This window comes from Eurytemora carolleeae, unplaced genomic scaffold, assembly GCF_000591075.1.
Source record: "Eurytemora carolleeae unplaced genomic scaffold, Eaff_2.0 scaffold652, whole genome shotgun sequence".
In the NCBI taxonomy this organism is placed as follows: domain Eukaryota; kingdom Metazoa; phylum Arthropoda; class Copepoda; order Calanoida; family Temoridae; genus Eurytemora; species Eurytemora carolleeae.
The window spans coordinates 1-52,631 of NW_019396540.1; the positions used below are offsets into that span (position 1 = coordinate 1).

At 33.0% G+C, this 52,631-nt stretch overlaps 6 protein-coding genes across 10 annotated transcripts; all 6 read left to right on the forward strand.

The window, feature by feature from the left end:
• Positions 1–80: 80 nt before the first annotated feature.
• LOC111705132 (putative Dol-P-Glc:Glc(2)Man(9)GlcNAc(2)-PP-Dol alpha-1,2-glucosyltransferase) lies at positions 81–2,979 on the forward strand (the record flags this gene model as incomplete). Of its 4 annotated transcripts, none has more annotated exon segments than XM_023477587.1 (5): positions 81–174; positions 685–897; positions 1,246–1,378; positions 1,798–2,067; positions 2,730–2,979. In XM_023477587.1, coding segments are annotated over 4 exon segments (677 nt in total), but the record flags the coding sequence as incomplete, so codon positions are not given.
• A 2-nt stretch (positions 2,980–2,981) lies between these two features.
• Positions 2,982–8,200, forward strand: LOC111705135 (NADH dehydrogenase (ubiquinone) complex I, assembly factor 6). The gene is made up of 9 exons (XM_023477593.1): positions 2,982–3,055; positions 3,440–3,546; positions 4,065–4,160; positions 4,537–4,644; positions 5,353–5,498; positions 5,669–5,781; positions 6,114–6,202; positions 7,257–7,340; positions 7,622–8,200. The coding sequence occupies exons 1-9, from the start codon at positions 2,996–2,998 to the stop codon at positions 7,716–7,718; spliced, it is 900 nt and encodes a 299-aa protein (XP_023333361.1). The 5' UTR covers positions 2,982–2,995; the 3' UTR covers positions 7,719–8,200.
• On the forward strand, positions 8,193–10,729 carry LOC111705137 (actin-related protein 2/3 complex subunit 3). 2 transcript variants are annotated; one of them, XM_023477595.1, is made up of 5 exons: positions 8,193–8,282; positions 8,706–8,780; positions 9,076–9,244; positions 9,571–9,672; positions 10,372–10,727. In XM_023477595.1, the coding sequence occupies exons 1-5, from the start codon at positions 8,205–8,207 to the stop codon at positions 10,491–10,493; spliced, it is 546 nt and encodes a 181-aa protein (XP_023333363.1). In that variant the 5' UTR covers positions 8,193–8,204; the 3' UTR covers positions 10,494–10,727. The 2 variants fall into 2 exon arrangements, with proteins under 2 accessions (XP_023333363.1, XP_023333364.1); XM_023477596.1 differs by lacking the exon at positions 8,193–8,282 and adding an exon at positions 8,496–8,517 and having other exon boundaries at positions 10,372–10,729.
• Positions 10,730–11,078: 349 nt separating this feature from the next.
• Positions 11,079–14,787, forward strand: LOC111705136 (mitochondrial import inner membrane translocase subunit Tim21). The gene is made up of 7 exons (XM_023477594.1): positions 11,079–11,241; positions 12,049–12,120; positions 12,750–12,833; positions 13,208–13,279; positions 13,473–13,562; positions 14,184–14,266; positions 14,603–14,787. Exons 1-7 carry the CDS (start codon positions 11,113–11,115, stop codon positions 14,694–14,696), a joined length of 624 nt encoding a protein of 207 aa, XP_023333362.1. The 5' UTR covers positions 11,079–11,112; the 3' UTR covers positions 14,697–14,787.
• On the forward strand, positions 14,746–38,322 carry LOC111705131 (probable leucine--tRNA ligase, mitochondrial). Its single transcript, XM_023477586.1, has 25 exons — positions 14,746–14,968; positions 15,707–15,825; positions 16,517–16,625; positions 17,282–17,348; positions 18,105–18,227; positions 19,156–19,205; positions 20,107–20,173; positions 24,491–24,589; positions 24,854–24,980; positions 26,278–26,424; positions 27,698–27,765; positions 28,980–29,091; positions 30,794–30,905; positions 31,059–31,183; positions 31,553–31,629; positions 31,862–32,007; positions 32,451–32,513; positions 34,437–34,543; positions 34,913–35,021; positions 35,743–35,881; positions 36,101–36,159; positions 36,409–36,537; positions 37,242–37,316; positions 37,688–37,798; positions 38,051–38,322. The coding sequence occupies exons 1-25, from the start codon at positions 14,792–14,794 to the stop codon at positions 38,306–38,308; spliced, it is 2,775 nt and encodes a 924-aa protein (XP_023333354.1). The 5' UTR covers positions 14,746–14,791; the 3' UTR covers positions 38,309–38,322.
• LOC111705134 (zinc finger and BTB domain-containing protein 18.3) lies at positions 38,277–48,916 on the forward strand. Its single transcript, XM_023477591.1, has 11 exons — positions 38,277–38,366; positions 38,431–38,478; positions 38,735–38,788; positions 38,857–38,938; positions 39,525–39,625; positions 39,991–40,212; positions 41,134–41,190; positions 42,110–42,225; positions 43,301–43,391; positions 47,672–47,744; positions 48,391–48,916. The coding sequence occupies exons 1-11, from the start codon at positions 38,322–38,324 to the stop codon at positions 48,699–48,701; spliced, it is 1,200 nt and encodes a 399-aa protein (XP_023333359.1). The 5' UTR covers positions 38,277–38,321; the 3' UTR covers positions 48,702–48,916.
• The last annotated feature ends 3,715 nt before the right edge of the window (positions 48,917–52,631 follow it).

A 52,631-nucleotide genomic window follows, 5' to 3' on the forward strand; every position in this document is an offset into this window, starting at 1 on the left:
GCTAGATCTCAACCGCTGGTTCAACCGCTCCCGCTGAGTTTTTTTCTCCAAAGTATATATCATTCATTTTTTTTTTGTAGGTTTGCTTATTGTTGACTGTATCGGTTATATACTGGTTGGAATAGGATTTTTAATCTTTGTAAAACTTAATGAAGGAATTGTAGTTGGAGACAGGTAGACTTTAATTTATATTTTATATTCAAATTAAAAGTTATTTTTCTCGCTTTTATTGATATTTTTCATGTTTGTTTTAATCCTAAGAGATTTTTATTAAATCTGAAGTCTATTTACTTTTTTGTAAGTTCTGAGATTTTTACTTAAATTGTATAAAGAAAATAATTACTCGCCTCTAAGCCCTATGGCCTAAATCTGTGCAAATTGATGTTGTAAACCTTTGATATTTAATGTTTTGGTCATCTGATCTAGCAGAATTCAGATTATAGGTCGACGACATCAGGTTTCAAAATCATAAAGATCTGGGGTGCATAAGGGGGGGGGGGTATTTTTGAAGATCTCGGGGAATAAGTAAAATTTCAAATGGGAAGTCCCCCCCCCCCCCAAATTCAGTTAATAAAAGTAAAATGCTTAAGAAAAATATTTGCTCTGGGGGGTAAAACATGATTTTCAAAATAGGTGGGGGATGATTTTTCAAGAAAATATACACCCCTGAATAAATATATCTAGGTCTGCTCACACGGCTGTTCTCCATGTTCCTCAAGTTCTATATTTTGCAACCTTCTTCACAGGCCTTAGCTTTGCCTTCACCGTCCCCCACCTTGGAGACTTCATGGTCTTCGTGAAGAGGAATAAGAAGAATGTTCTCCTTCTCGGAATCTTGCTTGCTGTTGTGATAAGGTTCACCACTATGGCTCATCCTTACTTACTTGCAGACAATAGGTAACAACATCTTAATATTGGCTGTTGACCTGGTTTTATTTGTTTTCCAGTATTAAAATGGCGTATTTTGATCAAAATTCAAAACTGATCTTATTCAAATAAGAATCTAACTGTACTGAGCCAAGTTTTTCCTAGAAAACTACACAAAAGGGGAATTAGTTTGATACAGTTTTTTAAAACTCTAATTTTATTGGCCTCACCTTGTACTTTGTAGCGCGTGCATCCTTAATAAATCGTTGTTTTATTATTGTTAATAACTTTTTAAAAAATTATTCTGAAAACTATGCCATCTATTCTATATATATATAAATTGTGATATTGTTAGTGAATTTTGAGATGGTATTTTAGGCACTTAACCTTCTATCTTTGGAGACGAGTATTTATGAAGCATTGGTTGATCAAGTACCTCTGTATTCCTCTCTACATCTTCTCTCTCTGGAGTGTGGCTAGGTGTCTGGCTAAGTCAGATCTTATGCTAAAGGTTTGTTTAAAATTCAATAGAAGTTTTCTGATTGTATCCTAATCGATGATATGAGTTGTTTTGAGTCCTGAAAATGCTAAATATGTCTCAAACTTTAAATCCCAAAAGAACTGTCAATATAATATCGAGTTACCTTCCATATTTAGTGATCGATTCACAGCAGTGCCTATTTAAACTTGTGTCTTTTTTCTAGCCTAAAAAGTGTTGATTTTCCCCAATTTCCTCCATTGTTTCTGTAGCAAGAAATCCGTAAGTAATTTTTATAGAGAAAACATTGTTAAAACACTCATTCTTGATCATACAAATATTAAGGACATTTGTAATAGGACAAGCCACTCTATAAAATATGAGTGACTTAAAAATTAAGTCTATTGTCTCTTTAAAAAGTCATTTTTTAACTTTTTGAATGTGTTCTCTAGATAGTGTTTCCTGTGTGTGTGTTTGCTTGCCTAGTTCCTCAACAACTTCTAGAGTTCCGATACTTCATAGTTCCCTTCCTCATCACCAGACTCCAGGTTAAACCAAGCTCTGTGATAAAGTTGACCCTGGAGTTCCTCGCACTGGTTCTCATCAACTCTGCCGTCTTCTACCTGTTCCTGTACAAACCCTTCACTTGGGAGAATAACCCTGGAGAGATGCAACGGTTTATGTGGTGATATCAGGGGTATAAATATATATATATATATCAGGCACCCTCCGGCCTCCCCCCCCCCCCCTTCTTGAAAATAATTTTTTCCCTAGAAGTTAATCATTTTGTTTCTTTTTTAATAAACTTCTAATATTTAAAAACTGTATTCTGTTAAAGTTTGCTTTTATCAAACTTAGTCACATTTGATCCTTAAATAAAGGGAAAACGATCGGTTTAACTTATTCGGAGTTTTGTTCGTTTTTTTCCATACGTTTTCTTAGGGCCATTCTTTTTTTTGTTTACGTTTTCTGAGGGTCAAAATTTCGCTTAGTGTAAGAAAAGAAAATGTTTCGACAAATTTATTTTGAAACCATTTGTTTGTCTACTGTCTTATACTATGCCAAATTTTGACCCGAAGAGAAAACGTACAAAATAAACGAACCAAATTTGAACCAAAACGATTAACAACACGCATAATTCTTCAAAATATAAACCCTTACTCTGCTTCCTCTGCTATAGAAAATGACCTAAGGAAAGACGACCTTATCCGAACTAATAATAGATTGGTTTAAAAAAAAATATCCTTAAGTTTTTACTTGCTGTATAGTGTGAGACTTTATGGCTTTTAATTATCATAACTCCAACTTTCTGTTTTAACCTCGGCCAGCCAATTTTTAATCTAAAACAATTAGATCTTAAACGTCTCGGGTTTGTTTCCTCCAGATTGGATAGGAGGGTACCGATAATCGATATAATTTCTGTGATTTTCTACAGTGGTTGCTAAAATAATGTTGAATAGGAGGATGATTTAAAATGATTAGACCTTTAACAAAAGAGATATAAAATCGTTAAAGGATTCCACACTATTTTAGAGATCGCAGCCCACACTTTTTCTCAGATTTTCTTTAATGTGATTTAAAGACCGGTTTGTTTATTTTTTGTGTCATGTTATAGTTCGCTGTCATTTTTTTCAGATGTTTTTTAAAAGAATGCGATTACTTCACTGTTCCTTTTGCCAGATACGACAAAAGCATACGATACCAAAACAGGGACGATTATTTAGTCAAATAAAAAAACTATATCTCTAAAGAACTGTCCGATTTTTTTTTCGTGCATTCCTAGTTTTAGTTGGTCGTGTAACTATACTAAAGTGTTCACTCATCAATTATTTCACCTTTTTCATATTAAAGAAGGGGGGGGGGCGTGCCCCCCCCCCCCCCACGAATTAAGTCGAGTGCTATATTTCAAGACTTCGGGGTCGTCCGTGAACTTTTATCCGCTGTATTTGTTCTTAGAATAACATTTTCCAACAAAATGGTGACGCAAGGAGGGGGGAGGGGGTGTATAACAATGAACATGATAGAGGTTGGTAGATTTTTATACTTCAAAATGATAAATTTTAGTATATTATTTTGAACTAATTATCTTGCAAGACTGGAGCTGAATACTGTGTAGAATCTGTTCGAAAATCTGATCATGAACATTATCTAACAAATTTAATGCTTCCAACACAACTTCGCACACACGCTTTTGCAATCAGGGAGCGCGTGGTCCTGGTTCATTTTTTTTACAGATTTTAGATGATCTAATGAAATATAATTCCAAGAGTTTGTCAAAGTAATGTCATTGTCAAGTGAATCATTATGTCATTTCATTTTCGTTTTTACTTTTTTTGTAAAGAAACTAACTTAGCTATGAGTGGATTATTTTGAATAAAAAGTCTTGTTCTTAAAAAATTTAAAGATTGTTGCCACAAGAGTTAGATTTGTCTAAAAATAAAGGCAAACATATTTGTTTAATCATTAAATAAATTAAAGTAACTGAAAGCGTAGTTTTTAAATGACACTCTATGCAAAGATGGCAATGCCCGATTTACAACTGTACTAGGCCTTTAAAATTTTGTCTGATCACGTATGAATAAGATATCCACGTTTTTGTTTTTGAAAACTGTTCATTTTCATTTGTGGTTTCTTTAAATGGAGGGTCAGTTGAAGTTGCGCTTTCAGTCCCTTTTAACAATAAGATGAAAGTAAAATGGTGACCTCAACGCTGTTGTAGAGCATTTAACTGTGAAGTTTCTGGTGTAAGGGATAGTGTTAGTGAAAAGCAGATTGGACTCATGCGCCTACAATTCTGGCGGGACACTATTGATAGGAAAGGAAATTAGGAGATAAATTGGATATTAATGTGCTTTTTATTTTTTTATTATCAAACTTTTTTTTAGGTTTTTTGAATTTCCAAGGTTTAGGGGGATTTTCAAGCTTTTTTTCTTCTTCTTTATTAGAGGCTTATTCAGGGGGGGAGGATCAGTAAAATTAATGCAGTCTATGAGGGGTTTTTAAGTGCAGGGCCCTCCCTCTGGGAAGAAAACATACTAACCCCCCCCCCCCTGGACGAGTTTCTGTGTTCTTAATGCCTTTTCCCCTGAAGTTTATTTATTACCCAAAATCTCCGACCAACCTCTTCTTTTTTTGTCTTAAGTTATCATTTAATATTTTTTATCTTTAATCTTATTTCCTTCTGATCTCAGAATATATGAAAACAATCCTCCTCAGCACCCTGTAGCAGGACAACTACACAGAGCAGTTCTAGAACATTCTCTCAGTAAATCTCTTCTATTGCGTCTCGTAGACTCCAGGGATAGACATAGATAGATAGGTAGATAGATAGATAGATAGATAGATAGATAGATAGATAGATATATTAGAAATAATTAAGACAATACATTTTAATCAATTTAGTTATTTCAGCATTGATTATTTTCATCTGCACAATGGCGTTGATTTTAAGTCTTGAGAATAAGGTTGACTTATCCTTTGCACTGCAGAGGCTCGCCTTAAAGATCAAATAAATAATTTTTGATCTTGTTTAAAATCTACGATTTTATTACGATAATTTAAAAGAAGATTTTTATTTTATGGCTTATGTCTTGAATGATTTGATGATTATGTAATAACTAAAATGATAAATATGTTATGCAAAAAGCAATGCTCAATGTCGCATTTTTGCATATTTTTTTTCTTTTTCTAAACTTTATATTCGAAATATCTTAAAAAAATTAAACTACACCATTTATATATGCATTTATATCTTTGTGTTTTTATAAATCATTATAATAATATAAAAATGGTCTTCACGTTGCAAGATTTTTTTTACCTCTTTTTAATACTTTTGCCTATTAAGTCATTTATCTTGCCATAAAAGAATTTAGTTTTTAAACGAATAGGAAATTAAAACTCTTAGAAAGTAAAATAATTTCTAGCTCCGTTCAAACTTTCAAATAAACTTTCAAAATAGAATTTACGCTAACTCACGTGACGTTTTTTATCTACGTCTTTGTGTGAAGGGAGCAGTTTATTTCCGATCGTCCGTTCGAGTCCTTAGAGGAGGTGGAGAAGTATGCGGACAAGGCCTTTGGTTCCGTCTATCTTCTTTTTCTAGAGATTATTAATAATTCAGACGGACATTTAAAGCATGCCGCCACCGCACTAGGTAACTAGTTTTATTAAACCAAAATCAATTACACAATTTCAAAGTAAAACGGGAAAACATATTTTTAAAACAATCGGACATTTTTTCAATATAACACTTAATTTGGTTGCGTATCTCTCTAATTATCAAGAGATTGTCAAAATGTGAATTTTACTTTTATTTTGTTGTAGGACGTGTAGAAGGATTATTAACCCTACTCCGAGCAGTTCCGTATAATGTGAGCAAAAGAAGAGTTTATCTTCCAACAGATCTTCTTATGGAAAGAGATTTATCAGCAGAAGAGGTTGGTGCATAATTCAAATGGTGTTTTTGGACCTCCATCACGGTCCCAAACTTGACTTTGATATACAAGTTTATTTCTCTGTTACCAGAATTCATTTAATACCTGGAAAGCAATTTACTTTCCAAAAAGTTAAAATGTAATCTAAGTAAATGACATTTCTTAATTTTTCTATGTTGGGTTTTGTTTTTAAAGTCTAAACTAAATTGCTGCAAACTTCGATAACTGTGTGAGATCGGTGTTTATAAGTTTTTAGTGTATTGAAATTTTTTTTAAAGGTTTGGACTGATATGATTATTTTTTGTTGTTATTTGATTATTTTGTTATTTAATTAGATAATTAGAAGTCCTGTTGAGAATGAACCTTTAAGAGAAGTTGTTGAAATCATTGCCAGTAGGGCTCAGGAACATCTTAACAGTTGCAGGTAAACACTATATTAATACATCTTAATAGTTGAAGGTAAACACTTTATTAATATAGATGGGCCCAGGAACATCTTAATAGTTGCAGGTAAACACTATATTAATACAGCTGGGCCCAGGATCATCTTGACAGTTGCCTGTACACACTAGTCACTATTTCAATACAGCTAGGACCGGATTTAATGAATTTTAGCCAGGTTTAGAGACAGTTCAACCACGTTTTTGAATCAGTGATTCAGGATTAGTCTTTGTCCTATATATGATACTACATTTTTCTATGTCTTTTTAAAGCAAATTTCGCATGAAAATTTTCAAAAAGTATCTCGTCAAAATGAAGTTAGTTTAACTTATTTTCTGCATTCTAAATAATATTAGGTTGATTGTGGTTTCAATTGATAATCAAAATTCATTCATAATTTTACGAGGATATTTATTAATGCTAAATTTTTTTTTAAAAAAGCTTAAACAATGTAGTGAAGTGAAGATTAAATGGCATAATCATAGATTTTTAAATTTTAAATGTGTATTTATCCTGTTTTCCTCTCATTATCATCCAAATTAACTTGTTTCTCCTCTCATTCTCATCCTAATTTACTTGTTTCTCCTCTCATTCTCATCCTAATTTACTTGTTTCTCCTCATCCTAATTTACTTGTTTATGCTCTTATTCTCATCCTAATTTACTTGTTTCTCCTCTCATTTTCATCCTAATTTACTTGTTTCTCCTCTCAAAGTAATCCTAATTTACCTGTTTCTTTTCTCATTCTCATCCTAATTTACTTGTTTCTATTCTCATTCTCATCCTAATTTACTTGTTTCTATTCTCATTCTCATCCTAATTTACTTGTTTCTTCTCTCATTCTCATCCTAATTTACTTGTTTCTCCTCTCATTCTCATCCCAATTTACTTTTTTCTCCTCTCATTCTCATCCTAATTTACTTGTTTCTCCTCTCATTCTCATCCTAATTTACTTGTTTCTCCTCTTATTATCATCCTAATTTACTTGTTTCTCCTCTCATTATCATCCAAAACTTAATTTATATGTTTATTGTTCAGGTATAGATCTCGGATGATTAATAGAGAAAATAAACGTATTCTACTTCCCGCAGTTGCAGCCGATGCATATCTTCATAAACTTAGGAACAAAGCTAATTTTCATAAAATTTCAGACATGAATGCAGGGTTACCTACAAAATATGAGACATAATGACGATCTCAAATTGTTATAATTTTACTGCTTGTAAACTTTACTAAGGAACTCCTTGCACGTTCAGGCGAACTAATCAATCTTAACATTTTAAGGAGTATTATGGGTTGGTTGTAGGAGTAGATTCGTGGGAGCAGGAGTCATAACAGATAGATAGATTTTATAGATTAAAAATTCATTATTGAGGAACTTATTGAAATTATCAATGTTTTAGTAAATGTGACTGTAACGTATTTGACTCAAAACTCAATCAGAGAAACTCTTTTCTACCGCTTTCTCTTTACTATCACAAAATCAGAGGATTCTACTAGATCTAGGACAAGATCAGAGGATTCTACTAGATTTAGTACAAGATCAGGGGATTCTACTGGATCCAGGACAAGATCAGAGGATTCTACTAGATCCAGGACAAGATCAGGGGATTCTACTAGATCCAGGACAAGATCAGAGGATTCTTCTAGATCTAGGACAAGTTCAGATGATTCTACTTTCTCTAGGACAAAATCAGTGGATTCTATTAGATCTATGGCAAGATCAAAGGATTCTACTAGATCTATGAAAAAATCAGAGAATTCTACTAGATCTAGGACAAGATCAGAGGATTCTACTAGATCTAGGACAAGATCAGAGGATTCTACTAGATCTAGGACAAGATCAGAGGATTCTGTCAGATCTAGGACAAGATCAGAGGATTCTTCTAGATCTTATTATCCTATTTTTTAAAATATTTTTCTTGTGTTAAACCTGCATCGAAATAAGAAAAATCTAGAACTTAAAAGATTATATTTACAGACAATATGCCAGCCTATCATTCTAGCTTTACGTCTGGGCCGCAGAGTGTCGGGAATATGGCAATTCTTCCCATCAAATCACAGGTAAATTAAAGTATTAAGTGAAATATATTTTAAATTTTGGTATGATTAAGAAAAATGTCTTTTCGGAAGAAGCCATAATATCTTGAACTTCTTTGAAAATTCATTATGGCGCCAATATTTGATTAATTAGGATTCCGAATTTTTTCTTCTTTTATTTATCATATAAACACTTTAACTTAAGCAAGATATTCAGGGCTTTGAAGAAATCCTGTGTATTCTACTTCAGCGGGTCATGGTGACTTCAAAACAGCTTAAACAACCAGCTTAATTTGAGCTTTAATCAAAAGCTTACATTTTTTACAGTAATTGAGTTCTTGTTTTTCAAAAGATAGATTTAAAAATTGATAAAGTAAAATGTTTATACAATTTTTAGGTCTTCTTATTTTTCAATTTTACCAAATTCTTTTAAAAATATTATTTAAGGGTCGAGGACCTGCCCCCTGCCTTCCACCCTCAGATCAACAAGATATCATTGACGAGGCTCTTTACTACTTTAAGGTCATTGGTTTTATAATTATTTATTTACTTTGTGAGGACTTGAAACTCCGAATGGAAAGCTGGTAGCAAATCCCCACATTTCTGATATAATCTGATTTATCTAAAATTAATACCCTCCAATCTTTATTTAACAGTATTTTTCCTTTTTCCTCTCAATTTTTGATTTTTTTCATAAAACTTTAAAATGTTAGGAAGTTAATTATTGGCAACCCGTGTATAGCAACCTTTTTCACTTTCCCGGAAAATCAATGAAAAATTTATATAAATTATAAATTTTGATTTATCTTTTTTTCAGGCAAACGTTTTCTTCCGGACGTATGAGATAAAGAACGAAGGAGACAGAGTTCTGATTTATCTAACTCTCTACATCACTGAGTGCCTGAAAAAGCTGCAGAAATGCGCGAACAAAGCGCAGGCGCAGAACGAGATGTACTCCCTTGCTATCGCCAAGTTTGACATACCGGGTAAAGAATTTGGGGTTTTCAAATGATAAACAATTTACACACATTGATAGTGATGTCTAAAGTCAGTTATTTTCATGAATTTCAATCATATAATCAAATAAAATTATATTCCCAAGTGTGGTATGATGGCAGATGAAACAAATAATATTTTTTTTCGGTGGGTTAGACATTTACGTTGGATATAATTTTTTAAAGATATTTCTACCATTGATCTTAAAACATCTTTAAAGGGAACCATTTTGATTTGTTGAATGTTGATTGTTGATGACATTTTGAAAATTGAGTTTCACTTCAGAAATTTCTTTGGCAGTCCCTATAATATTAAGGTGAGCCTGGGTTCCCCCTGAACGGTGTTTACATGAAACCAGCGACAGGAGAGGAAGCCGACATAATGCGACAATACTTCCTCCAGCTTAGACACGAAATAGGTAAAAAAGAAAATCGACCAATTAATCAATCAAACCAGACATTTAAATTTTATCCCTAAATAATATCTTTCTGTAAAACAAACGAACGGATTTAAAGTCTTCAATAAATGATTAAACAATAAAACATTTACATAATTCATTTTTTTTTTCAATTTGCTTTGAGATACTTAATCAATCAATCTAGTGCCTTCACATTCTTAACAAACATAAAATAATTCAAACATACAATGGACCAATTGAACAAATGCACAAATATTTGGTCAATCAACTAATCACTCAATTCTTGATAAATTATTTGGACAAATAATTATTCAAATTGATATATAATCAATCAAATTGATATATAATCAATCAAATTGATATAGTATCAATCAAATTGATATAAAATCAATCAAATTGATATATAATCAATCAAATTGATATATAATCAATCAAATTGATATATAATCAATCAAATTGATATATTATCAATCAAATTGATATATAATCAATCAAATTGAAAAGTAATCCATCAAAGAGAGCATCAATCAATCAAATAGATTATTAACCAATTGAACAGTTTATGTATCAATCAAACAGGGTATTTATCAATTAAACAGGCTAACGATTTATAACAGATTAATAATCAATTAATTAGACTATTAATTAATCAAGCAGACTTTTAATCAATCAATCACATAAATTTTTCCTTTTTTCTAGGACTGCGGTTGGTTGAGAAGGTATTCGAGAATACAGACGGGAAACCAAGTAAATGGTGGACTTGCTTTGCCAAGAAGAGGTTTATGGAGAAGTCCTTGAGTGGGCCGGGGGGGAACAACTAAGTGTTGTCAACCATTAAGCAAAGAAAAAACAAAACCTTGTGAATTATTTCTTAGTTTTTTTAATCATATGTGATTTTTTTAGTTTGTCTTCCTCTACATGAAATGTTTAGTTCTAAAATACAACAATATGTAAAATTTGATTTCGGCCAGCAGATAGAGTGGTTACCATTTTCGATATTTAATGACTAGTTTTTCTTTTAATCCCTGATTTTTAAATAAATAATTCAAACTTTCTGCGATTATAAAAATTTAAAATATCAAATTATTTTGAATGATCCGCTGAATATCCTTCATGTTTAACATTTTAATGTTTTTTAATTAATGCATTTTTTTCGTACAACACGCACAAAATGATGTTTAATAAAATTATTTTTAATTATTATTTAATCTATGTTTTTAGTATTTTCCTTATAACCCGACCTTGTACAAACTATAGTAGTTCTGAAATTTAACGCGAGATGTTTGTATTTAACAATTTACAGTGTGTTTATTTAACCGCAATTTTTCAGTTAATACCAAGTTTTATTTGTGATAATTAAATAAATTAAGTGCTCCTTCATTTCAAATTTAAAAATCTGAGAGATTATGTTAAGTTTGTATTTCGAATCTTTAAGAAAAAATGGCGGCTGCGCCAAGAATAATACTGCGCCTGGCGCACATGCCGCGTCTACAGAGCAAAGTGATCTGCGGTACGTGCTCCAGCAGAACTCTCTCCACCTCAACACAGCATACTCAGCAGACTAAACAGGTTCCATCTCCTTCATGTTAAGAAGGTTTTCGGCAATTCGTAACGGTTTGGTTTGGTATGATCTTATTTGATTTGATTGCAAATATACCAAATTCTTCAAAAAGAAACAATCGAACATTTAAGGTGCTCGCCTTTGGATGCACTTATAAATAAACGTTAATCAATCAATCAATCGAAACAATCGTTGTGTACTTGCATCTACCCATGAATTATTTAAAACCTATTAAGTAATTTGACATTTCTAGAAATTAATAAGAGCGAATTTGAGGGTTTTCATTTGAAATTTTACTAAGATCTGAGGCCGAATTTAAAGAATTTGAGCCGCGGCAATTTAAGACTCGGCTCAAATGGTTGGTTCCACTAAAAATTGTATTCAATGTTCCAAGATTTAAGCCGGCGTTCAATTGAAATCGGTTTTTGGCGGATTTGAGACGCGGCTCAAATTCATTAAATTCGGACTAAGGTCTTTTTAAAAATGAATTTTAGATTAGGAATGGTTAGATATTTATTTAATTTACACTCCCCCTTCTTTTTTTTTTAAGTATGCTTTGCTCATTCTGCCTTTGAAACAGAAGTTCATGGGATCACTTAATTGTGACCAGGGGCGTATTCAGGATTATTTGTGCGAGGGAGGGGCTGAATTTGTTTTTCTTTCTAAGGGCCTGAAAACCATAGAGTTGACTGGTCCACCATAGCCATACCCCCTGTGGATACGCTAATGCTTGTTACAAGACAATACAATCGTGCAAAGAAAAGCTGTTTTTTCTACTGAGGTTAGCCTCTGGGTTCACCCTATGAAATGTTTAGGAGAAGACTGTTGTTCAATCCGCAGCGCCATCTGGGGGACAGGTTCAGACTTCATTCAAGGAAAAAGCTAAGGTTTGGAGTTTTTACTTCTGCATATAGGAGGGCTTAAAGAGGAATGGAAAAATCGGTTAGCGCAAATCCGCATTTTGCGGGAAAACTTATTATTCCCGCGAATTCAGGATATTTTGCGCTTTTATTTATCGACTGTCTATTTGTAATCATTTTCTCAAATGTGCTTATAATCAAATAACCGAGGGTCGTTATGCCTTCTGAAAATTATACTTTACTTCTGTGATGGTCATTCAATCATTTCTTTTAACATTTATGACAAAAGGGGCGTAGTCAGGAATTTGTACAGGGGGGTCTTAATATTTTTCTTTCCGGGCAGTCCCTATAATATTAAGGTGAGCNCCCCCACCTCCTGACTACCCCACTGATTTTTGTTTAATTCCTTTAAATATCCGTTAGAACATTTTTATAATTCATTTATACATTCAAATGCCTGTAAACATTGTTTTCCTTAATAATTTCATGAATTCCCTTTAACATTTTTTTTGTTGATAATTTATTTCTTAAAACATTTTTAACAGAAAGATTATTCCTCATATTACATTCAAAACTCGCAGTTATATTTGATTTGATAGTTGGGAAATTAGTTACGCCATTATCCGGCCATATTGGTGAAATTTATCTTTTCGCAGGATAATGCCAAGACAGCTTCCTACGGAGCTGTTATCGTTGTTGGGATCGGGGTCACAGGGGTCATCGCATACACCGTTCTGAACGTAAGTACATAATTGATTTTTTTATTCAGAAGTTTTATCAAAATAGGATTTTAGGGCGCTTCGCGTCTTTTTATTTCTCTTTCATTTCTCTTTCATTAAGCTTTTGTTGCGGATCTATCTACATTCTAACATTTTTTACTCTTTTTAAAGGAATGTCAATTTTATTAAAATTGCATATTTTCCGGTTTTTAACTTTCCATTCCAAAATAAAGATTGACCATAATACTTCCCTGAAAGCATGTGAGTTATCACAAAATATTAGGGCCTGATGGGCTCAGCCGTCTGTTTGGACGTGTATTGCATACAAACCATCAGACAAGCCAAATCGTTCATGTTTAGATTAAGAACACAGAATTAATAAGTTTTGAATTTAGGAACTGTTCTCTTCTAACAGTCCTAATGCATTGTATGAGAAGGCCTCCACACAATGCATGAAACATCCAAAGGTCAAGTAATTTTTTCTCTCGACTTTTTGATTGAAGTTTGTTTGTTAAATTACTCCAATGCAACAACGCTCTTTCATTTTTAAATTAAAATTTTGTAATGCTTCGCCTGTATTCTATTTCGAAATAAAATTACTAAAAGAAAAATAGAACATTTTCACTCATATTTGGCTGACAAAGTAAAAGTGTTCTTTAGGTCCAGGATATGTTGGGAGAGCCAATTAAAGCATATGGAGAGGAGAGTAGGAGAGGAAGGAGAAATAGAGTCAGCCATATTGTTTATCAGGTATTAGAGGAATAGTCAGCCATCTTGTTTATCAGGTATTCGAGGAATAGAGTCAGCCATCTTTGTAATCAGGTATTCGAGGAATTTGTACGGGGTGGGGTGGGGGTGTCTTTAATATTTTTTCTTTCCAGGGGGGAGCTCAGCACCCATTGGGGCCTTGTTCATCTTGTTTATCAGGTATTCGAGGAATACAATCAGCCACCTTGTTAATCAGGTATTAGAGGAATAGAGTCAGCCATCTTGTTTATCAGGTATTAGAGGAATAGAGTCAGCCATCTTATTTAGAAAGTATTAGGACAATCTAGTTAGCCAATCTTCTTTAGATATTATCAGGACAATCTAGTCAGCCATCTTGTTTATCAGATATTAGACAAGTACAGTCAGCCATCTTCTATAGAAAGTATTGGGAGAATATAGTCAGGTATTAGAGGAATACAGTCTCAGCCATCTTGTTTATCAGGTATTAGAGAATTATAGTCAGCGATCTTTTTTAGAAAGATTTGGAAAATATATTCAGCCATCTTGTTTATCAGGTATTAGAGGAATACAGTCAGCCATCTTGTTTGTTATATAGTCAGCCAGTCGGTCATCTCTTATATCTTTAGTGATAAAAATGTGTAGGATGAGCAGGGAAGAAAGGGAGTCAGAGTTCAATTCTATTTGCAAGGGAGGAGAAACCGAGGAATAGCACAGCTAGATGCCAGGTCGGAGTTTCTTTTTTTTAATTTAGTTTAATTAACATTTATTTTCAAAAATTTATTTTGATCTTTGTTGACTGTATTCAGTTCTTGAGATTTGTTTCTGTAATTTGTAATTAAAAGCCAAAGCAAACATTTTATAATAACACATTTTTTTGTGTTTAAGAAGAGTGAACGGTTAAACGTTATGAATTTTTGTGTAATATTAACGTGCATGATTGTTTAAAAGGCCAAAAAAAATTGTTATCTAATGAAATCATTTCTGTTTGAAGACTTTAAACAACATTGTAAATATGGGGTGCCTGGGCGTAAAGACTTATTAATCGTTTTTTCTCACTTTAGAGAGGATGCCTCTGGAAAAATGCAGACCAGGTTCCTCTTGGTTACCGTAGAGAACTTCCTTCGTAATACCATAATAGTACAAGATAACAGATAAATGTGATTCATGCAGAATATTTATTTCAATTCAGTGGATAAAAAAAATCAGTAAATGAGCTTGATAAAATAAAAACAAATATTCTTTCAGATAAGATGTTGGTTCGAAGTTTAATTCTGACAAAATGTACGTTTTTAAACTCGACTAGGATCCGACAATCAGTCCGGAGTATTTATAGTATAGATGGCGTGTTTGATAAATATCTTGAAAATGATACAATGATTAAACTTGAAGCTTATTGGAGGGACAAAATAAAGGATTCATTACCAAAGGTGAGCCGTGGATTTAAGATGGATCAGAATTTTAGAATTTGTTTGTAACAATAGCAAAGGTTAATTTTTGCCATCCACCTACAGGGTGTCCCACGAAACTGGAGAGTAGGAGGAAGACTTGAAGGGCGTCTTTGATTTTTTAAATTATTCTTTCATCGACCAACTTATACATTTATGATTCTTGGAACAATAATCACACATTAAAAACTGTAAATTACATTAAATATTAAAGACGACATTTAAGTTGTCTTGCTACTGTCATGTATCCTGGGGCACTTTGTTGATGATTGATTTTTTGAAAAATACACTGGTAAACCTTCAGTAAACCTTTAAATTTTCTAAAAAAGTAACTAATGGTTTTAACGTTTAGAACCTGTGACTTTGAAAAAGTTGCATTATATAAAAGGAACTGAGCACTTCCCTCAGTCTCAAATTTGCCATTCCCTTTATCTTTGCAACCTGTTGGTGTAAATATTTAATATTTCAAATGTTGACTCCTAGACCAAGGAAGTCAAAATCCCGTGATGGTCATGCCCTGCAGGGAAACCTTGAATTATTGATCAATTATTGATCATCAGCGTAAAAAGAACCCACATTCGATATCGAGATCAAGCAGGCAAAAAAAAGCCATATCTGCACAAAAGTTTCGATCAGAGTTGTAAAGATACAAGGCTATGAAAATTAGAGTTTGAGACCAGTGTTCAATTCATTTGTTAAACAGAAAATGTTTTGTTCTAGAAAGATGTGAGTAAACCTAAGTTCTACGTATTATCTATGTTCCCCTACCCTTCTGGTAAACTACACATGGGTCATGTCAGGGTCTATTCAATATCGGATGCATTTGCTCATTATTACAGGTATTTATTGATTATGAAAAATAGTTAAAAATAAACTCTTTATATATTTGGGTAACGTGGAGGAAACAACTATTTCTTTTGGTTGTTTCTGTTGCCTTTACAGTTAACATTTGAAAATATTGTTATTTTTATCAGAAATCAATAATTCTCAATAATTTAACAATTAACACTTATTATTATTGTGCAGTCAGGGAGGTCTATTTTGGAAATTTCACTTATAGATGTTATCTAAAGATTGTTAACAAATATAATTGCTACTGCATCCGAAAGTGTGTCTGTGAATAATTAAGCAGAAAATAAAAGAAATTTGGTTCATCCGACATTTTCTACTTTTCAGAACAATTCCTACGTTTTCGTGGAAAACCCTGTATCTCAAGTAATTATAAAGCACATCAAGAGGCAGAACCCATTTTGTAAATGCCAGATAGGGGAATTTTGTGAAGGTGTCTTTTAATTGTCTTGTTTGTGGGACACACCCTGTATTTTAAGAAAATTGCAAATAAAGACTTGAAAACGCGACTTAAATGTTTATTACAATACTGCTACGACGAAACTGATAGTAAATGATATTTTTTTTTGTTCTAGAATGCGAGGATATAACTGGTACTAGATAGTAAATGATATGTTGTTTGTTCTAGAATGCGAGGATATAACTGGTACTAGATAGTAAATGATATGTTGTTTGTTCTAGAATGCGAGGATATAACGTTATTCATCCAATGGGTTGGGACGCATTTGGACTTCCAGCAGAAAATGCGGCAATTGAAAATAATCTCAATCCGAAACTTTGGACAGAACAGGTTTATTGTTATTTAAATTCTATTTGGATGTATCTGAGGATAGAACAGTACAGAAATAGGACAGGGGTTGTTTACATTTACTGTGACGTAATAGAACAGGGGTTGTTAACATCTACTGTGACGTAATAGAACAAGGGTTGTTAACATCTACTGTGACGTAATAGGACAGGGGTTGTTAACATCTACTGTGACGTAATGGGACAGGGGTTGTTTACATTTACTGTGACGTAATAGAACAGGGGTTGTTTATATCTACTGTGACGTAATAGGACAACTCAAGAGATAGTTTAGACTGAATTCCCACCCTTGTTTACATTAAAACTAGTTTCTGTCCTTTATAAATTCCTCAGAGAATATACAACAATTCGTGTCCCCCTCGACTCTTCTTACATCTATTCTCATTTGGATTTTGAAATACTATTCAAATATCTTTTTCATGTTTTCCACTTTCATTTAAATGTCCTAAAAACATAGCATTAGTGTAAAATATAAAAAATATGAAAGTCCTGAAAGATAAGATATTTGATAACTTGATAAATACAGAGATATGATATACTGCTTTTTTATAAATTATTATTATCACAATAAAGAATTAAGACCAACATAGCTTTTTCCAAAAATTATCTTAAATATATTTATCTTATAAAATTGTTTAGAATATATTAAAAATGAAATCCCAACTCAATGATCTTGGATGTACCTTTGACTGGGACAGGGAAATAGGTAATAAATTATAATTTAAACTTTAAAGGAAATTCTTCAAAATGTTGGTTTTCATTTTTAGGATTTTTAAATTGATCGGGATGCCTCAAGAACGTTTTTTGCATATTCCAATAGGTCTTCTTGAAACAATCATCAATGGATTTTAAATCTGTAATCTCTTAATAAATCTCATCAAAAAGTTTTTTGTAATTTGGCAATAAACTTTTTTTATTGTATTTTTACAATGACATTGTCAGCCTGAAAGGGAGAGACCGGTTATGTAACATATTTGAACTGAGAATGCAGTATTGTTGAGAAAAAAATCAGGATTAATTTGTTACCAATGAGACATTTTTACGGTGTACTATTCATAAATAAGAGCGTAAAGTCGTTTGTAATATTTTACTAGTTGTTTCAACGAGCAGAAAAAGTTGTTTTTTTTATATTTTTTTTACAATTTTTAAATATGGACAAAACATGTAACAAATTCTATTCTACAAACTGATTGGATGAATGCATGTTTATGCAAATTCTTTCAGCTACGGTCTCTTGTTGGGAGGTTTCTTTTGTTTTGATTGTGAAGACGATATTTTGAATAAATCTGCGAAACAAAGGCACAACAAAGGTAACAGTGATCACGCTCTTATTTAAAAATTGTACACCGTAAAAATGTGTCATTGGTATTGAATGAATGCTAGAGTATTTCTCTACAATACTTCACTTTCAGCTAAAATATGTTACATAGACGGTCTCGCCCTTTAAATTAATTTGTTTCAGCCACTTGTGACCCTGCGTACTATAAATGGACTCAGTTTTTGTTCATTAAACTGTTCCAATCTGGTCTAGCTTATCAGAAGGAGTCAATTGTAAACTGGGATCCCGTCGATCATACTGTATTAGGTTAGTTTGGAGTAGATTTAGGACTATAGAACAAAAGAACAAAGGAAAAACAGAACAACAGAACAACAGAACAACAGAACAACATAACAACATAACAATAGAATAACAGAACATTAGAACAATAGAACAACAGAACAATAGAACAATAGAGCAACAGAACAACAGAACAACAGAACAACAGAACAACAGAACAACAGAACAACAGAACAACAGAACAACAGAACAACAGAACAACAGAACATAATACAGTAGAACAGTAGAACAGTAGAACAGTAGAACAGTAGAACAGTACAACAGAACAACAGAACAACAGAACAACAGAACAACAGAACAACAGAACAACAGAACAACAGAACAACAGAACAACAGAACAACAGAACAGTAGAACAGTAATACAGTAGAACAGTAGAACAGTAGAACAGTAGAACAGTAGAACAGTAGAACAGTAGAACAGTAGAACAGTAGAACAGTAGAACAATAGAACAATAGAACAATAGAACAATAGAACAATAGAACAATAGAAAAATAGAAAAATAGAAAAATAGAAAAATAGAAAAATAGAAAAATAGAAAAATAGAAAAATAGAAAAATAGAAAAATAGAAAAATAGAAAAATAGAACAATAGAACAATAGAACAATAGAAGTGAAGTAGTAAAAAAATGGAAGAGATACAGAGTGAAAGAGTGAATAAACGAAACAGGAAAAGAGTGATGGAGTGATGTTATGAAAGGTTAACGGGATAGTGATAAAGCAATAGAGCGTTAAAGTGTTTTGAAGTTATAATAGAGTAATAGAGGGATAAAGTGATAGTGATAAAGTAATAGAGCGTTAAAGTGTTTTGAAGTTTTAATAGATAAAGTGATAGTGAGAAAATAAAGTAACATGAAAGCAGTTTGAGAAGTAGTACCAATAACGTTTATGCTTTTAGCTGATGAACAAGTAGATGATAACGGGTGTTCTTGGAGATCTGGGGCAAAGGTTAATATTTATTCTGCTTTTTCTATCCTTGCTCAGTTTAAACTGTACTCTTTTCTATCCTAGTTTCAGTTTAAAATTGTGCTTATTTATATTCTAGCTCAGTTTTAAACTGTGTCCTCTTCTATCCTAGTTTCATTTTAAACGTTTACTCTTTTATCCTAGTTTTAGTTTAAAACTTATTTCTTTCCTAGCTTTAGTTTTAAACTGTGCCCTCTTCTTTCTTAGTTTCATTTTAAAACCGTGCTCTTTTATCCTAGTTTCAGTTTAAAACTATGCTTATTTCTATCATAGTTTCAGTTGTAAACTGTGCTTATTTATTTATATCATAGTTATAATTAAAAAAAACTATGCTTATTTCTATCTTTTTCAATTTAAAACTGTGCTTATATCTATCATAATAGTTTCTGTTTAAAACTGTGCTTTCTTTTCCTAGTTTCAGTTTAAAACTAAGCTTGTTTCTATCCTAGTTTCAAGTTTATCCTAGTTTCAAATTTAAACTGTGCTTATTTCTATCCTAGTTTAAGTTTAAAACTGCTTATTTCTATCCTAGTTTCAGTTTAAAACTGTGCTTATTTATATCCTAGTTTCAGTTTAAAACTGTGCTTATTTCTATCCTAGTTTTAGTTAAAAATTTTGACTTTTTTTCTTTTCTAGTGTTAATTTAAAACTGTGCTTAATTATATCCTAGTTTCAAATATAAACTATGCTTTTTTCTATCCTAGCTTCAGTTTAAAACTGCTTTTTTACCTAGTTTCATAGATTCATAGGATTAAGTCTTTTAGACATACAGCCTATATGCGTCAGGCATAGAGTAAAGTTTTGATCACGTTAAATATTCATAATAATAGTTGTTTTTTATTGTTTTTTTATTGTTGGCTGTAAGTTTTTTTTTAAATTTAAGGTTGAGAGAAAACCACTCCGGCAATGGTATTTTAAAACAACACAGTTCGCCGAATCATTGTATGAAGGTACTATTTTCAGAAGTTGTACACCCTCAATCCACATCCAACAGGGTTGTACACCCTCAACCCACATCCAACAGGGTGGGACTTGTAAGGGGGTGGGGGAATCACTGATTTTCTTCATGGTAAATGTTTTTAACAATACAGATTTCTCTTTCCAAAAGTGGATGGCGATGAGATATGATATGTGACGTTTTTCTAGTACTTTGAAGGGGTTTGGAAGGAAGGATGCTTCAATATCTGCGAATAATTGAAACAAGAGACATCTATAGCTTATTGATTACTTTCTATTTTCCTTTCTACCCCTGCTGCCATCTGTTGAAAATACGCAATTGCGTAATATAAACATTGCATCGCATCCTGTATAATTCAAGTGTTGCTAACTGAGTATGGTTGCTTAATAAAATTAAAGGGGAATGTCCACATTTCCATACAAGAAACCAAAAAGGGGGAAATTTCCCCCATTATTGTTCGCGCATTTTCGGACATTTTTTCGAAAACTTTGTGTTAGGTTCATGTGGAGTGTCTAAAGTCACTAACTTAGGGTCGGGAATGCACCCTTTCATTTTTCGCGCATTTTTTCAATACATTTCCCTATTTAGTAAATACTACAGTTTTTAACTTTATCAGTTTATTTATTTATAATTTTTTTACGAAACAAATTAATTGATACATGTATTTAATGCAGAATGCTGACACTCATTTTTCCAATCTTCTTGATCCTGGCTGTCCTGTTTTGCTCATTCAATTAGCTGCATACCCCCGCCCCCCCAGGAGGGTTAATATGCAGTTTCGAGAGCTGATCAGGCAATTTGTAGTATTTCAATATCAGCTCTTGAGTTTCTATATTTGTAACGAGAACTTCCCTTTGTCAGCTGCATTACATGTATCAGTGTCTTGCAGTAATTTAGAAAGAAATTAAAAGACCTCCTAGCCTTAACTGCATTCGGCTAGGTTCAAGGTGATTTGGGTGTACCCCCTAGGAAAGGAACACCCATGAAACCAATGATGATCTCTCTCAAAAGTTTTGATTAAGATTCCACAGCAAAGCAGTTTCTGAGTTCCACTATATCTGCTCGTGAAGTAGGATAAGGTTGGAATTTAGGAGGTAGGAGGATGAGGATGGGGGTGTAAGGGTAACAGGTATGAGATATACCATAGTCCTCACTTTTAACGTGTATTCCCACGTGGACAGATTTTTTAAAGAAAAAATAACCCGCTAAGCATGCTGTCCCATCGCTTTAAAACACGGGGAGTGTGTCTTTTGCCTATCATTGTCAGAGGTCTTCCATGAGTAATCCAGTTTCCATTGTGAGGAGAGTGAAAAACCAGTTTATGGTATTTGATTTAAAGTCTATTGAAGGCTCTGTTCCCCCTTAAAACCTGTATCAGCGTGTATTTCATCCCTGAAGTTTTGAGTTTCTGTATTCCTTCTGTATTCATCTTTATTACTATATCTTTTTCGGGATTAGTCACGCTTTCCACTCAGTTGTGGAGAGAAGTGACCTTGATATCTAGACTTCTATACAAGTACAACGCACATAGCGCCCTTTCTCTCAACAGGCTTAGAAAGCTCTGCTGACACCCTTCCTTTGCAAGGTTCGGATACACACTATAAATAAATACTACAGTGCTTATTTACCTCACCAAATATTTTGATAACTGAATTGATTAAATAACATTTGATATAAATAAATGATATATGGAAATAAATCTAATATTTATCAGTTTGTAACTGCACATCCGCCATACCTATATATATTGGGATATGTACTAAATTACAAACATATTGAGAATCTGACCAAAAGATACAAGTAGAAACAAGCAGAAATGGGTTAAATTGCATTTTGTGTGGATTGAACCAGTACAGGGTAATTGCGAACATATACAATATACAAAAAGCTTGAGTGTAATACAAAAATTGTCTAAAAATGTCTTCCTCTTGGTCCCGGTATTTCATTTCATAAATCCCATTAATTTTCTCTCTCTATATGCTTACATTTATCTCGCAGAGTATGAATGAATGTTTTCTGAATGATTTATCATCTTGTCAGTTTATTGATCTAAATACATCTGTTTCTGTTTATTCTTGTTGAATCAGTTTCCTATGTCTTTGTAGAGGCCCCCACTTCTGCTTGTTGCAGTACGTTAGATTTCAGTTCGCCTATAAGGTTCTTGAGTGGTGGTCCAACTCAATATCTTGTTTAGCTGCTCCAGTTCAGTATCTATCTAGGCAGCTTCCTCAGCTCATTATCTTGTTTAGTTGCTCCAGTTCAGTATCTCTTACACAGCAATCTTAGCTGCTTCCTTTATTACTGTAGCTGCTCCTAGAGTCTCTGCTCTAATAGCTGTTCATAACTGGAGCTGCTTCTAGATTCTCTGCTATGTTAGCTGTGCATTACCGGAGCTGCTCCTAGAGAGTCTCTGCTATGTTAGCTGTGCTGACAGTTCGAGCTGCTCCCAAAGCTATCCCTAGAGTCTCTGCTATGTTAGCCTCACTTTGGGTTCGAGCTGCTCCCAGAGCTATCCCTAGCTGCTAAAGATATAAGGAGCTGTTTGTAAAAGATCAGCGTCTCTAGTATCAGGTTTAGGCAGCATCTGATATCTTGAATGCCCTAGTTCTCCGCTGTATCCAGGAGCAATTAGTCCAGTTCTGGAAGATACAGGATATGAATCCCTTGATTAGATCTTCAGATAAATATTGTGGAATCTCTTGATAAGATCTACAGACAAGTATGGTAAAATCGCCTGATGAGATCTACAGATGAGTATGGTGGAATCTCTTGATGAGATTTACAGATAAGAAGGGTTGAATCTCTTGATGAGATCTACAGATTAGTATGATGATCCCTTGTGTTTGTCTCTCCAAAACCAGTTGGAGAGTAAAAAGCATCCTCTATTATCTTCAGTGATGATGTGGACTCCGATGATATATCTTCTTGTATAATGAGGTTGAAGGAGGCCAGTGTCCTTTTTCAGGTCTGCATTTGAACCTCACATGTTGTATCTCCTGGTTTGGAAACCTGGTTGGAGATTTTGCAGTGTCCTTCTTGGAAGGCAATGTCTCGTTGAGTGGTGTTGATGTTTCCGTTGTCATCTGTTGTTTCAATTCTGGTATTGGAGTATAAGAAGTGATCTCAGTGTAAGTGCAGATTAGATTTCCATCCCTGTTTCTGTAGTGATCTGTCTCTGTGGACTGTTCTTGTGCGGATTCTTCATTCTGAGTATTTGAGGGTTTCAGAATGTTTAATTAGTAGGGAATTTCTATTATTCTCCACAAAGTTGTCCCTTCTTCTTAGTAGTCTCCCTGTTAGAGTACTTCTGACTCATAGATAATGATAGGTTCAATACATGTTCTGTAGACCTTGTATAGAACGTCTCCCTTGACAACTTTAGAGAATCTGTATAGTTGTTTGGTACTAGCATAGCATGTTTTTAACTTGTTTGAAATGTGTTTGTGGATGGTGCCTGTTTCCGAGAATGTGACATGGAGGAGTTTTGCATGATTTGTTATTTAAGTTAATCTTTGCCACCCCCCCCCCCCCCCCATGTTTAAGTATATAGAGGTTTGTTTGATTTCCCTTCTGATTTTTGGATTTTTGTGTATGGCTAAAACGTTAAGTTTTAGCTGGGGAAAATTTGATTCTCTTATTTTTGGTTCAGTTGGACAATTGCTATACTTCCTTCTGTGCAATATCAATGAGAGTTTCAATGTCTCTATGTGAGCTAGCTGTGGAGGTATCATCTGCGTACATTGCAGTTTTACTATGTGCACTGATAGTAGTAGGGATGTCTCCAGTATTGTAGTTCCACATTTCTGGTGCCAGTGCAGACCCTTTGGGAACTCCTGATTCCATTTTGATTTGTCTGCTGAGTGTGGTTCCAATCCTGATCCTCATTGTTTATATTTATTTATATTTATATTTGGTAGGATTGGATGATCCAAGTATAGTAAACTGGATTATCCCCCTGTAAAAACAATATTTATATTTGGTAGGGTTGGATGATCCAAGTTTAGTAAACTGGATTATCCCCTTGTAAAAACAATATTTATATTTGGTAGGGTTGGATGATCCATGTTTAGTAAACTGGACTATCCCCCTGTAAAAACAATATTTATATTTGGTAGGGTTGGATAATCCAAGTTTAGTAAACTGGATTATCCCCCTGTAAAAACAATATTTATATTAGGGAGGGTTGGATAATCCAAGTTTAGTAAACTGGATTATCCCCCTGTAAAAACAATATTTATATTAGGGTTGGATGATCCAAGTTTAGTAAACTGGATTATCCCCCTGTAAAAACAATATTTATATTTGGTAGGGTTGGATAATCCAAGTTTAGTAAACTGGAGAGATATTGTGAAAGCACAGAGGAATTGGATCGGAGAGTGTAGCGGTACAAGAATAGATTTTAAACTAGGTAAGTCAAACAAAATTTAAAAATTTCTTGTTCACCTTTCGGAAATTCAGAGAAAAAATTTCTTAAAAAGTTAAAAATATGAATATTGTAATTAAAAATGTTGACAAAATTCTGGCAAGAACTAAGTTTCTTTATCTACAGCATCATTTATTTACTCGCCTTTCTTCGAATAAGCTATCTTTAAAAGAGATAAGAATCTTTTATTAAATATATTATTTATAGGTTTTTGAAATATGAAAAGAAAACAATATATTTTAATCTTAGAGTCTGCTAGTGGAGATATAAACGATGTTTTGACGGTTTGGACGGATACTCCGGAGTACATTTACGGAACTCAGTTCATAGCAGTTCATCCAGACCATATTATTAATACACAGTATCCAGGATACAGGTAGAATACAGGAGTTTACTTAATATACAGTATCCAGGATACAGTTAGAATACAGGAGTATATTTAATGCATTGTATCCAGGATACAGGTAGAATACAGGAGTATACTTAACACACAGTATTCAGGATACAGGTAGGATACAGGAGTATACTCAATACATAGTATCCAGGATACAGGTAAAATACAGGAGTTCATAGCGGGACCTCTTTTTCAGATTTCATTTCTAATAGTTCTAACAGGAGTATGCTCAATACATAGTATTCAGAATACAGCTACAGTTAGAATACAGAAGTATACTCAATACATTGTATCTAGGATACAGGTATAATACAGGAGTATATTTAATACACAGTATCCTGGATACAGGTAAAATACAGGCGTTTACTTAATATACAGTATCCAGGATACAGTTAAAATACAGGAGTATACTTAATATACAGTATACAGTTAGGATACAGGTAGAATACAGGAGCATATTTAATACATAGTATCCAGGATACAGGCGTATATTTAATACACAGTATCCAAGGTACATGTAGAATACGGGAGTATACAGTATCCCGGATACAGATAGAATACATGAGTATACTCAATACATTGTATCCAGAATACAGGTAGAATACAGGAGTTTACTTAATACATTATACAGGTAGAATACAGGAGTATACTCAATACATTATACAGGTAGAATACAGGAGTATACTCAGTACATTATACAGGTAGAATACAGGAGTATACTCAGTATATTATACAGGTAGAATAAAGGAGTTTACTTTTACATTGTATCCAGAATACAGGTAGAATACAGGAGTATACTCAGTACATTATACAGGTAGAATACAGGAGTATACTCAATACATTGTATCCAGGATAGAGGTAGAATACAGGAGTATTCTCAATACATAGTATCCAGGAAGGCTTAAAGTAATTTTGTTATTTTTCATCTTCTTGTTCTGTATTTTTATATTTGTATTAGCTATAAATCAAATATTAGATGTAGAATGAGACAGTCTCGAAATCCGTAAATGTATGCTGTACATATGCAAATAAATTCTATTAATAAATTCGAAATCGAAAATGAAAAGTTGTCACGAGATTTACCTTACTGCGCAAATGATTAATTTTTAAAATATACTGTTACCATTCATAGATTTTAAATGTTTTTTTAATTCAAATTCTTCAAAAAATAAAATGTTTTTTTGTGAAAGTTTGGTTGGAGTTTTCAACAAATTTGACGCAAACGTTTGCCTCCCTCCTTCTTTTACCTTCATCGCTTTACTGTTTATAATCTGTTTAGATTGGTAGCAATAAACCCGTTTTCTGGAGAGAAAATCCCCGTAGTTTGCAGTACAGAGCTAGAGTACAAATATGGGTCCCAGACGGTTCTTGGGGTCCCTTGTGTACGCGAAGAACAGAGACATCTTGCGGAGATAAATAACATTAAGTAAGAAACCTATTTTGAATATAAGGATTTACTGCAATTTCTCTATTATCTACAGTAGTAACTAGAAAACTGTGGAATTATTTCCGTCCTTGTTCCTTCTTTTTACTAGTAATGTTTTAATGATTTTGTAAGTATACAAAATAGCATTTCTAGGAACTTAACGACATAAAGGAAAAAAGAAAGAAATAATAGACAACTATTCCATGTTTTTAAGTTACCATCGTACTTAATAAAAATGAATTTATTGCTTTAACGTTTTTCACATTTTCAGATGTGTTCATCAAATATTTACAGATTTCTTGGAATCAAATTGCGTTGAAAACCAGCAAATTACGATTATTCTACGGCCCATATGGGTAACTAGCAACAGTGAGTGGTGATAATATTATTGTCGAATTCCGTCTTTGTTCCAACTATTACGCGTTATAATTCTCCGTTTGAACAAAAAACAATAAATAAAGTAAAAGGAATTAGTGATTTTTCTACCTATAAGGTGTCACATGAGATCTAAAACCAATAAAGGCAAGTGTAAGCTGTTGATTTTTTTTTGCTTCAAATCGTTAGAATACACCTAAGAAGAAAACGTTACAAAACTGATCAAGTTAGCTACAAAATCGACCTTCCACTTTAACCTAAGATGAAAATTTTACAAAACTGATCAAGTTAGCTACAAAATCGACCTTCCATTGTAATCTAAGATGAAAATAAAATGTTGAAAAAATAAAGTGTACAGTGAGAACCAGAAAACTCTGGGACAGGAAGCCGACTTTTAGACTCAAGTTATGATTTAAATAATGAAATAAACATGAGATTTGGTAGTGTGCAGTGTTAACAGATCAATTTCCCTTAATAAGGGATTTAATTACTTACTACTTACTAGTTAATCTATTTGCCATGCAATAACATGAAATACACTTAAAGTATTGTTTTATTGTCGTCTTTCTATTCCATAGTTTTCTGGCTCTCACTGTATGATTACGGAATGTACGGACTGAAGGTTAAGGTTTATTTATTTATGTAAAGAACAGAACTAAACATAAGCCTATCAGAAAAAGACAGAAACACAGTTCTGAATAAATAGACCAAAAATTAATTGAATACAGAACTTTAGCTTAACAGCATTCAGGTCAATATTTAAAACAAATAATATATATTAGATATAAACAATATACATTGGGTTGCCCAAAATGGGGCTCCTTGCAAATTTCATCTCACGTAATCTCTTATTATATATATTAAATTCTAAAAAGAGTTGAAGTATTAATTATTTCAGTTGTGACCTGAATATTTTAAGTGGGTCAGGAGATGACACTGTTTTAATTAACTCCGGTCAACTTACAGGTATTTAAAAGATAATTTTCGATGAAGATTTGGATTCCTTCTCCTAGTCTAAAAACTGAACTTTTTTTGCACCAAACCATCCGAGTTCAGTTTTGATATTTTATATTTTACATAACTTGAAGTGACCCTCCAAATTCTGATTAAAGGGAGTGACCGGCTATGTAATGTAGTTGAACTGAGTATGCAGTGTTGTGGAAAACTTCTTTCGGATTCATTTTTAAAAAAGATCTGTAAATCCTGAATTTCAGCGCAAATTCGACGTTCAAAACTTTGGGTTTGGATACGTTTTCAGAATTAGTTTTTTTAATTATTAATAACGACGACATTAATGTAAAAAAAATCCACAGTAAACTAATTAGTTGTTTAGGAACAGGTTCAGAAAATAATTACTCTTATTATTGAAAATAAGTAATCTTGTTCAATTATTAGTGTCTATTTTCTCACTATTCACAAAGATTTTCTGCAGATTTTCAGGAATATTATTGAAAAGACGACATTTTAAGAAGTTGAAGAAATTGCGAATAAATTCAAAGAAAATAAGAAAGTCAATATAACGATGAAAACGAAATAATTGATTCTAGCATTGATTTCTTGACAAATTTCTTTTGAGAAATATGTTCCTAACCATCTAATTAGATTACTGTATAATTTTTACTATTTTTTTCGTCGTCGTTATTTAATAATTATAAAGAAACTAATTCTGAAAACGTACCCACCCCCAAAGAAGGAGTTTTGAACGTCGAATTTGCGCTCAAACTCGGGATTTAAAGATCTTTAAAAAGTTCAATATGTCTCAAATGAATCCGAAAGAAGTTTTCCACAACACTGCAGTGCATACTCAGTTCGACTACCTTACATAGCCGGTCACTCCCTTTAAGTGTTATGTCATTGTCCAATTTGCAACCCTTTAAACTTAATTTATTTAGTTAGTAACAGTAAGTAAGATTCTTTCTAAAGTGGCGTTTAATTTGGTTAATTTCTTTCAGTTTTTTTCTGCAGTATAAATCCGCTAGTCCGTCAAAAAATGAATCGCAAATGAAAATAATCAATTTTCAGTTTTAAAATTAAAGATGTCTCATTCATCCTTTGTCCATGAAAGTATTACAGGGCATACCGTTGTGAATCGGACGTGTCACTCTGGAAATAGAGGGCTATTTAAAATTACGTTATCAGTCCCTTTACTTCTAAAGCTACTTCTAGATATTGTTTTCCAGGTTTGAAATTAGCTGAGGCTAAAGAGGAAGTTATGAAGATAGCTAAGAGAATGAAGATTGGAGGATATCCGGTCAGTTCTAACCTCCAGGATTGGTTAATCAGTAGACAAAGGTAAATATTGGAGAATATATTGCTCCAGGATTGGTTAATCAGCAGATTAAGATGGTTATTGAAAGGTACACAAAAATTTGTAAGAGTTTGTTTTTTAAATTTTGTCTACTTATTTTTTTTACATATATTATAATCCTTATCATGATCTTGATAGGTTTAATTAAATCAGACAAGGTTAAGNGGTGGGGGGGAGGGGGTGTGCGGTCATCGTACAGAACGTCGTAATATCTATCGTATCTGGATTAAAGAAATCTAATGTGTCGCATCAGACTAAATTATTAGATCATACAGAGATGTTGAGGAGACTAGGTAACAGTAACAATAATATCATGTCACTCATTATTTTACTTTTAAATACATTTTTTAATGTTTTCGATTATTATACATATTTTGTCTATTTTATGTATAGCACCAAAAATGTTGGGATTTTTCGGGATATATTTTTAAGAAATTTTTTTTCAATCTTAACGGGCACTGCCCCCATTCCATGTCGTACACAAGTATTTTGTCAATTTTTGTTGTATTCGCTTTATCTATTTTGGACTGGGGAATGCAAGCAAATTGCAAACATCTGATATTGTGTCCGTTCTTGTAGTTATATTTTATTGAAATGCCAAAGTTAGCTAAAAATATACCAAATATTTAAATATATAAATCAATGATTTTAACTTTTGAATAAAGGCATGGTTTTAAAAATTCCTCCAAAGGAAATTTTTGCTAAGTGATTACTCTATTAACACTCCAAATATTATAATCCTTATATCTTTGCAACTTTATGTCGTAGACTTTTTTTAAACCTTAAATTTTGCTATATCAAAAAGACTTTAATTATTATCATAATTATTATTAACAATCAACCTACAGACAAAGTACGACCTGTAGGTTGAAATACAAGGAAAACAGGGCTGTGCTCCTCCACTTGCTATGTTTATAATATCACAAGTTTACATATTGGGTTGCAAAGATGTGGCTGTCAGGATAAGAATATTATACTTTGAGGAGAGAAATCAGTTCCTTGAATTATAATTCTTATTCACAGCTTACCTCATCCACAAGAAATCTAAATACATATTAAAAGAGCCTTATTTTAGCTTTTAGCAAAGTTGAAACTATTGTAACATGATTACTTGATTGAAGTAAAAAGCATTTGAGAAATCAAAATTTTGTAGACCTGTAAATTTCTGTATATATTTAAAAATTGAAAAAAGCTGATTTGAAAATTTGCAGCTTTGGGATTTAATTAAAGCTTGATCTAAAATTAGCAGATCCTTACGGACCTGAATGTGTTTATACTGCAGTGCTTAGAATGTTGTAATTTATGAATCCGGATACAGGGCATAAACATTTCTTTAAGATTTACTGAACTTTTTTAACAAAGCAGAATTGTCTAATTATCTTTCTTTTTTTCGATTACTTTTATGCTAAAACTTGATGAACCATTCAGAGATCAGGGAAGTTTTATAATCTCTCTTTTTTCAACAGTTAAGATTTGGGTTTTGAGAGTAAAAAGTTTTTTTTTGCAGTTTTTGGTTAATAATTTGGTTAATAATTTGCGGTTTGCCCCTTTGAAGAAGGCAAAATCTTGCGGATCCAAAGCACTGGATAAAGATGTCTTGTACATTACTTTTTTGTGGTTCAGATCAGCTTTATATTTGCGTAAATTTCATATTATTATAATTTGTAATTGTTTATTCATTTCTAGGTACTGGGGAACCCCTATTCCAATTATTCACTGTACTGCATGTGGACCTGTACCTGTACCTGAAGCTGACCTGCCTGTACAGCTACCAGACCTGGATGGGTTGTCATCAAAGGTAAAGTGATGAAATTATTTCATCTGCAAAATGGGTTAAAAATTTGACCACTTTTGACAGCTGCCAAATCTTTTGAAAAATTTAGCCAATCTTGTAAATTTTATAATAGAATAGTTAAACTTTTCCTGTTTTACTATAAAAACTTTTTTATAGGGTGTATCTCCGCTATTAAGTGCAGATGACTGGCTATATGTCCCCTGCCCTAAGTGCGGGGGCGAGGGGAGGCGTGAAACTGATACCATGGATACATTCGTAGATTCATCCTGGTACTATTTAAGGTAGGAAAGAAAGCGAAGTTCTTGTCATTTTCTTTTGGGAAAACTTAGTTAAACCTCCATTCACATCGGTACCCTTTAGACAAAACATTTATTGTGGTTTTTCTTGCGTGAATTTTTGCTACTAAGACATAAAAAAGGAATCAACAAGTTCAAAGAGGAAGAAAACTTCCTCATTGTTACTGATAGAGCGTTAAAGGGTACCCTTAGTGTGAATCGTAATTGAAATTCTTTAAATTTGTTTTTTCTAAAATGATGGTCCATTTAAATAACAATAGAAAGAATATGTTCCTTTGGCATAAATGCAGTTCTTATCTTGGGAGGTCTTATCATCTCTTGGGTTTCTGAAAAAGTTAAATAAAATTTTTTTAGATATTTGGATCCAAGAAATAATACTGAACCCTTCTCCCCCTCTGCAGCACAGAATATGCCAGTAGATCTGTACATAGGTGAGCACATAAACAACGTAATTTGTATAATCAAAGCAATACATTTTTTTTACAAAAGTCATTTTAAAGTATATCCATATGATGAATAGTTGGTCGGGAGGTCAAAAATCTTAATTTTTTAGATTTACACACTGCATACGCTAGTCCAGGTTTAGGCTGTGTATGATGGGTAGAAAGTCGTTGATATTCCTGTTTTGTAANGTCCAAGATTTTACCAATTTTTTATATCCAGGCGGAAAAGAGCATGCTTATCTTCATCTTTACTTTGCCAGATTTATCTCTCATTTCCTTCACAGCATTAATCTACTCGGAGTACAGGAACCGTTTTCCAACCTAATTACTCAGGGTATGGTTAAAGGACAGAGCTACAGAATCAAGGTTTGTAGCTGTAGTAGCATTAGTATTTTTAGTTTTACTTTTTCATGAAACATTTTCCTACTTTTTCATGAAACATTGTCATACTTTTTATGAAACATTGTCCTACTTTTTCATGAAACATTGTCATATTTTTCATGAAACATTGTCCTACTTTTTCATGAAACATTGTCATACTTTTTATGAAACATTGTCCTACTTTTTCACGAAACATTGTCCTACTTTTTAATGTGACATTGTCCTACTTTTTCATTAAACATTGTCCAATTTTTTATGAGATATAGTCCTACATTTTTCGTCTAATCTTTGTGATGTGATGTTTCACTTATTTTGCAAGACTGGCTGACTTGAATTAAAAAAGTAGTTGGGCCACTCTTTGTGATGGTGACGGTGTACTGTAAATTCAGATCGACGTGAAAAGATTATTTTATAACTGCGCTTTTTAGAGTACCACAAAATATTTGCGCCCTGACGAGGTGACTGAACAAGATGGAAAATATTTTACTAAGGTAATTTTTTGACAATGGGCTCAGAATTAATTTGAGCACTTGTCTTCTCTCACTCATCCTATTCCATGTGTATATGTACACCGTACATGATTTACAAGATAGATAGAAATAATGTAGTACAGGGTTAACCCACGAAACATGACAGTAGAAAGACGACTTGAAAGTTTTTGGCGGATAGCAATAAGACGAGGATTTAGATAACGACTCTTAGAGAAGAAAGCCAGCGCAGCCCAGGATTCGTCGCGAAGTTGTTGTTCGAGAACAGCTCCAATGTGAGTATCTGAAGCATCCACAGACAGAGAAATTGCTGCGTTGGGTTGAGGGTGAACTAGTTCTGGAACAGCTGAGAGGAGTAGTTTGGCTCTGTTGAAAGCAGAGTTCATGAGTGGAGACCAAGAAATAAATATATATATATCTCGTGGCTTCTAGAAACTCCCCTATTCTTCTCCTTGCCGCGAGAAGTTCTTCAAGGAAAGACGACTTTCATAGCCGCCACAAGTTGTTTTTAAACTTATAATTTATTTGTGACATTCAGTCGTCAACCTACTTCACATGCAAGATTCTTGAAACAATAACCTAGCCCTGGTATTTCCAAAATTTGGTCAGCCTTTTTTGTTGTTTCAATATTACCGGAGACACTAAGAATTTAAATTTTTTTAAAATAAAACCAAAATTGTCGAAATCTGAACGAAATTCTTCATATCTCCGTTAATAATGAAAGCAAAAAAGACAGAACAGATTTTAGACAATTGGCATTTTGTGATCATTAACTTTAGAGTTTTCTTTTATTTACGAATAAATGCCACAAATTGATCAAAGACGACCTTAATTTAGTCTTGCTATTGTCATGTTTTTGGGACACCCTGTGTACTATAAGATAATATATAAACAATAACGTCATATTATTATAATTTGTAATTGTTTATTCATTTCTAGGTACTGGGGAACCCCTATTTTATCGCTATTCACAAAGATTTTCTGCAGATTTTCAGGAATATTATTGAAAAGACGACATTTTAAGAAGTTGAAGAAATTGCGAATAAATTCAAAGAAAATATGATAAATTACCAAAAAGAAATTATTTTTTATTTTTTGATGACTTACTCTTACAAAAAAGTTGTATTATGGCATTATTATAAAGAATCATTGATTTCAACAAACCAGTTCAAAGCTTTGTTTACTCTAAAGTTTGTAGTGTACTGTGCATAAGTAAATTGTTGTGTTCAAGGAGAAATGTTGTTTATATGCAGTACACTTTTTATACTAACTTTTTATGATCATTGCAGTACACGTTTTGCAGTACGATATTTGTCATCTGCTGCCGCAGTATTATTGTCAGTTTTCATATATTCTAGAACCAACCAGTCATTTTTTTATTTCTTTCTGCAACGCTATTGTTTTTCACTTCGGTTTTAATTCTTTATAAGCTTTAGTGGCGTATTTTAAAGAGACTGTAAACGTAATTTCCGAGGGGCGTCAATGTAAAGATGACACTCAGGGGCGGATACAGGGTGGGCGGCAGGACCTTCGCACCCCCCTGAAATTTCGAGGCAAAATATGTTTCCAATTTGATAAATCGTATGTGTATCCCTGTANTGTATCCGCCCTTGATGACAATACCCGATTTACAACGGTACCCCTGAAACCTTAATCTGATCAAAAATTGGGAAGACTTGCATTGTCGTTTTTCTGACTCGAAAAAAAAGTTAATTTCTGTGAGTGTCTCCATTACTTATATTATAACAAGAAATGCGCAATTCACTTTCGCAGAGAAACCACAAATGAAAATGAATTCATATTTGATCAGACAAATCTTTCAAGGGTGCCGTTTTCGATCGGGCATTGCCATCTTTGTATGCATGGAGGTTCACTTGAAACTAAGTTTACAGTCCCTTTAAATGCTCATTTCCTGATATATCTCAGAATGGGAGTCTACCTGTTGTTGTTGAATGGGAGAAGATGTCCAAATCTAAACACAACGGAGTAGATCCAACTGACCTGGTTCACAAGTATGGTTGTGATACTGTCAGGTTTGTTTTCATTCATTGTCTTTCACGATTTTGTCGGGTTTTTTTTCTGAAAAAGTCTCTTATTAGCAATCTTTCAAGATTTCATTATTTTTTTCTTAAATTGAATTTAAGCAAAAAGTCCATCATTTTAACTTAATTTTTTTTTAATGCCAATTTATTGCCGGATTTTCATCTTTATTTTTTTCTCACTGGACGGATTCAGGATCCATCTTAAATTCGCAAACATTATTGCCACTTCTTTTAAGTTCATTTTTTTCATGCACTTGCTTTGAGATGGAATTAAATGAATAATCGATCCTGGAAGCACTAGAAAAGAAGTTCAACTAGGTAAATCTATTTACAACACTTTCCGATTCATTCCTATGTTAGGTTAATGATGTTAACAAATGTTGGACCTGCTACGGAAAGGAACTGGTCGGAAAAGGATTATCCCGGGATTCGGAATATGCAGATTAAACTTTGGAAGTTGGTTTCTCAGGTCTGATTTGTTTTTTATTCACTTGATTTTTTAATTGTTAAAATATCTTCAATGCTAATGAAAATAAACTTTAATCTCATTTTTTCTGAAGAAATTGCCCACGGTTTACAATTTTTACTTTTTTATTCAGATGGCTTAACACTCGGTCGTTTCATATTTCAAATATTTTAGAAAAACTGAAAATCTGAGATTTTTAGGTTTTATGAAGAAAGGCGAAGTTATTTTAACTATCTTTCGTCTTTGATAAATGTTTGAAAGCCAACGTTGTCTATGGCACAACTAAATCTTAAGACCACTGTTAAGTACAACCCTTTCCAGAGGCGTCTACAGGGGGCGGGGGGTATTGGCGCTCAGCCCCTACTCTGGGTCAGTGAATTTTCAGGGTTTTTTTTACGCCCCAGTGGTAGCTTAGCCCCCCTTGAAAGAAAAAAAATGTATTCTCTTTACCACCCCTTGATATAATTCCTGAATACGCCCCTGGACCCTGCCAGTATACACGTTTACCTTCTGGGTTAAATACAAAGGTGAAGACTACAAAGACGACTTGAAACTTGAAAGGTAAAACAATCCCAAGTCTTCCGACTGGATTAAGTCTTGAAATAGCTGATTATTTTTTTGGCAAAGAAAGACACAACTTTACAGTTGCGGGGAATCATGAATATGAGAAAACAGACATTATACATTTCGAACAGTGTGGGTAACCCTTTTAAATCTCCTTTAGGCGATAGAGCTCCAGAAGGATGAACTGCCTGAACTACGATATGATGAAGAGATGAATGATTACAGGAAGAAGATTAGAGATTCAAGAAATAATATGCTTAGAGATATTAATCATAACTTTCAATTCACCAGAAATATAGGTAATTCACTCTTTAAGTGTCCATCCAATCAGAGGCTAAATTTTATGAATAGCGAAAGGTGGTTGGACTAGTTAAGACTAATTTGAACCACTTAACGTTGGCTTAAATTTTAATCAGGCATTGTTACTTTTCTATCCGTTTGCGTTATTTGCTAGATTATCCGAACTCTATTTATTAGTTAAAATTGTTATTTTAAACAATGTATTTGTAATTTTTTAGCTGTTGTGTTAGCAAGAGTGAACACCATGCTGTCAACTATTTGGACAACCCCAGGACAGGTAACCTTTGNGTTCTGGAAAAAAAGTTTAAATAATTTAAAAGTGGTGATTTCTTTCCTATTAAGGTTTCGACACTTAGTAAAGCTTAGAAACTGATTAAAGAAGGAGTTAAACAAAGTTTAACCTGCTGAAGCTGAAAAGCTGGTCAGATCATTTCAGCATTGCACTTCATAGAAAACTTCTATTGTATTACTTTTTTCTTAGAAAATCTTCATTTTTTGACTCTTCACGTTAAAGTTAATTATTAAGGTGAAGAGGGATACCCCAGAGTTCCAGCAGATGTTGGGAGATATAATCATTATAATTGCTCCGATAGCTCCTCATTTTGCTTCAGAACTATGGGCTGGATTCAGAACTGTGCCGGTCAAACATTTCCAGGTAAATGAGGTTCAAAGTAAAACATGGTTCAAGGTCAAACATTTCCAGGTAAATGAGGTTCAAAGTAAAACATGGTTCAAGGTCAAAGATTTCCAGGTAAATGAGGTTCAAAGTAAAACATGGTTCAAGGTCAAACATTTCCATGTAAACAAGGTTCAAAGTATAACATGGTTCAAGGTCACACATTGTAAACAAGGTTCAAGACTAAACATTTCTAAGTAAACAAGGTTCAAGGTCAAACATTTTCAATTTCAGGTTAACAAGGTTCAAGGTCAATATTTCCAGAGAAACAAGGTTCAAGGTCAAACATTTCTAGGTAATCAAGGTTTAAGGTCAAACATTTCCACATAATCAAGGTTCAAGGTCAAACATGTCCAGGTAAACAATGTTCAAAGTCAAACATTTCCAAGTGAACAATGTTAAAAGTCAAACATTTCAAGGTATAAAAGGTTCAAGATCAAAATTTTCTAGGTAAACAAGGTTCAAGATCAAAAATTTCCAGAAAAACAAGGTTCTAGGTCAATATTTTCCAGGTAAATCAGGACTCAGGTCAAATATTTCCAGGTATTCCAGGACACAGGTCCAATATTTCTAGGCCTGATCTCAATGATTGGATTTAATAAATTGATATACCACTTTCTGGAACCCTTGTAGTGTAGTTATGTAGTAACTATCCTGCTTCTCAACTGATTATATGATTACAGGAGTTTGACTGGGATAAGAATGTTCTAGAACAAACTTGGCCGGAACTGGACCCATCCTTCAACCTTCCTCTCAAGGTAATTACTCCTTTGATTTCGTGGTATGGAACTCACTCTGGGTCGTAGTAAATTTGAATTCGAACAGGACCTGCCCAGTTTGTACCGGCCTGCCAGATAACAGCGTGTACTGGCCCGATCCTTTAGTACAGTACGTCGCCCTAACCAGACTGACATACGACAGGGGTCAATTTTCTTGGCATAGTCCCGTCGGAGGGCTAACTATGACAACTCTAATGGCGCGTTCAGACTTTTTACAGTACCCGGCCTAATCCTAGGCCTATTTGACCGACCCCACTGGCTTAGTCCACCGTGGACTATCTTTCCTTCCATCAAAAAAAAAACTATTTTTTCTCCTTTCGGAAAAATCGATTAATTTAAAATTTAACTAGATAGTTGGTAATAAGAAGGATATGGTAACTATCCCAGTTGCTAAGTGGAAGTTTGATAGTTTAACTGAAGAAGAGGCATTCGACCTAGCTTGCCATGAGAATATTATTCAGGTATATACATTCTTCTCTTTCTTTCTGAATTCTACATATGTATAATATAAGAATTTTTCAATTTTTTTTAATTTGATGAAACTTGAACACTTACGATTTTCGAAAAGCTATTAGGAGCCCGGCCTTGTTGTAATTCCCAAATCTGATAACTTGTAAATCCTTTGAATACAGTTGTTTTTATGAAAAAGTTTAATCCCTGCATCATTCCTTGAAGTTTGAAATTAGTATTGAAGGATGTATATTTAAAACCAGGACAAGGTTCTCCCCTTCCCTATCCTGAACCAGATGTTCTCCAGACAGGACGGGTTCGATGCAACCCTCTTCATCAACTTCGATGCCCCCAGGGTCTACGACACCTCGCTAGAGGAGTTTAAGAAACAGAAACAGGCGGAGAAGGAGGAGAAGAGACGGAAGAAAGAAGAAAGGAAGATGCGGAGAGAGAAGAAGATTCAACAGCTCTTTGAGACGGAGAAGATAAAACCGGGAAAAGGAATTCCGATAAAAAAATAAATTTTTCAGAAAAATGGAAATCGAGTTGCCTGAATTGTTCTGCGTAAAATATGAAGAGGTATTTTACAAAATTATTTTTAAAATTTTTATTTATTTAAATATTTATTTTTTATCGCATTTAGGCGGAGAGAAGTTTAAGCACTGCCTTTAAGCAACTAAGAAAAGAACAGGAAATCAAAATTAACTTTTTTAAATCAAATTTTAATTTCATTTTGATGCAAACACGGCCACCATGAATATTTCTTAATTTATAATTTCTGATTTCTTATTTCTTAAACAAAAAATTTATTTCAAAAGTAGTCTTATTTTTTGCTTATTTTTTTATCTAAACTTACTTTTTCACAAAGGATTTCCGATCTGTTATAGACATGTTGATTTTATTACTTGCTGTAAATCATATAACTTATAAATTTGATTTTGTAACAGTTTCTGTTTGATGTGACATTAACAGTCCGAGATATTAAATTCCAGGCACATAAGGTAGAAAAATTCTCTTAACTTAAATATCAAAAAAATTTGAAGTTTTTATAAATACTTTTTCTGTTAAGGTTGTTCTGAGCGCCTGCAGTGATTTCTTTAAGGCTTTGTTTAAAGACAATTCTCTGCCCTACACATATGTATACCTTAGAGGTATTTAAACAAACATTTAGTACATAAAAATTTAACATTTAGTACAAAATGAAGAAGCTAACGGTACATGTATGACAGAACTAATAAGATTTACGTAAACACCTTTTTATAGAGAAAAAAAAAATTTTAACAATAGACACAAATTCTAGTTTTCTTTACATTTCAACCTGAGTTTGGGTTATCAAGGGGTTAAACCATCAGGATGTAAAGATATAAGGATTTGAAGATAATAGTCCAGTTCCTTTAAAATTTCAGTGGTAATTCAGAAAAATTACGTTCAATGCTTTCTTATTAATATTTCAATGCTTCTATCTCTTTTATTTTCATATTGATTTAATCTATGGATATATGATTATTATGAACCACTTTTTTGTTTGACTTGAAAATTAATATATAAAGTAAAAGTAAATTCTAAAACTGTCTGTATTTATTATATACATATTCGAATTTAAAAGTAATTTATTGCTTTAAATTTATGAAACTTCTTCAAAATCCCAATTAACAAGTTTTCTACACATTGTTAAATCCCGTATTATGTGGGTTAACCTGCATACAGTGACTTTGAAGTCTAAATGTTTATGTACAGGAGTTGAGGTACCTGATCTACGGTACATAATGGATTTTATGTACGAGGGAGAAGCAAAGGTTGAGAAGTCCAGCCTGGATTCATTCCTACATTGTGCCCAGGTAGAACTAGGAGTACATGATTACTTGTAAATTATTATTAGTTAATAATTAGATGTACATGATTTACTTAGAAGGATGAAATTATGTTAGAACGAAACTGTGCAAGGACGAAACTATGTGAGGACGAAACTATGTAAGGACGAAACTATGTAAGGACGAAACTTGTAAGGACGAAACTATGTAAGGACGAAACTGTGTAAGGACGAAACTGTGTAAGGACGAAACTGTGTAAGGACGAAACTGTGTAAGGACGAAACTGTGTAAGGACGAAACTGTGTAAGGACGGAACTGTGTAAGGACGAAACTGTGATGGGACGTAACTGCGTAAGGAAAGAATGAACTTGTATCATGATCTGCTAATCTAGGATCTAAGGATCAGAGGACTATTTGCCGATGAAACAAAGGAACCAGAAAAAAAGGAAGGAGAGAAGAGAAAGAAGAAGCCTGGTGAAACTTTATCTCCTGAACCTGCGGAGAAGATGGAGAAGAAGGAAGAAGTTCACAGGATGGAAGAGGGGGATGACGGAGAAGAAGAGAGGATAGAACATGAACCTCACGCTGAAGCCTTCCTTAGACCACAATATAAGGTTTTAAAAATCTTCAGTTCATTTTGATATTTTAACTTTGTCCTGGTTAGTTCACGGTAGTAATTTTAACTTTAGGTGCGTCTTATAATTTGATCTTTATTCTTCAGCACATATCAACCTAATCTTTAATCTTCAGCTTAAAGTGATTTTTATCCTTAACCTCCAGATTATAAGAGTTCTATCTTTAATCTTCAGTTTGAAGTGAGTTAATCTTTGATCTTTAGATCATAGTATTTTGATCTGCAATTTTTAGTTCATAGTAATTTGATCTTTAATCTCCAGTTCATAAGAATTTTATCTTTAATCTTCAGTTTAAAGTGATCTTATTTTTATCTTTAATCTTTAATATACCCTAAAATTTCATCAAAACTCGGATAACAGATTTTATTTCCTAGTTTACATCTACTATGTACTTAGTACAATTTATGTTAAATAATGTTGTAACATCTCAAGATTATATACAATATTGAATAACTCTACTGAGTTATTCCTTTTAGTTTAAAAAGAAAATTCTTTTGATCAAAAGTCTTTAAATCTCATTTGATAAATTTGCTTATATAGCTGTATTTTCAAAATTAAATTTAAAAACCTATCTGCTAACATGAAACGTGGTAAAATATATAAAAAAATTGTAATATTTTTGTAAATATGTTTGTAAATCCTTAAAATATTTATGTTACACTCGAACAGATTCTGATAAATATCTAGATTTTCTAGAATTAAATTGCTGATCTATCAATTTACCGTGACTAATTCGTATTATTTTCACCTATTTCGTGAATAAATCATAATTTTTATTACACGAAATGGGTGTGAATAATAAGAATTTTTGCTGATTTGGCTACGTAGTAAATCCGATAAGAATGTTGTAAAATATTTTAGACAACTGTTTTATTCTGTGCAATATTATTATATGTTTAGGAGCAAAGTGTTTCTGGGGTAAGTAGTAATGAACCTCAGTCCTACATCCAGTATCAGGTTAGTACATAATATAAGAAGAGCTAACTTGTAATTGTAGACCTTTTTATCTTCATGAATTTAAAAAAAACATTTTTAAGTAAAATAATTTTTTCAAACATTTTTCCATATAAAAAATTCGTTCTTTCTAAAATACTCTAAACTTTGAAAAAACTTTTATCAGTAATTTATCTTAAAAACTTTCACATTTTCTTTAAACTCGAACAATTTCCAACTAAAAGTTCTATTTTCCAATGTTAAATAGACGTTTTTTTTATTTGTTACTGATCTTTATTACTTTTTTCGTTTGCAATTTCCGTTAAAAAAATTCTTATTTTCCACATAACTCTGAAATACAAAAAAATTACAATTGATATAGCATACAATTTGATTTTTTCAATACTTATGTTTAATAAGTTTACATAGAAAATAACTTATTTTCCTTCTCTTTTTTATTTATTCTTAAAGGGTGAATTTCCTATTTACAACGGTATACTTTAAACCTATTTCTATGCAAACGTTATGAAGATATCCTAGTTTTCTATCAAGAACATGATAATGTTCATTTGTGATTTCTTCACAAGTGTAACTTACGGATTTTTGCATCAAAAATAAAAACGTATTTAACACTTACTTAGAAAGGACAACGATTATATGAGATTAGGGTATGAAGAATACATTTGTGAATCTGGCATGTAGCTTGTAGATAGGGGGTCATTTGAAACGTTGACATTTTAGCTACGCTCCGTTTGATAAGTCCGAGGTTTAAATAAATAACTTTATTACTAACTATATATCGATTTCTAAATTTAAAATATCAAAATTATATATATAGAGGTGACGTGGCAGAATTGTTGCTCATCTTGCCGCGTCTCCATATCCGGCTCAGTCTAGATCGTCTTCCGCCACAACATTCCCTTTTTATACTTATATTGTCCAGGGTCCCCTACACGCCGAAGCACTACCCCAGGAACTAGATGAAACTGAGACCCATAGATTACCCAGAGGGAAGAGCTGGGTCTGGAATTTTATGGGGTTTAAGGAAGGAGAACCAGGGTAATTAGTTAAATATTTTCAGAATTTAAACTTATAAGTTTTAATTTTAGTTTATCCTTTTTCATGCTGTAAAAATCCGAACACGTGTTTTCTATCTGTAGAACTTTAAACTGGGAAATATTTTTTTTGCATCTTTATCAGTCCTGAGACACTTTTGACCAATAAGATATAAAGAATTGAATAAAAAGTATCACAAAATTCGTGAAATAAAAAAAACAAAGTATTTTTGAAAAAAGATATTTAGAAAATATTATTGGGTCAACCTTAAGAATGAGAATCTATTGTTTTGAACTGCTACATAGTTTTTCTTGTTTAGATTTATACTTAATTTCAAACACTCATGACTTCTTGTATGTTTGACTATTTGATGTGTAGTCTGTATTCTTGTATTGTATAGAAGTGTAATCTGTATTCTTGTATTGTATAGAAGTGTATTATGTAATCTTGTATTGTATAGACGTGTAATCTGTATTCTTGTATTGTATATAAGTAAAGTCTGTATTCTTGTATTGTATAGACGTGTTATCTGTAATCGTGTATTGTATATAAGTAAAGTCTGTATTCTTGTATTGTATAGACGTGTTTCCTGTAATCTTGTATTGTATAGACGTCTAATCTGTAATCTTGTATTGTATGGTGGTAAACCATTAAATCAATTCAATGAAGACGACTTTTTATACAAGTTTTTATTGTTAAAATCTTTTTTTCGAATTACAAGTTAATAAGTAATCAAAAAGAAGCTTTTTCAAATGTTAAGTTTCCTTGACTTCTATGTTTATATTTATCCATGCTGTTTAACAGACTGATTTTAATCAAAATTCAAGTCGAAAGTCGTATTAATTGTATTGATAAAATCGCCTACCACCGTATAGACGTGTAATCTGTAATCTTGTATTGTATATACGTGTTATCTGTGTTCTCGAATTGTAAAGACCTGTAATCTGCATTCTTGTATTGTATAGTCGTGTAATCTGTAATCTTTTATTGTAAAGACGTGTAATCTGTAATCTAGTATTGTATAGACGTGTAATTTGTAATTTTGTATTGTAAAGACGTGTAATCATGTATTGTATAGTCGTGTAATCTGTAACCTATGCCAGAAGTCTCTAGCCTATCACCAGAGTACCTCATCCATGATTTCTCATCTCAGAAGATATCATCCCGAGGTAGGCTTCCATTTTACAGGGTAAACCACAAAAGATGAGACTTTGTATAAAGCCATTTTACCAAATTTCCTGGTTCTCTATAGCTGTAATAATGTAGTCATTGCAAATCGTAAAACCTAACGTAAAATGTGGTTTGCTTACCATAGATAGATAATACAGTGCGACCTGAAAGTGTTTACAATCTAAATATTCTGCACCTGTGTAAAAACAGTATTTATGACAAAGTAGCGCTGAAAAGTAAAGTTGCTGGAAATATCAAAAACAACATTGTTTTCTTTTATAAACGTGATAAAGGTCAACAGTAAATTTTTAAGTTTCCCAACTCTCATGGACTAAACACCCAACTACCTCGACCTCAACCCTTTTTAGTTTTCTTGAATTAGTCTGAAAAGAAAACTGCATCAGAATTGGACACAGTTTGAGAGTAAATATGACCCTTGGTAAACGTTCCAAGAGAACTTTTTTGGGACTTATTGGGGGGTAGATCCAAGCACTGAACTCCGCAAAGAACAGGATATGTTAAATGGTAATCAATGAGAGGCCACGTTAAAAGAAAAAATAAAAAATTTGTCGAACAAAATTTGATAAATTACCTTTAAATATTAAAAAAAAAATTTTTTTTTTAAATTAGCTTTTGACTATTTGTAAATGATGTTTTTTGTTCTAGAACTTTATATTTAAGTGCCATTTTGAGTTATCTGCAAACACTTATGGTTCATCAGATTTTAAAGCTCTCATGACTAAACTGCATTTTTTTCAAGCACCGTCGGTAGTAAAGTTTTTTTTTTTGTTCTGTAGCACAAAGAAAAGCAATAACATAAAAACTTGGAAAGTAACATCTTCCCATCCTCAATCATCTAAGGCATCTAAACATCATATAAGAAGTAAAATTTGAGGCTGCAAACACTCACACTCTAGAATCCGCATAATGACGTTACTGATTACAAAGGCAAGATCGTGACGGCATATGTGGATTCTATCTATCTATGCTAAGGAGACCACATTCTCCGTAAAGGGGGGAGCACTAGAAGAGTAATCAACATTATTATACAATATTCACAGTGTGCTTGAAGGACCTCTAAGAGAAAAGACAAATTCCATGTAACTTGTTTTGAGATTCTGAAAGAGCTCACCAAGACAAACATTTTGCGATATGTCGGCACTTTTTCCTATGGCGACTTTTTCTGCAATTTGCATATTTGCAAAATAATGTTTATTTCATATTTTCAGCTCTAAATATAAAAACTTACTTTGAAAATTTTGCAAAAATACCAGTATTTAGTTGCAAAATGTAAAATATTAATGTCTCCAATGTTTTTGTATACCCTTACCTCAGACCTTTCCCCTTATCCTTTACTCTGAACCTTTCCATACTCTTTATTTAAACCTTTCCCCTTATCCTCTATTCTAAAACTTTCCTTTTCATTTAATCCTACCCTTTCATTTTTAAAAGAATAAAAAAGGCTTCGAGTAGAGAATAACTAATAGTTCCGAGTAAAGGACAAGAAAAGGTTTGAGTAAAGAGTAAAGAAAGGTTTTGATTAAAGGACAAGGAAAGGTTTTTTTGTTAAGAATAAGGAAAGGTTTGAGTAAAGGACAAAGAAAGGTTTTGAGTGAAGAAAAAGGAAAAACTTTGAGTGACTAAAAAAGGAAAGGTTTTGAGTAAAGAAAAAGTAAAGGTTTTGAGTAAAGAATGCGGAAAGGTTTTGAGTAAAGAATAAGGAAAGGCTTTGATTATAGGACAAGGAAAGGTTAAGAAAATAATGAAAGGTTTTTGTAAAGAACAGGGAAAGGTTTTGAGTAAAGAATAAGGAAAGGTTTTTATTAAAGGACATGAAAGGTTATGAGTAAAGAATAAGTAAAGGTTTTCAGTAAAAAAAAAGGGAAAGGCTTTGAGTAAAGAATAAGGAAAGATTTTGATTAAAGGACGAGGAAAGGTTTGAGTTAAGAGTAAAGAAAGGTGTTGATTAAAGGACAAGGAAAGGTTTTGAGTAAAAAATAAGGAAAGTTTTAATCAAAGGAGAAAGAAAAGATTAAAAGTAAAAGACATGGCAGGGGTTAGAGTTAAGATAAGGAAAACTTTAGAGTAAAAGTAAAGTATAAGGATAGGTATAGAGTAAAGATTAAGGAAAAGATGACAAGGAAAAGAAATGGAAGGGTTTAGATTAAAGATAGAAATGGCTTAGAGCAAAGGTTAAAAAAGATCTGAAGTAAAGTGTAAGGATATGTTTAAATTAAAGGAAAAGAAAGTGTTTAGGTCATTAATTAGAAAGTAAGGAATGGAAGGTTTATGAGAAAAAGGATAATAAAGAGTTTTGAGAAAGAGTAAATAAAAGATGAAAGTTAACGAAAGATCTTAAAGACGTTTCCTGTTGACTTGAAGTAGTTCCACACCAAGAGGAAATAGAACTTAACAATCCTTTTCTTTAAACCTTCCCTTATTCTTTACTTTGAAAACTTCCATATCATTTAGTACTAATCGTCTACTCTGAACCTTTCCTTATCCTTTCATTTAAATTAAACCCATCTTTATCTTTTCTCCTTATCGTCTACTCTGAACCTTTCCTTTTCCTCATATAAACCCTTTCATATCATTTACTCCTAATCGTCTACTCTTAACCTTTTCTTTTCCTCATTTAAACCCTTTCATATCATTTACTCCTAATCGTCTACTCTTAACCTTTCCTTATCTTTCACTCCTAAACTTACACTTATACTTTCCTCTAAAAAATCCACATCTTTTACTCTTGGCCTATCCTTTTTCTTTACTCTAAACCCATCCTTATCCTATAGGGTTTATAGTAAAGATAAAAAAAGGTTTAGTTTTAAAAGAATGGAAATGAGACACGCTTGGACTGAAAGATGGAGCCCTAAATGTATCCAGAAGAAATTCTGTGTCTATACATTCTTTTGAATGTATAATCTATCCAGAGAAAAATAAAGTATGAAAATGTCTAGATTGAAGGATCAGGGGTAAGGTCTAGAGTAAATGGTAAACAAAAGCTCTTGGACTTCAGGCAGGTCTACTCTAGGAGGGAATATAACCAACAAATCTCCAATACACATATAGCAGCACCATTAAGGCCTGAATGAATCTGGAATAGAAGTAAAAAGTAAAAAAAAAAAAATAGAATTATATCCTCAACTAAAAAATTAAAACTAAATACGGGTATTTTTCCAAAATATTTTAAAGTATGGTACTATTTAAAGCGATGAAAAAGGTGAATAAAACACTGCTGTGCAAATATGCGAATTGCAGAAAACGTCGCCATAAGAAAAAGTTCTTACATATCGAAAAATGTTCTTCTTGATGAGCTCTTTCAGAATCTCAAAAAAGTTACACGGATTTTGTCTTATCTCTTAGAGGTCCTTCAAGCACACTGTGATTGCTTCATTCTGATTTACAGTGGTAGGCGATTATATCAATACTATGAAGACGACGCGACTTTTAATTTCAATTTTGATTTATATCAAGGTGTTAAACATCATTGATACGCAAGTAACACATCTGTGGTATCTGCTCCGGTCAAGAGAGTCTTAGTCCTGTCCAGGCAAAGGTCGCCTGGCCACTTCTAGGACGGGAACACAGTAAGCAAGGAGGAGAGGAGCCGCCTGGTCTAGCCCGAGCAGGAGGAGCTCGAGGACGCGCAGGACAGGCCACAGGAGAAAGAGAGTGAGTACAAGGATCCGTAGGAACCGGGATCCAGAAGATAAAGTAGTAGTAACACGGGAAGGCCTTTAGGATCTTCTTCTTGTTGGCATATATCTGGAATAAGGACACCGCTAGAGATGAGACATGAAAGAGATGAAATAGCATGGACAAGATATAGATCAAAATAGTATAAAGACTAGTGGTGCCATCCTGGAGATGAAAGAGGAGAATAAAAGAACAGCAACAGTGAGAACCTAGAAATAGGATCTCTGAGTGGGGTGGCAATACACAAAAACATACTACGTCAAGAGAAGCTGTTAATTAAAAAGCTTCTCTTTGATGACTTACAAACTTAAATAAAAAATGTATTGATATAATCGCCTACCAATGTTGTATATTCACATCGGGCTGGCAGTGGCTAGATTACTATCAAATTGCGTCTTTTAAAGCAGCCGACCTAATTCATTCCTCTGATAGCGGTATCTAAAGTGTTTCAGGTCTTCTTCACATCCTTTTGGGTAAATCTGTTTGAGTGAACCCGAAATTAACAAGTTAATGACATCCTACATGACATCTAGGAAACTTTTTTAAGGAAATATTTTTTTTATTTAACATAGTAAAATTTCAGGAAACGGCGAGTGAATGGAAACCGTCTTTGCATCATTTCATAAGTCCAATTCATGGTTTAACATCATCAGAAGGTAACAAAATATTTCAAATTTGACAAATTCATGTTTGCCATCTAAGGATGACTTGTGACTACTGACTACAAAGATTTTTTCAATCTTGTTTATCTGATTCTGGATTTGCTGCAGCATATATTTATTTCATTTGAGAGTTGAGAGTGGTATGTCCGTATTTACCTCCCATGTTGAGAATGGTATGTCCGTATTTACCTCCCATGTTGAGAGTGGTATGTCCGTATTTACCTCATGTTGAGAGTGGTATGTCCGTATTTACCTCCCATGTTGAGAGTGGTATGTCCGTTTTGCTTTGTAACAATAAGGAAGATATCGTAATGTTGAATTCTGTTAATTTATAAGACTGTCTTAGGAGCATAATTCCGAAAAGCGATTTTATAGTAAACCACATTTGAAGTTGATAAATTTAAAGATAGAAAACAAGGATATCTTAATCATTCTTTTAAGACAAAGGTTTGAACGGTACCCTTGTGAATCTGACATGTCACTTTAAAACTATTGGTCCCATGTGTAGGATATAGATAATTTGCATATTGTCGAAATTACATATGAGGGTGTCTGTTTTAACCCAAGCACCCCCCCCTGCCCCTGGATCTTCCCCAAAAAGAATCTGATCCAGTTTTCTCATACTTTTTTACCTGTTAAGAACTGGAAAGCTCAGAAACGGAACATACTGATGTAAAAAAGGAACCACAAGAGCGAGAAAAATTTACAGGAACTGCGCAAGATCACGACACACACGCGACACATCACGGCATTGTACACGTTGGAGAGCGTCAACAACACGCTACAAAAGAATACCCGCATGAACATAATGTGCATCCCGATTCAGTCGAACTGGAACAAGCTGCAAAGCGCGGAACTGCGATCGCTCGCGAACAAGAGATTGAACGTACATCTCCAGAATTGATGGCTATCATTAGTCCTGACCTGCATTTTCCGGAACACAGGGAATGAAAATCTTTGGAGCATTATACCTGGAGATATATTTTAAGGCCACTTTTATAATGAAGTTTCTAATGGGTTCTCTAAAACATGATTGAAAGATGTTCACTTAACTCTCTGTGATCTGTTAATCCGGAACTAAAACACGGCAATCTATTGTAATTTTGTACCTGATAGTTTATAAGCAGAGCTTTATATTTGATCTCAACAACTATTTTTATAACGAATTTGTTTAATGTTCTTATTCTATTGTTCTCTAAATTGAAATCTCAAAAAAAACTTCTCTAATTTACAAAATTTATATACAGGGTGACCCAAAAAGGAAAAGACTTAAGGGACAATTAATTGACAGAATTTATCCAGTTTATTTCCTCATATTCATGATTCCTTGCAACTGTTAACCCAGTTTATTTCCTCATATTCATGATTCCTTGCAACTGTTAACCCAGTTTATTTCCTCATATTCATGATTCCTTGCAACTGTTAACGTGTTTCTTTTTCTTACAAATCATCTAATAAGCCATTTTAAGATACAATCAAGTCAAAAAAAATTAATTTAATAATGGGTTTTTCATTTTTAGAGAGTTTCATGTCGTCTTTACAGTTTACAGTTCATCCGTTTTGGATAAATCTCAAGGAGTATGGAATATAAGGGAGAAGGAAACGACCTGGCCCGCCATATGATTATACATGCTTCAGAGACGGTACTTCATTTGAAAAAGAGTTCTTAAAGGTCGTCTTTTATTTTTTTAAATGTGTTTTTTACTTTGCCATATAAAATAATTCCGATTTGTTATATTATAAAAAATACGTTTGTATTGCCAATATTTTTGCATCCCATAAAATGTATAATAATATGGTGGGGCGGGCCGGGTCGTTCCTAATCCCTTACTTCTTGGTAAATCTGTATAGTTCACTCATGGCTAAGAGTAATCTTTTTAGTAGTTTTTTAATGTTATATCTACCACTAGCTATATCGCTTATACGAGCTAATCTGTAGCTAATAAGCTGTATAGCTAAACAAGCTATTCATATTAAGCCACTAAGCTGATAAATAGTCTAAACTATTATTGCTAGTATAGTAGTAAATCTAAACTATTAAGCTACAAAGCTGATAAATAGTCTAAACTATTATTGCTAGTATAGTAGTAAATCTAAACTATTATTGCTAGTATAGTAGTCAATCTATCTGCTATCTAGCCTCGTTGAACATTTTTACTGTTCAGAGATATATTTTCTTCTCGATTAACATTTTCTTAATCAGTTTTAATGATCTCAACTTATTTGATTTTAGTATATATAATAATATTATAAACATATTTTATTGATAAATTATTTAGATTTAAATAAATTTACGACATTTTGAACGAGTTTTTTTTTAAAGATTGTCTGATAGATTTTGACGAAAAGTTTAAAACTGTGATACTATATGTATATTAATTGCCCTGATTTCGGAAATTTAATTTGTTGTTCCCCTCCATAAACTTTGTCCATTGTTCTTAATGTACTTCAAGGAAAGGAATGTGAGTAATCGTCAAATTGTCTTTTCTTTTGTATGAAAACTTGTATAAATTAAATATCATGTTTTTTATATCTTTTGCAAAATATTGCGGTTTCAACAGGTTTAAGTCGGGAGTTCACACACTATACGTAGACAATGCACAAATGTATAAACAAGACATCTAAGCTCATTCTGAAAAGAAATATTTGTGAATCTAAGTTGCCATTTTTTAAGTGATACTATAGAGGAATTTGGAAAATATTTTTTAACAAAGTTTGTTTTCCTTGAAAAGGTTGTAAGCGTAATTTCTAGTGACCCTTCATCCAAAGAGGGCAATACCCGGCTTTAATCCTTTAATCCTTAAACTGTTAATAAGGAACAGAGAGCGTTGTGTGTAAATCTATCGAAAACTACTTGAATTCCTTGAATAACCGGTGTACGCTGGGTACGGTGTGAACTCAACGAAGTTTCTCTAATTTCTCTGATATTTCTAGAAAGTGTATTTTAATATTTTGTAAATGTTAAACAACTTGCAAATCTTGCAAACAAAATGTTCAACAATAAAAAGCGTTTCTGGAAAGAGATATGCGAAATTCGACAATCTTGCTCAGTTTAAGGTACTCTTGTGAATCGGACGAGCCAATCTACAAAAGGATCACATGAAATAACGCCTTAAAAAGTCCTTTTTATGGGCCTAAATAGAAATGATAATTTTTCGAATCTGAACAACCGATCGAAAAGGGAAGAAGCAGTAAAATCTGTTGTTTACAGCATAGAGAAAAGTATAATGGATGTATGAGATATTTCTTTGCTGGGGTGGCTGCGGCCCCCCTAGAAGTTAATCGGAAATACATAACTAATTCGATGTTCTTTATCTCACAGAAAATAGAATTTGTGACTATGTGTACATTCACGTCCCTCTTTGCAATTCCCCCTTCCTCGTAATTCCCCCCATGGATATTCTCTCTCCNCCGTTTAGAGAGTTTAAACCACGTGACCGGTGAATGGCTGGAAGGAGCTGCTGCAGCGTGTGCACTTGTGTTAAACTCCCAGCATTGCAAACAGATTAGTCATAAATAGAATATACTTCAATGCAGACCAACAGAGTCGCAACTACACTATTTTGCTACAGTGATAACCAGACAATTCTGAAATAGAAAGACAACTTTATTATTAAGTTATGACCTTAAAAAGTTCATGGGCAAGAAACACGGCCGGGCATTGTGCAGTGTAAACAGACCCATATCACTAAATTAGTAGTTTAATAAGTGTCTAGTAAAACTATTTGCTTTGTAAGTCAGTACCTTAACATCTTTTTCACTTAACTATTGCTATGTCGTCTTCCTATTCCATTGTTTTCTGGTTATTACTGTAGAGAGGGTGGGGGCGGTTTTGAGAATATCTATCTATAACGCGCGCTGCAGACTGCATCTGTAAGAGTTAAAAATCTTAGAATTTTAATTATTACAAAATATTGTGATTTCCCCAGCTTGACCTGAAAATATTCACCCTGTAGCGATGTTTTGGAATCTTCGAAATCAAATTATGAAATATTGTAAATGTCAATCATCTTTGGCAATCTTTAACAGCACAAATATCCAGAATAAAATCTTGATGTTAAATTTTTATTTATTTATTTTTTGTACAGCTTATTGAGTTCTGTTATACTGGTTTTAATAATCGAATTTTAGCTTTAATTTATTTTTTTTCATGAAAAAGTAATATCAACCCCCCCCTCTCATTGCCTAGTTTTGGCATAAATAAGGCTGAATTCGTGAACATGTGATATTGATATATTGATACTGTGACCTAGGTATTGATTTCACTGCATGAGTATTCAGAGGGGGGCTATGATCCTTTGTTCCTAGAATGTCGAGATGGGGGGGGGGGTTGGATGGGGAGGTGATGCCCCCTTTCCATTCTGTTAGTGACATTATTTATTTGGTAATATTTTTGTTAATGTTTTGTTGTGGACGTAAACTGTATTCGTATACCTACCTACGTAAAATTCTCGGTAAAATTGGCAACTTTTTGTATTTTTTTTTCTTAATTCTTAGAAGTTAAAAATGTCTAGCTTGGACCCTGAGCGTTTTGGTTTAAATCCATCCACAGGAACCAGATACTACAGGTTAATCGATCACATGGAGTTTAGCAGAGAGATGGCAACGTTTATTTTTTAACTTTTTATCTTATAAAGTTTTTTAAGAATAATTATATGCTCAATGGTTTGCATTATTAAAGAAATTACTCTGACCTATAGATATTAGACAACCCCTATTTTACCATCGCTTTTCATAATTGTTTTGGTTAATATCTTGAACAATGTATACAATTAGCAATAAAAACAAACCTACATATATAAAGAGCTTACAATTTTGAAATATTTTAAATGTGTCAGATTCTATAGTATATTGAAAACTGAATAACAAACGAACACACGA

Coding starts and splice junctions, on each gene's coding strand:
- LOC111705135 (XM_023477593.1), top strand. CDS start 2,996: ATGCGATTACTTCACTGTTCCTTTTGCCAGATACGACAAAAGCATACG. Junction 4,645..5,352: donor TTGCGTCTCGTAGACTCCAG/GGATAGACATAG, acceptor CTTTGTGTGAAG/GGAGCAGTTTATTTCCGATC. Junction 5,499..5,668: donor GCATGCCGCCACCGCACTAG/GTAACTAGTTTT, acceptor ATTTTGTTGTAG/GACGTGTAGAAGGATTATTA.
- LOC111705137 (XM_023477595.1), top strand. CDS start 8,205: ATGCCAGCCTATCATTCTAGCTTTACGTCTGGGCCGCAGAGTGTCGGG. Junction 9,245..9,570: donor CGCCAAGTTTGACATACCGG/GTAAAGAATTTG, acceptor TATAATATTAAG/GTGAGCCTGGGTTCCCCCTG. Junction 9,673..10,371: donor CCAGCTTAGACACGAAATAG/GTAAAAAAGAAA, acceptor CCTTTTTTCTAG/GACTGCGGTTGGTTGAGAAG.
- LOC111705136 (XM_023477594.1), top strand. CDS start 11,113: ATGGCGGCTGCGCCAAGAATAATACTGCGCCTGGCGCACATGCCGCGT. Junction 13,280..13,472: donor AATGCATGAAACATCCAAAG/GTCAAGTAATTT, acceptor AGTGTTCTTTAG/GTCCAGGATATGTTGGGAGA. Junction 13,563..14,183: donor TCAGCCATATTGTTTATCAG/GTATTAGAGGAA, acceptor AAAAATGTGTAG/GATGAGCAGGGAAGAAAGGG.
- LOC111705131 (XM_023477586.1), top strand. CDS start 14,792: ATGTTGGTTCGAAGTTTAATTCTGACAAAATGTACGTTTTTAAACTCG. Junction 17,349..18,104: donor TGACTGGGACAGGGAAATAG/GTAATAAATTAT, acceptor AATTTGTTTCAG/CCACTTGTGACCCTGCGTAC. Junction 30,906..31,058: donor TGGATGGGTTGTCATCAAAG/GTAAAGTGATGA, acceptor ACTTTTTTATAG/GGTGTATCTCCGCTATTAAG.
- LOC111705134 (XM_023477591.1), top strand. CDS start 38,322: ATGGAAATCGAGTTGCCTGAATTGTTCTGCGTAAAATATGAAGAG. Junction 39,626..39,990: donor CATTCCTACATTGTGCCCAG/GTAGAACTAGGA, acceptor CTGCTAATCTAG/GATCTAAGGATCAGAGGACT. Junction 43,392..47,671: donor TCAGAAGATATCATCCCGAG/GTAGGCTTCCAT, acceptor GTAAAATTTCAG/GAAACGGCGAGTGAATGGAA.